At 37.0% G+C, this 72089-nt stretch overlaps 1 long non-coding RNA gene across 1 annotated transcript; it reads left to right on the top strand.

Annotated features, from left to right (window-relative positions):
• The first annotated feature begins 48469 nt into the window (after window positions 1-48469).
• LOC115427388 (uncharacterized) lies at window positions 48470-56524 on the top strand. Its single transcript, XR_003936484.1, has 3 exons — window positions 48470-48555; window positions 49943-49952; window positions 56513-56524. It is a non-coding gene; the product is annotated as an uncharacterized LOC115427388 (long non-coding RNA).
• The last annotated feature ends 15565 nt before the right edge of the window (window positions 56525-72089 follow it).

Genomic DNA, 72089 nt, shown 5'->3' with positions numbered 1-72089 from the left:
TGTGTCTTTATGTGATTCAATCTGATCTTCACCTTTATATAAATTATATTCCACTCATTACACCGTTTTCTTAGATGAGATAAAAAGGGATGAAGAACATATAAAACACAAGTTAGTTGTAGAATAATTTCAGTTTAAAACATTTAAGAATCTGAGTGGAATCAAAAAAAGTCAAACTATTGAAAACGCTGGAGATAAAATTGTGTCAGAGCTGTTTATTTAGAACACTTTATTGCATCTGGAATTCTTAACTATTGATTCTGCTGAAACTTCATGGAACTGGTCCATAGGCTCAAACCATAGTTCAGTTTTTTTACATAGTGGGAGACTTTACACTTGCAAATGTGGTTCAAATCCAAAACCAAATGAGTTGAGTGTGAAACACCTTTATTTTTACACAGTGCATTTATTATATTTTCAGGTTTCCTCTCTTTAACGGTGCTTTTGAGTGTTATTTATCACTGGTTTCACTGCCCTACAGTAAAATATTGTTTTAACGTGACCACACCCAGCTGTTAAACCACTGAATGTCACTAAAGATTTTCTTGGCGCTTTAACATCTCCATGACAACCGAGCAGGTTCACATACAATATGTGGTCAGTGAACAAGGGAAACGTGGGAAATTTCTTATTAGTTAATCCACCAATAACATGTTTATTATGATTTTTAACTGATTTGTACAGTGCTTGCAGCTGGTGTTTAATAAATTCATTGCAGCAGGAAGTGATTTACTGAATAAACTTTATTACTATTATTAATAAGTGTAAATACATCTTCCTGAGTCGTTTCACTGACTGACCTATAATTTGTCTCCTCGTGGGAAAATGAGACAGGAAACGTTTCGGCTTCGTAAACCTGCAGGAATTTCTCGGCCCAAGCGTCGCGGTCGTCGTCGGCGCTCTGCTCTGCTCTGCATGCTTTCCACCGTTCCCACACCTAAAACTCGCCGCTGATGAGGTCAGTAAATTATTGGCCTCCAGCTGCAGCCGTTATGGATTAGCACGCTCCATTCGCTCTGTGATTTACAGCACCGGCACAAATATATGATCGCTTTAACACAAACCACTAAAACCTGCCGCTGGAGTTGAACTTGGCTCCTTCCCAAACTCCATTTCACCTAATTACATGTGATTGCACAATCAAGCGGCACCAAATGGGTCCTGGTCCGCCTGAAGCTGTATTTCAGAGCGGGACAAAGGCGGCTGTCTGCCGGCCGGCCCGGCTCCAAACACTCAGAAAGCCCGTCAGCAAACATCCATCAGAGCGCGAGGAAATGTTCACTTCTCAGAGTGTCGGTGAAAAATGGAGCGTTTGGCTTCACGTCAAGGAAAAACAGCGTGGATCGGCTCCGAGAGGCGTCACTCTGGGCCAGGAATCATTCATCAGAGAGGAGCTGCTGCTGCTCGAACAAAAAAAGGGCATTTATTAATGTGTGAATGTGGAGGGCCTGGTTTAGCACTGATTCAACCTGTGAAATGACATTTAGTAAAAGTATGGAAATATGGCTGCACTGACTGGACTGTTAACTCAACTGGCTATTTTTTTAGTCATTCAACATGATATCATGACTGGCGAAAATATACACAGCAGTTTTAATTGGTGTGTTATCTGTACACATTATAAGCTTTCCGCGTGTATGTTCACGTCTTTATTAGCCTCCTGTCCAACCTGAATTGATGCATCAAAAACCACGCACTGAGGGATTGGGTTAGGGTTAGGGGTTATGGTTATGTGACCCGCAGATCTTGGCGTAAACTGACACGCAATCAAATGGCGCTGAATAACACGCAAAAGGTCGAAAATGCGTACGTATAGCATGCAAATGCCATAAGAACTGGCGTGACATACAATGCGTGATAGTATATGGTAATAAATTTGTGTTGTTAAGTCAAAGAAAAAGTGCTAAATTTACAAACCTTCACACTTTAGGCTATAACACAAGCAACCTTCATGTGTTACATTGTGTAAAATAAAAGGGAAAGGGCAGAATAATCAAAATGTAAATGATAATGCTCAGTGTTTTTGTTGTATCAGTAGCTTTTCAGAATTATTTGACAGCTTTAGAGATTTAAACCACAGATGACAGTGACATAACCACACTTTAGTAGCTGCTATATTAAAGTACATTTCTAACCATGTGTTTTTATATACATTCTCAACTTGTGTATGAATAAATGCTGTAATCTGGAAATACTTTAACAATTAGCTAAGACAGTTATCAATAAAAGTTAAATAAAACACAATGGATGCAGAATTATGTCAGTCAAAAATAAAAAATGTCAGTTAAGTGTCTGTCAAGCTTTTACTAGAACTCGATTCTGCTTCTGAATCTTTTTGGACAAAAATTGAGAAATTTTGGGTTAAAAACTTCTAAATAAATCTATCAGTTCCTCAATCAGCAGCTCAGGTCTTGCGTTAATAAGCGATACAATACATTATTACTCATATCCACTTACACACACATTTACTCGGTTAAAATTTGCCACATTTTGATGGAAACTTGACTTAAAACTGCTGTTTATACAATTTTGAAATATTTGGGAAGAATATAACTGCAAGAATAAAATAATACATTGAGAAATCTTTAACGTATAATCATCTGAAAACAACATGTGCTTTTACCAGCTCAGAGTACGTATTTGTGTCTATAACGTGAGGACCAGTGTTACCAACTAAAGGGCATAATTACCAGAACAAATACTGACTTTAATGAAGGATTTAACATGTTTTTGATTCCACTCTGTGGGAACGTGGGCTTCAGCTGATCCATCTGCAGCGACACACTGAACCTTCAAGCCTCATGGTTCCTGGTCGTTGCAGATTCTGAACCTGGCTTCAGGGATTTGTTCCCATTCATTCACAAAATCTGCTGATTCTGGCTCCGCTCTGCATTCCAGTTCATCCCAGAGGCCAGTTCAGTTTTTCCACACCAAACCGTGTTGGAAATCTGTTTCTTTATGGATGAGGCTCAGTGCACAGAGGCACTGACACGTTGAAATATTATCACAAAGCGCCCAAGACTTCTGTTAAATGAGACTGAATAAAAAGAAAAAGATACAGAAGGTGGATCAGCATTTTGGACAAAAAGTTTAACAGTTCATGTGGGTTTGAAAAACAGTTTAATGTTAGTTGCATGTTCAGAAGTAGTTTTGTTTGTATTTTAAGGAACTGACTGCATTTAGTTATAATGTTTGACTTTTCAACTTTGATTTGTTTATTAACTAATGCACGGCATTAACCCATAAAGACCCAGTGTGACTTTTTGTTAGTTCCCAAGTGAATTTGTCTTGACATTTAACCTTGCTTAAGTGATTTATCACCATTTATTGTGATATTATCTTCTTTATTTTGTGTTTTCTCCAGGAAAATCATGTATTTTCCTACATTTAATTCATTGATCATGTAGATGTTCACAAAAGCTAAGAGTAAATTCAACAATTATTATATCAGAAACAGAGAAAACTGAAGAAAAGCTGACTTTCTCAGCAAAAGATATCATTAACTGAACATAAACCTAGTGTGTCCATCCACTATCATTGATCCAACTCCATGGGTTTTACTGGTGAATCAATGTTGTAGAAGATGACTGTGTTTCCATGGTAACTTCGGAGCCTCTGACTGTCCAAATGGGTCATATCTGATGACATGAAAGGATGAATAACTGTATTTTACACCAATTATTTACATGTATTGATAGGATTAGTGGATCAACAGGTACTGAACAGTTTACATCAGTAGATTTATTTAGTTTCTGGTGGATATTTAGGTCTTTGAGGGTTAAATTAACAACAATGCTATTGTCACCTTTTCATGGTCAGTAGATATGACCCATTTAGACGTTCAGAGGCTCCGTAGTTACCGTGGAAACACCGTCATCCTCTACAGCATTGATTCTCCAGTAAAACCCATGGAGTTGGATCAATGACAGTGGATGGAATTGCTCAGCTAATGATATATTTTGTAGAAAAAGTGACTTTTTACTCATTTTTTCATTTTCACTGAAAAATGCAAAATACAGAGAATAATATTGTAACAAATGGTGATAAATCACTTGAAAAAGACAAAAATAAATAAATAAATAATTTAAAGTTGTGACAAAAACAGTCATGGGTCTTTAAAACTGGGTTAAAATGAAAACTGAAGCCATCAAAACTGCTGTCCACAAACCGATGGGGTCATTTTCTTTAAGTTGCTTGTTTCGCTTGGACTGTGTTTCTTTCCAAAACTCAGAAATGTCTCGTTTGATCAGTTAATTCACCTTCATGAGACGGAGAGCAGAAGAGAAGCTCAGACTGAACATGATGAAGAAGAAGAAGAAGAGGAAGAAGAAGGAGTGAAAGTGCTCAAACTGACCACCCTCCCATGGCTTTGTCCTAATTCGTCTCCAAACAGATCCAACCAGGACCCTTAAACCTCCTGGAACGTGTCTGAACCTCCAGGACGTGGCTTTCATTTCCAGCCCTCTCACCTCTGACAGGTGAGTCACAGGTGACAGTCACAGTCCAGAAGGTTTTTGTCCCCGCCGCCTCGCCGTCTCCCATGAGTCTGTGGGTGAGAAATGTTCGTCAGTCCTGCAGATGGGGCTTCAATTAACGCCGACAAGAGCCGACCACAGCCAGCAGAGCCCTGGTATAAATACAGCCACGCAACTACTCACATCACCTGTACTTCTGTAATTAAAGTTTAAAGACAGATGATTGTTTTTATCCACTGTTTATCGTCTGCATAGACTCAACTTGTCTCCACTGTAAAAAGTGATAGTCATTATTAGATTCCATCTGTTTCCTACAGAAGAAACATGTGACCCAGGGTAACACTGAGTTTAATCTTTTTAAGACTTCTAAGGTAAATCAGGTCACACAAAGCTTTTCTTCTGTGGAATCAGGTCCCAGTTTGGGTCCTAGAGGCAGACCCCCTCTGTACTTTAAAAACTAGACTCACGGCTTTCCATTTTGTTAAAACTTATAGTTACACTGCGAAAATCAAAATTTTACCAAGTGTATTTTCCTCATTTCTAGTCCAAATATCTCATCACCCTTAAAATAAGATATAATCACCTAAAGAGTAACTTTTCAGTGAGATATAAGAACTTGTTTTTAGACAATAGATGTTGAAAATCTTATTTCAAGAAATCTTATCAAGATAATTTTCACTTGATCCATTGGCAAATTTTTTTTGCCTGAATTAAGCAAAAAAAAAATCTTGTATTAAGCAAAAAACATCTACCAATGGCAAAATACAGAGGATAATATTAGAATAAATGGTGATAAATCACTTAATAAGGTTAAACGGGGAAACATTCATTTGGGAAGTGACATAAAAGTAGGACTGGGTCTTTTTCTGCGTTAATACCAAACTGAAATAATTTAAAAAAACATCAGAATTCATGTTAACAGTTTTAGTGGATTTTTATTCGTAGAAGTCCTTCCTCGACCACGGTGAAGAAAATGACACTCAGACTCACTGGTGTTACTGTTACTGGTGTTACTGGTGGTGTTGGTGTTGGAGGTGGTGGAGGCGTGAGGTAATTGCACCCCATTTGTAGCTTGACAGCTGGGCAGAATTCAGGATTGCCATTTGGCCCGGAGTGGAGGGGAGGAGATGCCACATGTTCTATTAAAATGTGATGATCCTGGCTCCCGCCGCGCCGCCGCCTCCACCCGGTTTGATGTCCCGCTCTTTAGGGCCTTAATGGGAGGAGGCTCTGCTGCCGTGTCACTGCTCGCCCTCAGCCGCCGAGACGCTTATCGGCGGCGGCAGTTGGCTTCCTCTTTTATGTTTCTGATGCTCTTGTTTGTGTCCAGATGTTCGTGGTCGGGTCGCCGTGGGACGACAAACTGTCACCCATTTTGGTTTATTTAGGAGACGTGCGAGTCGGATGCGTCGCAGCAAAGTAGTTAACAGCGAAAAGGTGACAGAGGAGGCTTCAGGACGAGGTTCATCCAGAGAGGAGGCCTCCATCTTTGACCGACAGCAGGAGGAAGAGGAGGAGGAGGAGGAGGAAGAGGAGGGGCAGATGGTAAAATGGAAGATTTGTCTGAGATGTCGACTCATTTACAGTGTACATGTGTCACTTCAGTTTAAGGTGGCAGACACACAGCTTTGTCCGTAAAATAAACATGAGTTCATTTGATTCCATCACTGAAGTCTGAAAACACAACATGACGAAATGGACAGAGTTTAATTTGGATATGAATATCAGTGCTAAGAAAAGGAAAGTTTATTTTGATTTGTGTATTATTGTTATGAAACTAATAGTTTATTTTTGTTTATGATGTGTATTAAATGGTCAGGGTTTATTTTGTTTGGGGTTTTTTTTGTTCTTTTATATGAGTACTATTGTTACGAAATGGACAAAGTTTATTTTAATTTTTTTTATATGGGTATTGTTATGAATTGGATACAGTTTATTTTTGATAAGTATATTATTAAGAAATGGACAGTTTATTTTTTTGTGCATTATTGTTATGGAGCGGATAGTTTAATTTTGTTTTTCGATATGTGTATTATTGGTATGAAATAGACAGAGTTTATTTTTGTTTTTGATATGTGCACTATTACTGCTATGAACAGTTTACTTTTCAGTGAAATGCTGCTGCAAAATGGACAATCTATCTTTGATATGTACCGTGATTTCACTTTACAGGTTCTATCAGGGGAACATTTCTACACCTATTGTATAAATGTACATAAACCAAAGAATATGTGTAGTAACACTTTATCATATACCTTGAAAACATCAAGCACATTAGCACATGAAAGGATAATTTCAAAAAAATTGTAGAACAGTATGACTAGGCGTAATCAGATAATTGTAACAATCAGATCTGACACATTTACATGTACTTAAGAAATGCGAAACCCTTGTTTAGACGTTCCAGTCTGCCGCTTTTTCCAGGCTTTACAAACAAATAATGCTAATTTAAATACATTAGAACTAAACAACCATTTCATCTTGTCATCATCAGTGCTTCAGAACAGATCAGGATTTCGGATAAAAATGTCATCGAACAAAGAGGCTCTCAGTTCATCGTATAGAGGACAATACAAAAGAAAATGTGATTCATTTTCCACTTCCCCCAAATCACACAGTCCGTAAAGTCTGTTTTCTTCTGGGGTTTGGGGAAATCTCCCAGTTTCTAAAGCCAAGGGAAGGATTCCTGTGTGTTCGTCCATTATCGGACTTCTTTCGGAGTACGTACGTATATTGTGATGGAAGACTCAAACTCCCCGTTATCGTCTTCTGCTCATGTTTGACTCTGTAACTTCCATTTTCAATGATTTTCATTGTTTTTACACATGTACAGATGTAAAAGAAAGAAAGAAATCAGATTAACCTGTGGACATGCAGGAAGACATCAGAGTATTGAGGAGAGTGTTAATCTGATATCTCATAATCAGATTACCACAGTGTGTTTTTTCATCGCACGCCATTTTACTCATGTCTATGATGTCTTATGCAAATTACTTCCAAACTGTAATCTATTACAGATTACACTGGTCTACAATTTTTTAGAAATGATTTGCTTCAGAGATTAAATGTGCTAAATGTTACGTATTTTAATAAGATTAATTGGAAAATAAATGACAAAAGTGCCAGCTTGCTGTGTGTTATTACACATATATATTGGTTTATGTACATTTATATAATAGTTTTATAAATCTTCCACTAAATAGAACCTGTAAAGTGAATGTATTCTAATGTGCAGACAGTGTTTTGAAGTAGATCTTGTAGCTCTGAGACAAATATTCCTTTTGAGTCAAACCCATTCTCTCGTTAATTCTTGAATTTCACATTTTGACCCAAGGCTGTATCTTGGAAAGTTCAGCCAACCAGCATTTTTGACTTGATTTTTCTTTATCAGTGGCTCTCATGTGGTAAAATTTCATTACTTTTATTCTGGAAGCATTTTCCTTGTAGACCAGTGTTACTTGTTACTTTTATTGAAAAGTACTTTCTTATCTTACAATATTACTGTCTCAGAACTGTAATGCATTACATGACTCCTGGATTACTTTTGAGTTACACTGACTCTTGTCATAAATGGCACCTGACCCCCCACCCTCAATACAAGAAACAGTAGAGCCTTGGGACGCATACATTTACTGCAGGGGCGAACTGGCCATCGAGGGTACCAGGAGTTTTCCCAGTGGGCCAGTGAGAGGAAAAAAACTGCTGTTGCCAATGCATGAGGTAGTGTCCAGTGGACCACAACAGGCTGAGTATTGGTGCAGTTGGACCGGTGGTCGGCCTTTAATCTGGTTTCCAGTGTTTTATAGGCTAGTTTCACAGGTGACATGCCAGACAACTTTGGTCCACGTGGGTCTGTCGCACCCCTTTCCCACTTTCACTTGGCGTTTGGGCTGTCTCGGCCAATCGCAGCCGAAAGCCATGGACTCATCATCTCAATCCATCAGTCGGGCACGTGACGGACAGATAAAAAATATAGAAGAAATAAAAAGGAGGTGTGGAAAAAATCAGAGAGAAAAAGAGGCCAGTAATGGTGTTATGTTCACATCTGTTAGAGTTACACATGTGCACAGCCGAGGGTTTGAGTGTCAAACATACACTGTCATTATTTTGCTGTGGGCTGATTTACATGTGGTACATAAACTTAAATAATATCAGTGTTTCATGGACGTGACGTTTTTTTCAGCTGACCGCTACCACCCCATCCAAGCCCCCTGGAGAGTGGGCCAGGCAGGTACAAATTCCCGGGCCGCAAAAAAGTAATCTGTTACTGTAACACATTACTTTGTAACTCTCATCAGTGGTGAGGAAGCTGCACCTCAAACATCTGATCCATGTGTATAAACCAGTGTATGACCTGCAGCAGGTGGAGGTCAGCACTGATATGTTTGGGAGATGGACCGGACCGACGATATGGACAAATCCACATCATGTAAAGAATACACTTCTACAACCAACGCTTACGGAAACACAAGTTTACAACTGAACTACACCTTCACGACAGAATAAAGTCCAGTAGCATCCACGGTGTCCACAGGTTGGAGAACAACAACTATGGTCTGTCTGTCTGTCTATCTATCTATCTATCTATCTATCTATCTATCTATCTATCTATCTATCTATCTATCTATCTATCTATCTATCTATCTATCTATCTATCTATCCATCCATCCATCCATCCATCCATCCATCCATCCATCCATCCATCCTAATAAACTGATCAGCATCTCTGAACTTTAAGGAGAAAACTGAGCTGAAACTACAGGAACTCTAAAACCTCCATTAAACCTGTAAACACCACTTAAATTAATACAGTCTAATGGGCTGGAGGTGGAGGTTGGGGGGCTTTGGGGGGGCTTTATTACACCTGCAGCTCCTCGGCTCAGTGCACCCGGCCTCCCTCCGCCCAGAATCAATATAAAAACTCTGCTTATGTGCGATTATTCAGGTCGGAGCTCCTCGGGGGAACACTTCACTTCAGTCCGGCTCTTTAAAACTCTCAGCTCTGCCTCCATGTCCGCTGTATCGCTGCCGCCGCTGCCGCCGCCTCACTACACAAGTTAGCGCTGTCCCACGAGGCCACATATTATCCGACCAATGAGGCGGCGGCAGCGGCGGAGGAGAACAAAAGCAGCAGAAAGACGCTGCCGTTGCCCGCTTGGGTGAGCTCAGGTAAACAGCGAGGTCCTAAATACCTCGGAGCTCCGCCTGTAATCATTTCCATCATGGCTGCCATGCTAACAGCACAATCCCCCCCTCCACTCTTTCATTTCATCTTTCCTTCCTCTGCTCTCAGTTTTTTTTTTTTTTTTATTTCCCCGTGGCTGCGTCTCTCTCTTTACAAAGCCCCGGAGCATTATCAGAGCATTACAGCGCGCAGCATGTGTTTGATTAAAAAAGTGTAAAGTTACAAATTAGTTAATAAAATCATTTAGGCCGATCGCTGCAAATGGTGATAAATGTCTTCCATATGTTCCCAATAAAAGCGGAAAGTGCCATGTGCCCGTCCCCTCTGTCTTCGCCATAAACAAATAAATTAAAACAATTACCGCTGCGAGCGCCTTCCGTCTTTAATGAGAGCGTGGCCGTGTGAAATATGTGACAGCTCTCGTTTGCCCAGAACAGCGGCTGTCTCCATCGAGAGCCTGTCCGCCATCTTTCACATAAATCGCTCTCCGGCTGCCGCTGCCGCTGCTTTTTGTCTCCTGAACCACCTGAGGACAGGTTTTAAAGGAGCCGCTGTTCAACATGTGGTCAGCGGGGCTCCCAGGGGGCCACAGGGGGCCACCGGTGGGTCCTGAGGGTCACATGCAGGTGTTTGTGAAGCAACGCAGACACCAGAATAAAACGGCATCATGACATGTGTAATATCAGTGAGAGTGGATCTGCGCGTTTTAACCTTCTGTTCCAGTGGTTCCAACCTTTTTTGGCTCATTTTAACATCGCAAATTTCTGGTGAGCCCAGACATTCAAAATTTAAGACTTTTTTTTTTTTTGCTAAAATTAATTTGTTTTAGATCATGTAATAGTTTGCTATACTATGTTTCAAATAAACATTAATTTTAGATGACATTTAGTCTATATAATGTATATTATTGTGGACAGAGGCAGAAATGCCAGGTGTAGATTACTGCACAAAGTGAGAATTTGATTTTCCTTGGTCAGGATATGTACAGTCAGTCCAGCTGTGATTTACAAGGCTGACAATTAATACTGAACAAATAAGAACTCAAACTATGAATTATGAAAGAGCTGCAGCATCTGAAACTGACCACAATGAACATTTGACAGATAAACAGAACCACAGTGCTGCAGTTTCAGACTCAATATGTCATGTCTTTTATGGATTATAATTGTCTCTGTCAACTCACCATATATTGTTTATTAGTACTTTTTTTTTTTTATCAATTACTAGGTGACCCTATTGGAATTCCAGGCAACCTCATGTGGGGTTCCGACCCCAAGGTTGAAAAACACTGCTCTATTCAATGTTCAGGAGGTCAGAGATACAACATCTAGACTGGAGTTCAAATCCTGACTCCTGCAAGTTTTAGGTTTTATGTGATTTTAGATAAAAAATGAACATGACTTCATTAAATATTATTAAACACAATGTCACTGTCATTTTTAATCAGATTGGTGGTTTTCTGCACTAAACAGTGGCATGTATCCTAACGTTCCTTAATTCTTATACACATCCAAACAGTCAAATGTTGGTAAAAACATTCAAAACTGCCTTTCCCAGGTTTTACCAAGTCAACGAATGACAATAAAACACATTAAATTCTATAATATGTATATTAATTTTCTACAACTCCAGTGCAGGTGAGTAATGCAGTTCTGTACTTTTACTTTCTTGTAGTATTTCCATTTTAAGCCACTTTAGACTACTATTTCATTGCATTGTAAAGGAAAATTAAGTTTTCCACTATATTTCTTTGACATTTAGTTCATTGTGATGTTTAACAATTAAAAAGAAAACAAATGTTATGACCTGATGCAGCACTAGTCTGCAAATTTTGTATTATTAACACCATATTAAACTGCAATATTTCTGTTAAATACGAGCCATTTTGGAGAATAAATATATTTTTTATTCAGTACTTGTTTTTTAATGCAGTATTTTACTTTTTACATCATTGAAGGGTCTGAATATTTTGTTGCCAGTAATAGAATAATGTCATTTTTTGGCATCACTATTATATTCTCATATATCTCATGTTGTTTGCACTGTTTTGACGGCGGAAGAGTCGGTAAAATGTAAACGGTGTTGCAGCTTGTGATAATCTTTTGTGTATTAAAGTCCACAGGAGATCCTCAGTGTCGCTTATGAACTAAAAAATGTTTGGAACCTCTGCATGAAAACATTGGAATTTAACATTTAACAACATATTTCTCAAATTAGAGCAACTTCTCATCCTAAAAACATTCAGAATAGTAATATAATTGAAAGTACTGTAGAAGACGCCTTATGTTAGAACAGATCATCAGATGTTCTTTCGTAGACGTGTGGTTCATTTTCACTTGTACTATTAGCCGTAGATTTGACTTAATGAACATGTGTTATTTTTGTGTTGTGTGATGCTGTGAGTGTGTGTTTTACTTCCTATCCCTCTGCTCTGCGATAATCTCACCTGCAGGAGTTATTGATTTCATCTCTTCTGTTTGTGTTTTTAATCCCTGTCTGTTGTTAATTAAGTCTGTTTATGAAGCCGAGGGCCGGTTTATCCTTTTTGTTCTCTTCTTCTTCTGGTTTGTTTCAGATCTCCACATCTTAAATTAAAGCATCAGTTTCTCTGGTTCTCATCCTGTCAAACAGTCGAACATTAAAAGGGTCAAATGCAGTCACTTATTGGTTACCGAGGGGGTTGTGAACCATCAGAGCTCACCTTTGCAGATTCAGCTGTTTATCACTGATCTCCTGACAGATGTCGTTTCGTCTGTTCAGGTAACGGAGCAGATCCGGACCAGATCCGGGACTGAACCGTGTCCTCGGGGTCCGGATGCTGCCGCCTCATTACCCTTCATCTGAACTGAAGGTGATCACCTGTGATCGCGTTTATACAACTGGCCTGAGAACTTTACTGATGAGTCCAGACGTCAGAGGTTCATGTGCAGCTTCACAGCAGCTGTTTGGGGGATGATCAGTGGACGGATCAATCCCTCCAGGATCAATACTGCTGACTGAGTCACAGGACCGGGACGGGATCTGGACTTTACTTGGGTATTTAATTTTATGACAAGTTTCTTTTACTCTATATTTGAACACAGATATCTACACTCTCTATACTGCAAAAATCTAAATCTTACAAAGTGTATTATTCTCATTTCTAGTCAAAATATCTCATCACACTTAAAATAAGACAGAATCACCTAAAGAGTAACTTTTCAGTGAGATATAAGAACTTATTTTTAGACAATAGATGTTGAAAATCTTATTTCAAGAAATCTTACCAAGATAATTTTCACTTGTTCCAGTGGCAGATTTTTTTGCTTAATTCAAGCAAAAAATTACTTTTGTTTAATTTTGGATCACTGATTTCAACATAACTGGATGGAACAGTAACAGAAAATAATTTGACTGATTTCATTGTACACACAATGACAATAAAGGCTATTCTATTCTATTCTATTCTATGAAAATGTTAAATGACTTCTTAAAGACTTGCTTTTATGTGACAGAGCTTTACTTGTATAATATGCGTAACAGACTTTATAGATGTTACCTTAAAGCAGCTCAGATCCTTGTTTCTACACACACTAATATTCAGATTTCCTCATAAATCTGTCCTGTTATTATCGGGTTGTTGTTGTTTTGACTCTTCAGGGATGTTTTAGGGCTTAAAGTGGACTAACGCAGTCCATCAGGGGCCATTAAGGGACAAACAGACACATTTAAGCAGCTTTATCCTTCAGGTCGGGTCCTGGTCTTTATCAGTCTGTGTCCGACGTGTTCCATATTCATAAAGTAATGTGTGTTTAATTAAATGACCACAAGGGGGTTAAGAGCAGCCGCAGGGCTTCACAGCAGGTTAATAAGGCCAACGCTGACATTTTACTATTTAACAACCTGAAACACGAACAGGTTAAGGGGACAAAAAGGTACCTTTTTGTGCTTCCGGATTCTAATAATGACTATTTCAGTTCATTTACAGTTAAAATTTTCTGAAGCTAAACCTCAGATGACAGAGAATTCAGACTGATATCAACCCCTAAAGACCATGGGGTACTTTTGTGGCAATATCAAAAGTGAATTTGTCTCTATTTAACCTTTCTTAAGTGATTTATTCATTCATTTATTCTAATATTATCCGCTGTATTTTGTTTTTTCTTGTCAGTGAAAATCAGGTTTTTTCCCATATTTATCATGCAGATGTTCGTTAAAGCTCAGATTAAAGTTGAGGGTTATTATATCAGAAACAGAAAACTGAAGAAAAAGTGACTTTTTCAGTAAAATCTATCATTAACTGAACAAAAACCAAGTGTCTCCATCCACTGTCATTGATCCAACTCCATGGGTTTTACTGCTGAATCAATGAGGCTGTTTTCATGACCATAAAAATCTGATAACTGTTATTAATCAGATAATTATAATAATCAGATTTGACACATTTATATGCACTTGAGAAATGCAATAATTCAAAACGCTGGTTTAGACGCTCCAGTCCATTATCAGATTTCTTTCGGAGCTTATATGTACGTAATGACAGAAGACTCAAACTTCCTGTTATTGTCTTCCGCTCCCGTTTGACTATGTAACTTCCATTTTCTACAATTTTAATTGAGTTTACACATGCACAGACATAAAAGAATGACATAAATCAGATTAACATGTATACATGCAAGAAGGTTTTGCAGTATTAGGGAGAAATCAAGGTGTGTTAATCTGATTTCTCAAAATCAGATTACTGCTGTTACCTGATAAAACATATCAGATTATCCTGTTTAGTCCTGAATAGTCTGATAACTGATTGATTTACAGATATATTCAGATATATTCATTATTATTATATTTTACCTCTCTATCCTGTACTAAATTAAAAAATGATTCAGTTTCCTAGTGTGTCCACCAAAGTTATTATCATCAACGAAAACTGACGAAATGACGAAAACTAGAATTGTAAAAACATTTTCGTTAACTGAAATAAATAAAAACTATAATTAAAAGAAAAAAAACATAACTAACTGAAGCTGTATTGTGTGCTTACAAAACTAACTAAAACGTATACAAATTATGGATAAAATTCCCTTAGTTTTCGTCTTTGTCAAAGTTGGATTGATACAAAATCGATATATTTCCCTCAAGCAATTTTAGCTGGCGGCACCATATATTTAACGGTCCGTCACTTCTCATCACTTGTGGTTTAGTCGTCTTCTCGTCCCCACTCTACCTGGAGACATGGAGACTAAAGGTGGGAGTAAACAACAGAGTCCTGTCTGGGATTTATGTGAATACAACAGCGAAGAAGATAAAAGATATAAAAAAACACTAAAACTAAACTAAAGCTAAGCATTTAGACCAAAACAAAAACTAATAAAAACTAATAAACCTGCTCGAAAAACAAATTAAAACTGAATTAGAGAAAAAAAAGTCAAAACTAAATAAAACTAAACTATAATGAAAAATCCAAAACTATTATAACCTTGGTGTCAACATATACAGCAACATGTTTCTTATAAAACTCTTCTTCGCTTGTTGTAACATCCGTCAACATCCGTTTTTTGGGGTTTTTTTTCACGTGACTAGTTGCAGAAAAGGTCTTTCCATTGCAGGTTTGCATGATATACCAATTGCGCTACACCAGAAAAACCACCTCTTGCTAGCGCAAAAACTTTTACTCAAAAAACGAGTTTTGGCAAAATTTTTCTATTAGGTAAATTTTTATGCGCAAATTATAGTCACATAATTTGAGGGTCAATGGAAAAGCGACTGCAGACAAATGTCTTCAGCACCATCTATGACAAACAACTTCTATGCTGCTGTAGAAACGCAGGTCACCTATTTTGCTATTTATCTATCTTGAAGTTTATCAGTCCTCTGGCCTTCAGTAATTTGGACTTTGTTGCCTTCCCTCCTCATTTCCTCTGCTTCTATCTGTCATATTGTTCTTCCAGTCACTACAGGTGAAGGTTGGAACGTTCACTGACCAGTTAAATCCCTCTCCACATCTCCTCCCACATCCTTCTTCCACTCATGAACAAAGCCCCACACAAAACCCCCTCCACTTCGAGGTCATATTTGAATACTTTACTGTAGATAAAACGGGCCATAACTATTATTGGATATTAAGCTTTAACTCTCTAAGACCTAAAGCTTCTTCAGATCTAAACTGTTTAATACCTGTTGATCCACTAATTCTATCAATGTGTGTAAATAATTGGTGTAAAATGCAATTTGTCATCTTTTCATGGTCATCAGATATGAGCCATTTGGATGTTAAGAGGCTCTGTAGTTACCGTGGAAACACTGTCATCTTCTACAACATTGATTCACCAGTAAAACCCATGGAGTTTCTGTGTAGACACTTGTTTTTAAGTTCAGTTAATGATATATTTTGTTGGAAAAGTCACTTAATAACTGTTATAATAATATAATAATTATAATAACTGTTGAATTTACTCTGAGTTTCTATGAACATCAGGATATATTTAATGTACATGATCAGTCAAGTAAATACAGAAAAATACAGGATTTTCCCTGAAAAACGCAAAGTTCAAAGGATAATATTGTGAAAACTGGTGATAAATCACTTAGGAAAGGTTAAAGAAAGTCACCATTGAGGTCTTTAAGGGTTAAAGTAATTCCGTCTTCTTGTTCGAGACATTCGTCCTGAATAAAAGTGACGAAGAAGCACATATTTGCTTCCTGTGATATGAGGCGGTTCAGAGCGCTCCTATGAACTTGACCCGGTTTGACCCTGGGCCCCCTCTGCTCGTCGTCTTCATCGTCTCCTTCTTCTTCTCCATCTTTAATAAACGCTTCAATTAAAAGCCTCATTTCCTCTCATCTGCTTCTGTGCTGTTTTATTTTTTTTTATCTGCTGAGTCCAGATGACCGGTTCCTCTCACACCGGCAGTGTGAAGGTCAGTACACAGAAACCTGGACCTCCATCCCCCCATCTCGGCGTTAAATGCCCCCCCCCCCCCCCCAACCCCCCCTCCACGGCCGGTGTAAGGGCCATTACCTGAGTCCCATTAAAACCATGGCTTTGTCCCAAATCCTCGTAAAGACTCGTCAGCTGCTGATTGAACAGACCTTCAGAGGTGAAAACTGACGCACGTCTTTAGATTGAACCTCTGACCAAGTTTACCACGTACATCTGAAAAACAAATATAACACAAATAATTATGTGCAACACAAAAATATGACATTAAAATACCAAATATGACATTAAAACAGCAAATATGACATTAAAACAGCAAATATGACATTAGAATAACAAAGCAAATATGATTAATGAAGATGTCTGATATTAAAAAAACAAATACAACACTAATAATTACGATTAAAAGAATATTAGAAAGGCAGATACAATGAGAAATAAAATGCTAAAAATTATGACATTAGAAATGCAAATATAGGACAGAAAATTACAAAAACATACTATATTAATATGAATATGATATATTCCAAAACATACGAATCAAGACTACGATGGCGTATTAAGGCCACATACGAAAATAAAACACTTGAAGAGAATAAAATTGTAAAATATCGAGAATAAAGTGGTGAAGTATTGAGATAAAACCCATAATTTTACTACAACAAAGTCGTAATATTATGAGAATAATGTGGATCATATTTTGAGAATAAAGCCATAATATTACGAGAATAATGTTGTAATTTAAAAACAAGCAGGAAAAATATAATAATTTATGAGAATAAAGTTGTACCCACTCGTTGCACAATGGAGAACTTGGAACATTTTGTGAGGCTGTATTTTCATTTGGGGTTTACGTACGGCCAAATACTGAGCCTATTAGCCCCGCCCACCATCAACACATTAGCATTAATCTTTGCTTGCTGCGTTCGCTGTAACTGGAAATACTGTCATCAAGGCTTAAGGCTGATCATTTCTAAATTATGACTTTTTATCACACTATTGTGACTTTATTTTCAAATTAGTATGACTTTAATCTCACAAAAGTATGACATTTTCTTTAAACTATGACTTGTTTTTTTTTTTGTTTTTTTTTTAAACTATGACTTTATTCTCATCGTGATGAGTGTTTTTATTTTTCCTGTGTGGCCCTAATACGTCATTGTCCAAGACAAAACCTGTTTATTATAAAAATTTTACAAAAGAATAGCAAATATGTGACAAAAATATAAAAAAATATTAAGGACACATGACATCAGAAATGCAGATATAGATTAGATCACATTAGGTAAAATATTAGATTAGAATGGCAAATATCACAAAACATATGGATGAATGAACCTGTATATTATGAAGAATTTGATAATAAATAAAAAAAATTTATAAGGACATCTAGCATCTGAAAAGTAAACATCGCAAAACGCATGTAAAACAATAAGAAATTAATTTATGACCAAAAAAATCAGAAATATACATGTTTAATGCAAAAATATGACATGAAACGGGAAAAAAATGCAGAAAAAAAGTTGCTTTTCTTTAGAACAGTAAAATAGTGTCTGCATGATCAATAAATAATAAATAAAATATAAAAAACTAATCAGAAAGGTAAGTATTTTGCAAAATACATGTAAAATAAAAAAAAAGTCTGACATTAGAAAAGGAAATGCAGTATAAAAGTAAATTAATTACATTTATTATTAGCCAAAAAATGTGATCTTTGCTTCTCTTTATTGTAAACATCTTATGAACACTAAAAAAACTTATCTTTAATACAAACGTTGTCATTAGAACAGCATCATGACAGGAAATTAAAACCTCATCATGTACAGTTTGACTATGTGTTGAATTAAAACCCTCATCTGAATATTTAATCCATTAAACCCCAGTTCACTGTTTACAGTTTGGTTTTATTAAGGCGTTTATGACTGAAGGAGCTGAAAACTTTATGAATTCTGTTCCTAAAGGCTTCAATACAACAATGCTCAAAATAAGGAAATAACTAATGCAAACTTCTGCTCCAACATTAACGTTTACATTTGACACCAACAGTCAAGTCCTTAAATCAACTACTGATTAGAAAAAGTACGAACGTGTCAGCATATTAAGACAGAAAATACACATTCTATTAAACTAAACGGTCAAAGTAAACTATGGGAAAGTAAAGGAAGGTTCAGTGACTTTTATATTTGCTCTAATAGCTTCTTCTTCCACATTATTTCCATATATTATAACTTTCTACCAGACAGAAATCCACTGGAGCCTCAGAGGCACAAGTGTCAAAAATGACCCGATGAGGTGGTTTTCTTGCAATATCTTTGTAATGACAAGTTTCATATTTCATATTCCTCAAAAATAGCCTATGTTAGTGATATCATGACATTTAAATTTTGAACTAACCTTCTGGGCGAGGTCAGGGGCGTCACGGATGGACAGCCCACTACTTTTTGATTAATAAATTTAGAACCAGACAAGTTTAAGACAAATATTACACATAATTGGAAAGGTCTAAATGACATCTTAAACATACTCAAAGGGCAAAATTTAGTTTCAAACATTTGTAAATGAAAAATATCCAAAACCACCGCATAAAAGAAGACCCACTCAAGTTTCTGTTCCAATCATGGTGAAACTCAGGTTTGACAACGGCAATGGTAAATGGAAAAAGAAGTTTTACCTACACTGGACAAATACTTCAGTGTATTTAATACTTGAATAAGTGACTGATAGTACTTTTAATTTTCAACTGAGTGCACTTGAATTTCCCTCGGGATTAATAAAGTATCTATCCGTCCGTCCATCCAAAAGTTTTGGATTGTTTGTGACATTTTCTTTCTAAACTACATTGTTTTAAGCTGCATTTTAACATCTGAAATTCGCCCTGTTGGTGAAATCTGGCTCATTTCCACTTTCTTACAGATTAATGAGCTCTGTCCCTGTTAAATAAAGCCATAAAGCAAAATGATAAAGAGTGACTGTGTAACTTTTCCTTTGGAGTGAGGGTTTGGAGCATGTAGTTCCTGTTTTATAACTGAAAAAGACGTGAAAACTTTACCTGTCACAATAATTCCAATTAACCAATGAGAAATTTTAATTGGCTTTGTTACATTCTTCATTCTTTACAGTTAATGAGGGCACTCGATGTGTTATGTATGTAATTTTTCTCAAGTATTCCTATCGTACTGGTCAGAATCAGGTGTCAAACATCATCAAATTCTGAGGACCTTGATCTGATCCAGTTCATTTAAAGTTTTTCAAATCATAAATGAAAATATCTATCTATCTATCTATCTATCTATCTATCTATCTATCTATCTATCTATCTATCTATCTATCTATCTATCTATCTATCTATCTGTCTGTCTGTCTGTCTGTCTGTCTGTCTGTCTGTCTGTCTGTCTGTCTGTCTGTCCATCTATCTACAGGGGTTGGACAAAATAATGGAAACACCTTAAAAAATCAACAAAATATAATTTAATATGGTGTAGGTCCGCCTTTTGCGGCAATTACAGCCTCAGTTGTCCGAGGTATTGATTCATACAACTTGTGAATTGTTTCCAAAGGAATTTTAAGCCATTCTTCAGTTAGAATACCCTCCAACTCTTTTAGAGACGATGGCGGTGGAAATCGACGTCTTACTTGAATCTCTAAAACTGACCATAAATGCTCAATAATGTTGAGGTCTGGGGACTGTGCCGGCCATACGAGATGCTCAACTTCATTAGAATGTTCCTCATGCCATTCTTTAACAATTCTAGCTGTATGGATTGGGGCATTATCATCTTGAGGTGAAGGTGTTTCCATTATTTTGTCCAACCCCTCTATCTATCTATCTATCTATCTATCTATCTATCTATCTATCTATCTATCTATCTATCTATCTATCTATCTATCTATCTATCTATCTATCTATCTATCTATCTATCTATCTATCTTTTTGGTTCAAATGGACCTAATTTAGTGTTAAAGTGAATATTTCCATATTTATCATCACCACCTGCTGGTCAGTTTGGTTTATCACTAAACTTGTCTTTTGTGTTTTCATACTGTAATATTCTGAATTATCTCTGGTTCAAAACACACCATCTTTTCATTAAACAAATTTGAGAGGTTTAACTGTTAGCAATTTAGGTCACGGCTTGTCATTGAGGGGTGATAGTGGGGGGGGGTCTTGAAGCCAGACCAGCTGAGAACCACTTATGTAGACCAGACAAATACTAACTGTCAATGTTTTAACCACAATGACAATGATAAAGAAGCAGCTTTTAATGTTGTCTTAATAGTAATCTGTGGAAATTTGGACTTTTTTGCAGGGGAAAAGGCAAAATAAGTGCTACATTGGACTGCACACCCATCTGATAATCTGCTGTTTTCGGTGTGTGTTTAGGCTGTGTTGTGTTCCAGTACGTTGTGTCGACACCATACACAGCTGAATGGAGGACCGTCTCACACTCACATATGACCACCACCGTCTATTTCCCAAAAACGCCATCGGTGTCGTGGAGCCGATCAGCTTCTGATGCAGGATCACACACTTCGACAAGGTTTCTCCCTTTGAGCGGCTTCAAGGAGCCGAGTGAGTATGTGTGTGTGTGTGTGTGTGTGTGTGTGTGTGTGTGTGTGTGTGTGCGTGAGTGTGTACAGGGAGTACAGGGAGACGAGGGGAAAGTGAAAGAGAGAAAACTGCCTCTTGTCTTTTCCAGTTTGGGGCGTCCAGATGGGAAGTCATTTTTTATTCGTCTTGAGGCGGCTCTTCACATCTGTCGGCCCAGATGCCTAATGAATACGGAAGCAGGCCGTGCTGTCGCCTCATTAATACTGCACTCGCACGGGGAGCCCATGCGGCCCGGCTGCACCGTACCGCCGCCGCCCACCGCGGCCCCGACGCAGCGCTGGAGCAGAACGCGGCGGTGCGGCGGCGGCGGGGGGCGTCCTCTGGGCCCGGCGGCGGCAGCTGGCGCCTCCCAGGAACAAAGCTGCCGCACTTTGTCGGCCTAATGCCTCTCTGTGTTGTCACTTAAGGTCTTTATTGGTATTAATTGATACGATCGGAGCAACTTCGCCTCCCCATCTCCCAAAACATCATCACCCCCTCTGCATCAAACAGGTGGGACAGCTCCAACAGGCTCCGCCCACAGCAAAGGTGAAGCCAGGGGTGTCCTCCTGACCTCCACACTGCGCTGATTCCGCCCCTGTGCTGTCGCTAAGCACAGGAAATGATTGACAGCTGGAGGATGAGTGCTCTACAGCTACATTTACCAGCGAAGTAAACGAAGAAACACAACGTAAAATAAGAAATGAGATGAAAATGAAGCAAAAATAGAACAAAATTAAACAATGTCAAAGACAAAAGATAAAAATAACACAAAAGATGAAACAAGATCTAAAGAATAAAACAAGATGAAAATTACATCTAAGAAAAGACAGCACAAACAAAAAGGAAATGAGACAAAACAACAGTCTTATAATCTTCACATGTTGCCTCAGCTGATAGTTTACATTATAGCACTGTTAGCTTAGCATTTAAGCATTTAAGATACTAATATCCCATAATAACTTTATATGTCCATAAGGCTGATTGTTTGTTGTGTGCACCTGAGTGACTCACTACTCCCTCTAGTGGTCACATACATTCACAGTGACATGCGGGCATCTGGCTAAAAATATGTTTAGTTCAAATCTCTGTAATACAATATTTTGATTCTAAAAATTTGAATAATACTTTTGATCATTTTTTTTAAGTAAAAATATTGTATGAGCCTATAGCTCCTCCAGATCTTATTATGAGATTTTATGCAAATATGTCATATTTTTGTAATATTTGTCATTAGTCATTTTTCCACTGACCCTCAAACTGCATGAATATAACTTGCGCATAAAAACTGACCTAACGGAAAAAACGACAATTTTGCCAAAACTCTCGATTTTTTTTTTTTTAAAGTTTATGCGCTGGCAAGAGGTGGTTTTTCAGGCATAGCACAATTGTTATGTCACTCAAAACTGTAATGGAAAGACCTTTTTCCGCAAACAGTCACATGAATAAACAAAAACGGATGTTGACGGATGTTACAACAAGTGAAGAAGAATTTTAAAAGAAACATGATGCGGTATGTGTTGACACATCAGGAAACCCAATCATTTTTTAATTTAGTACGGGATAGAGGGGATATATATATAATAATAATGAATATATCTGTAAATCATTTGTGATTTAATGGAAAAACCGACATTACGCACATCTGTTTTTTCAACATTTAGTAAATATCGGTAAAGTTTTCCGCAGATGTCCAGTGGAAAAGCAACTATTGTCTTGTAATGCTGATTTATTTTGTGTATAAAATGACTTGTGTTTGATTTGCCAGTTATAGTCTTAAGTTTTACGTAACGGGTTCACTTTGGTTAAATATCACAACTTCCTTCTTTCCGTCTGATTTACCGGAGCTGTAATGATCAGTGACCACAGCCACCTCTTCAAACACTTAGACACTTCATTCAGTCCTGCTCAGTGTTGCATTGTGGGACATTTTTACAGGAGACAGTTAACGTGTCTTAATGATGTGATTCTGACCTTCAGAGCTCACTGATTCTACACAGACTCCTGTTTTATTCTTTATTTCCACTGGCTCCATCAGCTCAGATTGATATTAATTATGATATTAAACCTCTTGTTCTGAAGGTGAAAAGAGGAAAAACTGGCTGCGCTGACAGAGAGGAGGCACTGGAGGGCTGCGGAGTTGGAAAAAACCAACACATCCGAACGCATCACAGTAGTTTGAGCAAATAAGTCACTGATAAAAGTAATTCTCCAGTCTGTGTCTTCATGCAACATTCAGACTGCAAGAAATAACAAACTAACGACATATCCCATAATGCACCTGACAAACTGAAGAAACACCAGTACTTTCAAGTAGTAGACCATGTTCTCAGGCAATATTTTGTTAATTTATGGTTTTGTTATTTGTGTTTTACTGATGTTTTCTGCTCTGTAATGGTTGTTGTGTTTTATTGTCACTTTTCCTGGTTTATTATAATACTTTCTTCTTTACTGTTTTTTGTTGTTTTCCCCCACATTTTCTGATTTATTTTCAGGCTCATGGACACTTTTATGGGTTTGTTGTATTTTCTGTGTTGTATTTGTGCATTTTCTGGTTTATTTTTTGTTATTTTGTTGATTTCTGCTTTTTTATTTTGTAGTTTCTCGTCCTTGATTGTCATATCAAGTTTATTGTTGAGTTTTCCATGACCTTTTCCATTATCGGATTTGTCACAGTTTCTAGTTTATTGACATTTAAAGGCTTGACATATTTTTGTAGTTTTACTGGAGTTCTCTATTGTTATACTTTTTACTTTATGTTGTAATACCACTGATGGTCACTAGATGCTGCTCCAAAAAGCCCAGACTTCCAATTACAATGAACTTCTCTCTGAAAATACTGTTATATATATTTTCCCAGGAGTCCTTCTGTTCTTTGAGTCATCTGATTTTATTTGGACCCTCTAATGATCTTTAAATTCTTCCTCCATTAATCTGATCTCAGGTCAAATATAAGCTGTGCTGTCGGCAAGGTTGTGCTTTGACTGACAGGTGTGTATGACTGCTCACTCTCCTGTCCAGACGGTCTTTAAGAGTTTCGGTTTACTTAAAAAAAAAAAAAAACTTTTTTTTCTTGACAAACTCATCGACTGTAGTAGTGGTTAACAGGTTCCACTAACAAGACTGTAAAATTAAGTTGTAACTCAGTGCTTAATGATGTTTCCTGTTTTAGAGTCAGTGAGCTAACGCTTAGCATTAGCTCACCTCACACTCACAATGCCCCGCCCCTTTTGTCCAAATATGGGCACACACTGCTGCCCATAAAACTGCCCAAAAACCAATGGGTGATGTTTCTGGTTACTAATACTTTGTCACATGCATGCATTTTATTATTACATGTTCCTAATTTTCAGTTTTCTCATTTACCATTCTTTAACTTATTTCCTTTTGTCATGTTTTGATGAAGTTTTTGGTTTGCTTTTTGTCATGTTTTCAGTCGCACTTGACCCTATTTTCCAGTTTATTGATGCATGTCCTGCTTTGTGCTTTGTGATCATAATCTCTGGTTTTATTTATTTATTTTATCACATTCCATGTTTACTATCGTCTTTTCTGATTTGGTTATTTTCTTTTGGTGTTGTTTTCTTGAAATTTCTCTCCATATTGCTCTAATTTTTTTCTGTTTTTGTCATTTATTGTCACGTTCCTTAATAGTTATTAGTGTTTCGTCATGTGTTTTTTTCTGTTTTCTGGTTTGTTTTATTGCATTCCCTGCTTCATTTTTCTCTTTTAACTTGGTTTTTGAGTTTGTCACTTGTCCTCGTTTCCTGCTAAAGATTGCCCATGATCGCTGAAAGTCATTGACTTCAAACACATTCAAGGACCACATGACTTAAATCACCCTGTTGACGTCGCTGTGACGGGGACGTCTCATGTTTGAGGGTTAAATTCGGCAGAACAACCCTTTAGCCATCGCTGTTTATTGTGACTGTGTGTACTTCACTGACTGTCCGTCGCCGGGGACTGTCACTAATGAATCAGTGCAGCAGCAATCAGGCGATTTCACAGGTCGTTTGTCCCGCAGAACATATCGATACAGTCACTTAAAGGACAGTTCCGCTGCGCTTTGTGCACACGCTCGTCCTCCGCCGGATGATTTCCCAAATGGAGAAGAAAGGCTGGATGAATGGAAGGCAGGAGATGACGCCGTGAACACATCCCTGCAGGTTAGCATCCTCACAGGAGGGGGGCCAATGTCAGAGGATTGTGGGACTAACAGGCGTTTACAGTGGGATTAGATTCAACCACGTCTGTTTTATTAAAACTCACGTGTCCTGCAGGGACCTGAACGCCTCTGAAACCTTCGCATTCTCCGGTCTCACATTGAACCTCCAGAGCCTTTTCAAGGACCATGAAACCTCCTCAGTGACCTCCAACAACTCTCCAAGAACAAACACAAAGCACCGCCGAGTAGAAGTGTGTCAAACCAGAAACAGCAACAATAGAGCACATGATGGAAACTAAAAGATATGAGAATAAACCTAAAATCCCAACAATGGACCAGAAAACATGACAAGAAAGCAAATTAGAGAAACACAACAACGCAGAAACAGGAATGAAGCAGAAAATGTAACAACAAAGCAAAAACAGACCACAATAACAACACAATATAAAGCAGAAAATAGGTCAGTAAATCAGAATACATTATGAAAAAACTAAAATCTGAGGCAAACTATATTTAAATAAAGCAAAAAATGCACCAGAAAATACAACAACAAAACCTGCAAACAAGGAAGTAAAACAGTTTCTGCCTCTGAAACCTTATTTAATTTTCAAGAAGCCTCAAATATCAAAAATTGAAGGTAATTTCACCGATCAAAAACGTTCCTGAAGACAAGTTGCAGATGTATTTCTGCTCAAACATATCGTATTTCCAGCTTTTTACACTTGTGTTGTCAGATTTTCATGGTTGTTCTATAATCTGTACATTGCATTTTTCCCCTTAATTTCTTTTTATTACCATATTGTCAAATTTACTGTTATATTTTCTACTTATTCCATGTTACTGTTGAGTTTTATTGTATTTCTTCAGATTTTTTTCTGACTTACATTTGTGTATTACAGATTATTGTTGTGTATTTGATCACACTGATATGTTTGCATGTTTATTGTCGTGTTTATGGCTCATTAATGTGTTTTCTTCAGTGCTGTTGTGTTTCAAGTCCACCCTAAGTGAATCTTTTTTTCTCCATAGACGAGATGAGCTTCACTTCTTTAGGGGCTTTTACAGAAAGCTGAAGACGTCTGGTATGTTTGAGCGATGCTTAACTTCCATTTAATGCAGACACTGAAGCTAATAATTCTTGTAACACTGTCATCTGAGCAGAACAGGGATTAGAAAGAACAGGAAAAAATGGAAAAACAGTGACAAACAAACATCCCTAAGAACCGAGTCTGAATGTCCGTCCTGTGTTTTGTACTCAGAGCTCACTGACTGGTCGTTGCTCTCAGGTGTGCATAGTTCCATACCAGGTGAATCACATGATCATTTACAAACAGAAACCTTCTGTTTCACTTGGGAAAAAAAATGTAACTGTCATCTTAATTAACACCTGTCAGCCCCTGAATCATTTAAAAAGTAGGTTTTATTTTATAATAAAAAGCCTGGAGTGGATAAGAAAAATCTCTTGTAAATGAACATCTGTACAATTTTCAGTGCATGCATAATCATTATATATATTATTAAAGTTTGTAGATCAGAGTGTGTCATAATGATCATTTTCACCATCGACACTTTTAATTAACAAAACTCAATATTTAAGTGAATGAAAATGAGTTGTTAAAACAGTGAATTCACTCATTAAAAAATAAGACTGACATTTTTTGTAAATTACATCAGCTTCCATTATTTCAGTTTCATTATTGTCATTAACTTCCCTCTGACACAAATAATGTTGATGTTTTCATACATTTCAATAGAATATTTATGACGATATATTAGTTGAATTAAAATATTTACATTGTTTACTATTTGTAGTCCACATGATATATATATATATATATATATATATATATATATATATATATATATATATATATACATACATATCTTTTATTTGTTTGTGTTTTGTTTCTTTCCTCTATCACTGACTTTGTTTCTATTTTTAATATTTTTCAGGCACTAGTCTGACATCACAGTGTCCCAACAGTCTGTATTGTCATTTACTATAACTTCTTTCTTTAATAAGGCACCAGATCAAGTTAAGAAAGGGTTAAATTCACTTAAAATCACAAGGTTGTTCAGGTAAAACATTGACTATGGAAAATTATGCTAATCACTGTGTTTGAAGTAATTAAGTGTCTTAAATACTACATCAGCTCCATGTCCCATGACTTCATGCTCAGCTGTGTGTTGACATAAATCAATGCCTTATATACTTTGAACTGGACAACACAGATAAAAAACTGACAAAAAATAGGACCAATGTCCGTGTATCTATCAAAAATCAATAACAAATTGAACTTGTGAGGTTGTCAGGTTCTGTTCTATGTTCCAGTCCTGCGGTGTTGTTTCAGGAGGTCAATCTCCCAGTAGAAGTGGGCAGTAATTTCACTGGAGGAGAACTCAACTAATTCAGTCTAAGTCCATATATGACTTCTATCAGTGATTAGTAGGAATTATATTGATATCTGTAACCATTTACACGTTTAAGCCATCAGAATATGGACCATTAGAAGTAAAGGCAAATTTTAAATGTTTCAAAAAGTTGAAAATCAAAATTTCTCAAAACTGAAGAAACTTTGTAGACATTGTCCCTGGGAAGATACATATAAAATTTGAAATGAATCCGAGCAGTAGTTTAGTCAGAGAACATGTTTGTAGAAATTGCTAACGAAGATGATGATGAAGACGAGGGCGATGATGACAAATACGACAACAAAGATGACGACGAAGAAGATGATCAAGATGACAACAAAGACGATGACGAAAGCGATGATGACAAAGACGCCGATGAAGATGCTGATAAAAATGCTGATGAAGACAATGACAACGACAAGGACTACAAAGATGAAGATGACAACGATGAAGACAACAATGAAGATGATGACAAAGATGTTGACAAAGATGAGAACGAAGACGATGATGACGAAGACAATGATGAGGACGATGACAAAGATGACGACAAAGACACAGACGACAATGGAGACGATGACAAAGATGACAACGAAGACAAAGACGACAAAGACAACGCCGAACTCAGCACCTCAGCTCATGGCCTGTGAGCTAAAATCCACAAACTGTGACAATGAACGCCTCATAAAAACCATATTCTGTATCAGGGGAATCAATAAAGATCTGGACTGACAGATGCAGTGGGAACTAGTGCTAGGCAGCTAACATGCTAATGTTCATTTGTTTCTCCTTCAATTAAGACCTGTAACTTTACATATCATTGCTGTCAGGCAGAAACCTCTTATGTCCAAAACAGTTATTTTTCAGGAAACTGGAAAAACAATGTATATTCTGAATTTTCTGAATATTCTGAAAAAGTTGAGAAATGTACGCACAAGCCCTTTTCAACACTTTTCATTGGCTAAAACTATCAGGTCAGCGTGCAGACTGACCAATAGAATTGTTTCTTGCAAAAAAAAAAAAAAGACCATGATTTTAATGCAGAGCAGAGATATACAGGGTGGGGAAGCAAAATTTACAATGAACATTTAGTTGTTTTTTCTCAGCAGGCACTACGTCAGTTGTTTTGAAACCAAACATATATTGATGTCATAATCATACCTAACACTATTATCCATACCTTTTCAGAAACTTTTGCCCATATGAGTAATCAGGAAAGCAAACGTCAAAGAGTGTGTGATTTGCTGAATGCACTCGTCACACCAAAGGAGATTTCAAAAATAGTTGGAGTGTCCATAAAGACTGTTTATAATGGAAAGAAGAGAATGACTATGAGCAAAACTATTACCAGAAAGTCTGGAAGATACTATTAAAGAAGAATGGGAGAAGTTGTCACCCCAATATTTGAGAAACACTTGTGCAAGTTTCAGGAAGCGTGTGAAGGCAGTTATTGAGAAAGAAGGAGGACACATAGAATAAAAACATTTTCTATTATGGAAATTTTCTTGTGGCAAATAAATTCTCATGATTTTCAATAAACTAATTGGTCATACACTGTCTTTCAATCCCTGCCTCAAAATATTGTAAATTTTGCTTCCCCACCCTGTATTTTACATATTTTACTATTGATTGCTAAAAAAAATAGTAACAGTAAATTGGAAGAATGTCAAATCACCAACGGTAATAGAATGGAAACAAAAACTGAAACAAGTGTACACTATGGAAAGAATGACCGCATCATTATAAATGAAAATGGATCTTTTAAGCGGAGATGGCACACGGTCGAAGACTCTTTGTATAATTAAACTTTTTGGGTTGTTGACGAGAATTGCTCTTATAAGCCCTGGCATGAGGAGTTTTGTATTTATATAGATGTGTGCATATGTATACAAATATATGAATATTTTGATATTTGGTAATGTATCTATAGATGTAGTATAATATCTGTAACAATAATACTATGTGGTGTAATTTATGTCTTGTCTCAGATGTTCTGTTCTGTTATATATTGTGCAAAAATCTAAATTAAAAGTTCAAAAAAAAAAAAAAAAGACCAAAAATGGACTTACAAGGTTTCTGCCTGCCAGCAACGAACTTCATTCCCTTCCTCTGCTTGAAGTAATTGCTAACGAAGACGATGATGAAGACAATGATGATGATGACAAAGACAACACAGATGATGATGAAAAAGTAGATGATGATAACAAAGACGACGACGAAGACGACAAAGACGTTAATGAAGACGACGATGAAGATGACGACGAAGACAATGATGATGACAAGATGTATCATATGTAATAATAATAATAATAATAATTTAATACATAATCATATGTGTAAATAGGGACACAATTTAAACGGGACGAAAAAATGATTTGTCTCTCACCATTGGCTGCTGTTCGTGATCTTCTTACATCCAAACTAAGTGTCATTCAAAACCATTCTGACAAAGTAGTAAAAATAAAAATAAAAGTACTTAAAATCTTTAAAAATAAAGACATTATTCGTGAAGATTTTTCTAGTGTTCCACTTATCTATTTCTGGACCAGGTAGATACAGACTGTGTTTTCAGTTTCATTCACATCTTTAGCTTCCACACTCTGCTAACACGACCCAAATGCATCATGGGAGTTGTAGTTGTCTTATCTTCCCTGTTTCCGTCCACAGGCTTTAACTTTTTCAGAGGAACAGATGTTTTGTGACACAGCTGTTCATCTCTTGGAGAGTTTCTGTCGCTGTCTGTGGGGAACGTAAATGGAAAGACGTCTCTGCGATAGATAAATGTCTCCGAGAGTTAAAGCTGTCACATCAGAGTGGAGACGATAGAGACCGACTCTAATGCTCTCAGACTGTTAGCGTGTTAGCATTGTGACATCAGACTCCTGAATTATACAGACACAGTTGGTGATGGATTAAAAGCAGTTATATTGTCATCCCTCAAGAAGTGCATATTAATTTTTATAGTCAAGTGATCTTCATACAAACATCAGGAAGACACTTTACATTTACAATTTCCTCATTAAATGTTGATTTTTTTTTTCTCTTCTGTTCACTGATCAGCTGACAACAACAGCATTCATTTGGTTCCAAGAAATGCAGATTCTTTTAAAACTAACATAAGCTTTTTAGAGGTTTTATTCTTGTGTTTCTGGATAATTGCCTCATTAACTCATTTACTGTGTGTTTTTTGGATTTTACTGTAGAGTTTTTTTGGAGGTTTTTTGTCACATTTTCTGGATAGTGCAACATTTTCCAATTATATTGTAGCATTGTGTCATTTATTTTCATGTTTCATGATTTGTCACATTTTTGGTTTATTGTCATGTTTGCTGGCACATTGTTGCATTTTCAGGGGGTTTTTTTGGTATTTTTTTGTGTTTACTAGTTTTCACATACTTTATTGTTTCGTTTGCTAATTTATTGTCATATTTTCTGGTCCGCTGTCATGGTTTTCAAATCTTTTAGTTTGTTGACATAATTGTTCTTCACTATTATTCTATTTATTTATTTATTCTTCTTCTGTACAATAGTTTAAATTTCGTTTTTAGTTTTGCTAGTCATTCTGGTGATAATTTGCTTTGGGTATTTGCTTTTGCTAGTGTTCGTTGAGTTTTTTTTACATGTTTGAAATAAAGCATTTGTTCATTTATGTATTAATAATCAAGTTTGCTGTTGCATTTTATAATTTACTGTCTCACTTATTGATTATAGTTTTTGTTCCGTTCCATTTTCATCTTAGGTGTTGGTTTCTTCTTTTTGTAGTCATGTTTTTTTTCAGTTTATTATCACATTTCCTGATTTATTTAGTTGCATTTCTGGTTTCCCGTCAGATTTTCTGTTTTGTCACGTTTCTTGGTTCACTGTCATGGTTTATGTTTCGTTGTTGTGGTGTCTAGTTTATTGTTGACACTATAAAAGTCCTTTAATGGGTTTTCAAGGGCCCTGAAGTGAAATAAAGGTGCTCAAGATCCCACTTGTACTTATGTTTGGAAACATCCTGGGATACATGATATCCTGTAAATAATTTTTTTTGTAATTATTGTCAAAAGTTATTAAAAGACTCAAGCTGAGTGTATCAGTCAGCTCAGATGCGTCTTTTTTTTATGTGCCCTGTACGTGCAGAAAGTGCAGAAATATTTAGTAGAAAGTTAAACGAGAGTAAAAAAGGACGTTTGGGTGTGACGGATCAGACCGCCGCCTCCTGCTGAGGTCGCTGCGTGTCAGGACAGCCTACATCTACGGGAAGCTAAAGAGGACAAAAAAACAGCTGGTCCAGCCGGCAGAGCAGCTGTCTATGAGCCGCAGGTCCGTCTTTAGATAAGGTGACCTTTTCCTCCAACACACCGACACCCGGAGAACAGCACCTCCGAGCAGCTGGCGCCAAGCCACCGCCGCTCCCGCCGCCGCCCCCCCCGTCAGATCAGCCCCGTCCAGACTGTTAATACAGCGCAGATAGGACAAACCAGTGGATTACACACTGAACAGCATCGTTTCTGAGGCTCGTTTATCAAAAATATTAGACTGTAACGGAGTCCAACACGTAAAAATGCATTACCTCGACCACAAGAGGGCGCTGTCGAATGTAAACGCAGGTCAGATCGCAGTCTTACGATTGATTGATTAGTTCCATTATTGTTTAATTAAGCTGTCATTTCTTCAGTGCACTTTTCAGTCTAAAATTACTAAAGTTGTACTAAAGTTTCCAAAAGTCTCCGTTCAGTTACTCAGTGTAGTTAAACAGTTGTGTAATATCAAGTCAAGTAGCTTACTTTCAATGATGAGATTCGATAAGATGATAATACGGTGAGGATGAAACCTGGTGTAGACCCAGATCCAAATCAAGACCCTGCTCAGACTTTAACATCTGTACCTGAAAACAGACGTGGAAGTATCACAATAAAAGCACTTCATTGCTGTAAGTGCATGTTTGAGATATTTACTCTTACTTCCTATATTTTAACACACATCGCATCAAAATAGGCTCATTACTTTGCTATTAATGCAGTCGAAGGACATTCATTTTTAATTTTGTATCATTGCGTGTCTTCAAGACTTCAAGACCGATTTCACCCTACATGTATGTAACAATACACAGAAAGGACGACCCCCTGGTGTATAGAACAAAGCATATCACGCATGACAGACGCAAAAGACGTAACACGACAAAACAGACAACAGAAGGAGAATTAAAGGAACTATAACACTGACATGGACGATGAGAGGCTTTAAACAGAAACAGCAGAAATGTAGAAACACTCGTTCCTTTTACTATATCCCAAAGCCTATACAGTATTATGTAAAAGTTTAATTCCAGTTCTAATTTTATGCCTGAAATGATCATAGATATCTCTTTTCCTCAGATACAACAAGAAAATACAGTAAATATGTGCACAGCCTTAAAAGACACAGAAAAAACTGAACTAAATGTGTTGTAAAGGTTAAGGTCAGTGTTTAGTGTGACAAGAAGCAGCACAAACAATTAGAAACATCTGACATGAAAGCTGGTGTAAAAAAATCAGAAAATTGATGACGTAAATCTCATATTGTCTGAACAAAAGGGTTAAAGACATGTTAAATACAAAGGAAGGTCACATTAAATACAGCCACTTTGGTTTATAGAAGCTGTTTTTAACCTGAAACGTCCTGCTGTACATACTTTATAAATATGCAGACTGGATCTAGACTGAAAAATGCATATGTGTGGACGTTAGAACTTTACTAAACCACTGATCTAACCTCAGGGAGTTGATGCCACCATTTGTCAAAACTCTTGCTATTTAGGGATGATCAAATATTTTTTTCCTCTAACCAATTATTAGGTTGTAAAATAGAGGGTTTAAGGTACACACTGAATACATTTTAAGATGAAAATGTCAGAGGAACTTCACTTTGGAGAACTTTGTAATTCTTGCAAAGAAAATAGACGTTTATTTTTTGTCCATCCGTGATGCAGTAGTTTTTGATATTTTTCATTTAAAAATATATGAAACAAAATTTTGCCCTTTGAGTTAGGGCTGCACGATTAATCGATTTTAAATCGAAATCGGATTTTTTAATTAGGACGATTTTTAAAATAGGGAAATCGTAAAATCAATTTCATCTCTCTCGTGCCTGCGGCCACGCGCTTGTGGGCTACCGTAGGCTCTTCCTCCTATCAGTGACAGCGGTCTGTCACAGAAGTCTGTGCAATGACCGGACTTTAAATGTGTTAATGAGTCCACAGTACTTATAAGCAATGTAAGCCGTGGCTTCACGCACGGATCCCGCAACTGAAATAGAACTGCATGTGGATCACTCTTCTTACGTTGTCCCGGATCCGTACCGTCTTCTTCCGAACCGGGTCCGGGTCTCGGGGTCATCAGCCTCAGCAGAGGAGCCCACACAGCCCTGTGCCCACACACATGCACCAGCTCCACACATAGAATCCCTCCAGTGTGTCCCGGGTCGGTCTGTTCCACGCACGGATCCCTCAGTTTAAATAGAACCGCATGTGGATCACTCATATTAACGTGGTCCACGCACACACGCACGCACAACTGATGCCTGTCACTGACTAACATTTGTATCACTTCTCTGGGCCCAGATACCCAGAGGGGAAAAAAAAAAAAAAAAAAAAAAAAAAAAAAATATATATATATATATATATATATATATATATAAGAATTAATTTAGTCCTCTTACTTGCTAAATTTTTCATTCACAAATGTAAGTTCTGTAACACAAAACCAATATTATTTATTTTTTGAAAGATGTTGAACTTTATTTAAAGCTGTTAGATAAATCTGGAAACAAAAAGGCTATAAAAAACATAAGTATTTGCTCTGATTTGGACATTGTATTATAGTGTATTCCCCCTGGCAAACTTATGTTATTTTCTTGTTGTATACATTGTTTGTATACTCTACTTCATTCAATAAAGATTTAATTAAGAAAAAAACTTCTGTGGGTTCATCACGTGATACCATCACAGATTTGAGGTAGGGAGCAGTGCCTTGCATTGTTGGCTGCTCACAAAAACGACATGCTGACTTCTGTTGTCTTTTGTAATTTTACCCAAAAATCAAAATCAAAATCGAAAATCGAGTTTTTAGAGGAAAAAATCAGGATTTTTTTTTTTTGCCAAAATCGTGCAGCCCTACTTTGAGTATGTTTTAGATGGTATTTAGACCTTTACAATTATGAGTAATATTTGTCTTAAACTTGTCTAATTCAAAAGTTATGAATCAAAAAGTAGTGGGATGTCCATCTGTGACTTTGCCCAATAGTCAACGTGTTTAAACCCTAAAATTATTAGAATTTCCTACTTTGAGCCAATGAATTAATCAAATTTGCTTAAAAAATGTTGTAAATTACCAAAGACAGTAATTTATTTGGAAATCTAAAACATCTGCATTCAATTCTCTAAATAATAATAATTGTTATTATTCTGTAAAAGAGTGACTTTAAATGAACTGGATGAAAGTGAGGTAATTTTGACCAATACTATAGAAGAAAAAAAAACAACTAGTAAAGGTCCCATAAAACTTCTTCTCGGTCTCTGGGAGATAAAAACTGATTAAAACCAATAAACAGACAATATCAAAAATACTAAAAGAAATCAGAATTAGACATAGCAGCATGATGAGGCTCTGAAAAATGGAGTATTTCTACTTTTACCAGAGCATTTTTAACAAGTATCTGTACACCTATTTCAGTAAAGAGTGTGTGTTTTTAATATAAGTATTCCAAAAAGAAGAGTGGTCAAATATTCCATCGACATGTGACTGAATTAATCCATTTTACAGTTAAATTACATACGTATGATCAGTCAAAACGTGAGCGTAAAGTTCTATATTTTAATTTAAGTGTCGTGATATAAAACAGTGACGTCTGTTTCCATGCAAGTCTTTCTCCCCTCCTCATTCTACTGTTGTATTAATAAATGATGCTTGTGGAATAAATAAGTCATCCTGACATGTATGACAGATAAATAATGAAAACACTGTTTTTCTTTTCTTCGTCTCTTTTAAAGCTCCACCTGAAGGCTTCTCAAATTAAAAGCTCTCTCTCCAGCTCTCTCTCTGGTAATAAGTCAACCTCGCTCGCTCTTTTTCTTTGTGTCTGCACAGCTTCAGGCCAAACTTCACACAAACAAACACAGAAAGACGCGGATCAAATATTAACTGATTTACAAGAGCATCACTTTAACGGTGAAATCAACTATTTGGAAATGATAACCCCGAGTTTTGAAGAAAATGCGGATGTTTGTGTGAAATTAGAAAAAAAAAGAGGGAAAGTTGAACAGATTTGAGCACGTTTCTGGAAAGTTAGGATATCATTAGAGAGTGACAGAAATGGTGAGACATTTTCTGAAGGTTTGATATTCAGACAAAGTTGAACATGTCGTCAACATTTATAGAAAGGACGGATATTTACAGTCATTTTTCAGGAAAATTAGGATATTTTAGAAAACTTGTGGATATTTTGGAAAAGAAGGGACATTTTAGCAAAGTTAGGACATCATTAGAAAGTGACAGAAATGGTGGGACATTTTCTGAGGTGTGGAAGTTGAGTCAAAGTTGGACAACATTTATAGAAAGAACAGATATTTTTAGTAATTTTTCATGGTTATGTTTTAGAAAATGAGGATATTTTAAAAAACCCGTGGATACTTTGGAAAAGTAGGGACATTCTAGCAAAGTTAGGACATCATTAGAAAGGGACAATATCTTTGAAATGTTGTGACTTTCATGAAAGTTAGATAATTTTGGAAAACTGACTCAAAGTTGGACATTCCGACAACTTTTCCTAGCGGCATTTTTAAAAAGAATGGACATTTACAGTAATTTTCTGTAGGCATTTTTTTAGGAAAATGAGGCTATTTTATACATTGTAGGATATTATTGAAAAAAAGGGACGTTTTAGTAAAGTTAAAAGAGTTTATGAAATTCACATTATGTTTCAAGTTGAAGATATTCTATAAATTGTGAACAAGATTTAAGATTGGGGTCATTTTAGGAACTTTGGGATGAATTTCCGGAACTTTGGAAAAACATACAATCATTTTCTGTGCCCGAGGACACTTGTAGAATTAGGACCAATACAGAAAATGTTGACATTTTTGAGGACAAGTTGTAAAATACGGACATTTTTAATATAGTAACTGAAAGAAACTGTCATAATATTAGTTTTCAGTGTCTGATGGAGTTCAGTTTTTACATCCATGCCAATTTATCTTATTCACAAGTTAATTCTGTTTAATCTTGTTGTTTCTGCATCTGAAGAAGAAGAAGAAGAAGAAGAAGAAGAAGAAGAAGAAGAAGAAGAAGAAGAAGAAGAAGAAGAAGAAGAAGAAGAAGAAGAAGAAGCACTGCGCTGCTGGTGCAACTGTGATGACTGTATCTGACCACCGGGGGGCAGAGAACATGTTTACACACACAAATAGAGTAAACCTGATGCTGCAGGACAAACTGTGTGTGTGTGTGTCTTGTTTAGTGAGGTCTGTCAATTGCTGCATCTTCACCTGCATTGGAGTTTCAGATGTGTTTTAAAGGTTAAGGTGAATAAATCATTAAATATTGGGTGATATTCTTATAATTTAACATGTTTGATAGGGTTGTTAAAGTCTACAAATAATCAAAGATAATCTAATCTTTTAACAAATGCAATATCAAAACCATTTCTGTAGATTATTGCTGTAAATACAAACCTGTATTTGCATAAAAACAGTTTTCATTTTAGTTTCTTTCTTTAGTTTCTTTATTCTCTTCATAATAATCAGTGCTGTGGAGCAGTTAAATCCATTTAATCAAACTACTTCATCGAATTACATGCAGTTACAGTATATCTTCTATATTAGATGTAAGATTTAATAGTGCAAAGAAGACAAAAAAAGAGGTGACAAAGAAATTGTTATAAAGAAGTCAGACATTATGGAAAAAAAACAACACAAAACTAATGTAGTAAATAGAAGAGGATTAAAATGACAGAAGGAATAGGATAAAAATAATGTGAAAAATACAATGAGATGGAAACAGCAGTGGATGGAAATGAAAAGGATGTAAAAGACAACGAATAGAACAAGGTGAAAATGGTATAAAATACTTGGTACGACGAAAAGCACAGGAAAAGATCAGAACAACGTAAAAGATGCAATGAGACGGAAACATGAGATGAAAATCCACCAAAAAGACAAAAAAAGACAAAAAAGATTAAAATTATACAAAATATGTGATGAGACGAAAACAAGATGGAACTGTAGGAGTTAGCTTTGGTTTCAGCAGCTACGAAAACCAAAACCCAATAAGCAGAACTATCAGAAAAATAAAATAAAAAATATGTAATAAAATGCTTCTGAATTATTACTGATTTTCTTTACTTCAAAGTAAATTATTTTCTTGATTTGACCTTTTTCACAGTTAATTATCGTATAAGTGGTGTCAAACATACACTGAAGATATTAACAATCAAAGACGTCAAACTCATTTTGGTTCAGGGGCCACATTCAGACCAATTCAATCTAAAGTGGGTCAGACCAGTAAAAAAAAAAAAAAAAGCATAATAACCTATAAATACTGACAAATCCACAATCCAAACTCCAAAATTTTAGCAATGTTATGCCTGCTACTAAATGTTTCAGTCCCTCTAGAAAAACGCGATTATGTAATCGCATAATTCAATACATAATCAAGCAAATAGCGCACATTATGCGGTGGTCTGCATTTTTTCAAAAAGGGCGTATATTCACCACAATAATAGCATTTCCACGTGAAATATGCGGGGCTCACATGATTTCATGATCCCCGCATTTTTCTGCATAAAATTTAAAAAATATTTAATTGGAACTTGACACGTCATCGGCTTGCGCATCCACAGAATGTAAACTAACCACAAGCCCCAGAAAAAATCCTGCAAGATGATAAAAAATCCAGCTCATTTGCCGACAAACATATCTGCAAGACAGAGCAAACCAGTACCCGACATCCGACAGGAAAGACTGAACAAACCAACACCCGACGTCCTCCAGGAAAGTGGGTTCATACTACTTTACACCCCATGAAACTGTTTGTTGGAACTTAAGAGAAAATCAACGCTGGAGCCACTTTTCCAACACCAAACACTATAAAAAGATTTCTGCTGCAGCGATAATAATATTATATGAACATAAAGGTGATAATAGGCCTGAAACAGACGGTCTGTTCTCCCTCTGTTTTGTGAAGCAGGAAGCAGTTCTTTTATTTTAGACATTTGTGACTCAGGAATGTTAAAGCCATGTTTGAGCCATAATCAGAAAATAAACTCAAACAGAACCCGTCCTTTCTGGGATGTAGTGTATGTTTACTTCTTGTATGTTAACTCATCATAGGATGGAATGAGACATTTTTCATTTAGTAGTAGCCTTGTAAGAACAGGGTGTGGGAGAGGAATCCATTTGTTTCACTGAAAAGCATGTTATTCCAGTTCCTGCATATTTTCCCAACTTTATGCATTTTCTTCGAATTCCTGCAACTGCACCACATAAAATCAGATAAACCTCCTGCATATTCTATTTGCATAATCAAAGATTTTTGCCCACATTTTTTGGAGGGACCAATGTTTTGTGCTTTTGTAGATCCACTGTTCCATCCTCTAAGTTGCACATGTATAAATGATAAGTTAATGCATATAATTGTTAAAACTGTACTTATTTTATTTTGAAATTTCAGGTTGTTCATTGTTATTAATTTTTTAACGGATAGTTTGTAAATTTAAACATTTTCATAACTTTATGGCACTTTTTTTGCAGTAAAACTAAATGAAAAATTTGGAGTTGTCATTATTACCTCCGCCAAGGAGGTTATGTTTTTGCCAGGGTTTGTTTGTCTGTCCGTTAGTGTGCAGCATAACTCAAAAAGTTATGGACAGATTTGGATGAAATTTTCAGGGTTTGTTGGAAATGGGATAAGGAAGAAATGATTAAATTTTGTGGTGATCGGGGGGGGGGGGGGGGGGGGGGGGCACTGATCAGCCTTGGCGGAGGTCTGCACTCTCCGAGTGCTTCTAGTTTCTAAGTTAAGATGGAATTTGGCTGCATTAACCCTTTAGTGCCTCGTCCTCAAGCAGCTACTGATCTGTAAAAATGAAGTATTTTTGATTCCTATCTGACATTTGAACAAACCAGAAGATCAAACTTTGGCATGAGAAGTTAAAAATCTAGAATCCTCTGTTTCAATTATAGTCAATAAAACTAATTTCTCCTTTGTTCCAGATTGACCTTTATGTTAATTTTTCCGGCTGGTTCTCTTCTTTTGTTCACAATCTGTAACACATAATACATCATTATTTTAAATGTGAACCTTCCAAGCTGGTTTTTTTTGTGTGTTTTAATGGAGAAGGTTTGTGTAGTTGTTCTTGGTTTGTTTTGTTTTTGTATGCATCTAAAAAAAAAAAAAAGGAAACTGCGCACCAATTCATTTTCAGTTGTTTTGTTTTGTCACACATGATACAGTGTTTGTATTGGCCAATTTCTGAAAAACTCCAAATATACACAGGTTGTAAACAACAAAAAAAAAAGAGGTAACTTTTCCTCGTCTGAGTTGAATCATGTGTGACTCAGCTCCCTGTGAATATTTAACCCAGTGTTCTCACTTTGGTCCAGGAGGAGGCATGTGCTGGTGTCACCTCTCCACGCCGTCGGAGTTGCTTTGATAACACTCGGGGCGGCTGACAGACACACGCGGACTAATTAACCCCTCTGATTACACCAATTAACCCCGACACATTAGGCTCGTCAGCTCTGCGGGAGGACGAGTTTTCCTCCACATCAGAACTCGGAGTCGGAGTCTCTGTGGCGGCGGGAAGAGGAAGTGATATCAGAACTGTGAATATGAACTCCCAGCTGATCCCAGATCTGTTTGTTTCAGAGTGGGAAATGTCAAACACTTATTCAACTGGAAAACTGACTTGGACAAAGAGTAGCATGAAGTATGTGACTAAAACTAGTACATGGCGGAACAAAACTAAAGCAACATAAGATATATTAACTTGTTTTTTAGTCGTTGATCGGCCTTTTACTTAAAGGAGCTGTACGTAACAATTATAACCCAAGTAATCATAAAATGGCCCTGAATGTCAAGACACATTAAGGACTCATGTTCATTTTAAATACTGTTATCACTGACAGTAGTAGTCCAGCCAGAATATTCACATTAAAAAAGTTAAGTGTCAGCCCACAAGTAACGTTTATGTTGTCATTTTGTGTTTGGTTCTGATGCCCCGCCCACCTCCTATCTCCCAGTCACCAAGTCAGTTGTGTTTGGACATCCAGGTTGGCAGTTCCCACTGAGCTGCAGCTGGAACACTTCTGATCATGAACGTCTAATGTTTCTAAACCTAAAAGGCCTGTTACTATTCCCAAATAATATCGTGATAATAATATAATACCGTGGCAAAGCGAGAAACAAAACAAGGATATGTATAGGACATGCTTTTGAAACATGGAGACGACTGAAAGTGGAGAAGAATTTTAAGACTGACGCCGGCTCTCACCGGGCCCGGCTCTCCTGCGGTCTCACCACCCGGTAAGAGCCACTGAGAGTTGGGCCTGGGTAAAGACACCGGTCCTGGTATTCATACTGGTGTAGGACTCGTCGCTTGCCATGCTCCTTGTAGTAGACGCTCATCTGGCTGGATTTGGCACCCCTCGTCCGGGGGAGGGGATAGCACGCTCTACGGTATTTTGAATGGGATTGCAGGACCACTTTCGGCCACAAACCTACATACAACTCCAGATCTCATAAAATTGCATTGTATGTCACGCCAGTTCGTATGGTATTTGGCATGCTATTCCCTTTGCATTTTTGACCTTTCACATGTTTTTCAACAGCATTTGATTGCATGTCAATTTACGCCAAGATGTCCAGTTCACATAACCCTAACCCTTAACCCTAACCCTCAGTGCGTGGTATTTGATACACGTGAAAAGCTTATAATGCGTACAGATAACACAAAGTGTTTCCGCTGGTATGGTTTTGCCGTGGCCCTTGCTGCCACACCAAACATTTCATACAAAACAATCATCACCGTCGCATTAGACTTATTATACATATGTATAATATATACAAATGGCAAATGAAAGTTTGCGAAGCTTCAGGAGGTAGAAAAAAGGAAAATGAGCATCAAGTTTCATTTTCACTTCCATGAGCAGCACGATCTGCACTACTCCGTGCCCATGTAGTAGGACAGAAACCGGCCGAGCCCTGCTCACAGCATGTTGCATTCCAAGCATCTGGTGTTGTGACATGGTGTATCGGCCATAAACAATAGTCAATTAAAGGATTCTGCCTGTCAATCATCACACTATACTTCTGATCAAAATTATTAAATGTTTATATAATCAAAATAAATTGTGAACAACGCTTTTTTTTTATCAAGTGTATTTAATTTTTTAATGCCTCTGGACATGGAATTTAATGCTTTTTAATACCATTTAAGGCCTTAATTTTCACAAAATCTATTTAATGACTTTTAATGCTTTTTAATGACCAGCAGAAACCCTGATATAATATGGATCCAGTGTGTGATAGTGAACACTGATCAGTAAAGATCCACCTCTCAGTCTCAGTTTTACAGGTCATCATCCATCTGCTGAAGTGACAGGTGACATCCTGAAACCACACCTTCGTACTCCACATGTAAAACACCATCAGCACTGAATAAAATCTGCTGCAGTCGCTCAGAGTCCGCGGTGTGATTTTCTCATTACCGAGTGAGAGAGACACGGACAGGAAACGGGCGATGCTTGTATTAGCGTTTTAGACATTGAGTCAAATGTGTTCAGTCAGTCATTCATCAGTAATCAGCTCTGAATATCTGTGTGTGATTAGAGTGAACGGTGTTTATGAAACCTGTCAGCTCTCACTGCAACACGGGAGAACACTTCGATCTGGAAGTTCAACTGTTCAGGGCATTGGAAATTAACTTCACAAATTGTTTCCAGGCTGAAGACATTTAAAAACTGGAAACAGGTCGCTGGAATTTTAGAGTGTGCACTGTTATTGTTATCTCCTTGGTTTGACGCCATTATGTCATCAACAATTAGATAGATAGATAGATAGATAGATAGATAGATAGATAGATAGATAGATAGATAGATAGATAGATAGATAGATAGATAGATAGATAGATAGATAGATAGATAGATAGATAGATAGACAGACAGACAGACAGACAGACAGACAGACAGACAGACAGACAGATAGATAGATAGATAGATAGATAGATAGATAGATAGATAGATAGATAGATAGATAGATAGATAGATAGATAGATCTATGACATGCTTTGGGATGCTCATGACATCACCTCAGCTGAGTGTTTGTGTAGATGATGTCATATTTTATGAAAATGCAGAAGGAAAACCTATGTGTGTATGCAAACATAGGACTAACAGGGCTAATAAAACAGCTAAATACTGAAAGAAAGATCGACTTCAGCTGGTATAACAACCACCACTCCTCCAAAACCAGCTTTATTGGATCTAAAGTTAAATAAAGTGATAACATATAAGTGTACACTTTTTTTAGACCAGTATAAGTAAAACATACTGTGAAAATGGAAGTACTGGTTCAACTGATTTACTCTGGTAAAAGTGAAAAACTACAAGTTCTGAAATGTGCTCAGATCTACAAAAAATGTCTTATACTGATTAATTTTGCAGGGAATTGCACATAATTTATACCCACAATTTGTTCCATTTTAAGGATGTATCCACAAAGGTTTTGATACTAATGAAATGTTGAGCAGTTTTCTCTTGTTTTGTGTCAGAATTTCTGGTGTTTCTTCGTATTTCTGCTACAGATTGGTACATACTGAACTGCAAAAACTCCCAAATTGTGTTTTTAATAAGCAGAGATATGCAAATACAAACTGAAATACAAACTTTCCTGCTTCTACAGTATTTCTCGTCCGTAAGACAATCTACTAAATGTCAGTCAAAACAGGCTTCGGCAATTAATGCACATTAGGTCTGAAATATGTTTGATAAATGTCTGTTACTGTAACGTTTGGACTGATGTTTTCTTTGGGTTCACAGCTGGATGTGTCTCAGCTTCTCTGAACTCCAAAAGAGGCTGTGCTATTACACACTGTGCAGGTGTAACTACATAAACAGCAGACCAGGCCGAATTTGACGGTCATTAATGTTGTGTGTTCAAGGATAATAAGAATATATTGATATGTAATGAGTGCCTTTAATATTAAATACCCAAACTTAGAGATAACATCTATACCGACTTGATCCCTCCAATATCTGACTGAAGATTAAGTGGTTGATGTGATTAAACGTTACTTCAATATAATTCAAGACTCACAATTTCATAGATTTGGAGAAAGAGTGAGAACAGTGATTCCGAGGTGACTTTTGTTGTAGGTGTTAATTGCACTGGTCTTGTAACACCTTCTACCAATTTGCACAGGTCTTTTGCGAATTAGACGTTTTTTGCAACGAGGCTTATTTGCATAGAAAAGGGCAGATTTTGTGCTGAATATATCAATATGCTAATTCACATCAATGCATATGACACAGCCTAGCAGTACAGCTTATGGTACATTCCACTCCTTGAGGGTGTTTTGTGAATTACACGCTATATTTTTGTCTCATTTCCACTGGTTTTATGTCCAGATTTGAACCAATACTGTCAAAATAAAAGTAGTTTGGATGAAGTGAACTATAATGACATGAAAATAATGTTAAAACTATTAAACCTTTCAATTTACAAATAGACTGAAAATAATTAAGGATGCACCAACATATTGATAGTGACCGTACATTTGCATCAGCTCATATTTGCTGATATTGATCAATACTGGTATCGGCAATGGCAAATATTTACCTGCAGTGTTATATTATTGCTTGTTTTTTTTCATAAATGTCTAAGTTTGAATCTGTTTTTATTCAAAGATAACACGAATAAGGGCGAAGAGTCTTCACAATTGTAACTATTTTTATATTTATAATGAGGATTTCTTTGTTCACCCTCAAAAACCTAAAGAGCAACAGGCGACAACAAAAGCATCTACTGATTTAAAATGTTAAACACCTTCTGAACCAATTATCCTATCAATACATGTAAATAACTGGTGTAAAATACAGTTTGTCATCTTTTCATGGTCATCAGATATGACCCATTTGGATGTTCAGAGGCTCCGTAGTTACCGTGGAAACACCGCCATCTTCTACAACACTGATTCACCAGTAAAACCCATTGAGTTGGATCAATGACAGTGGATGGAGACACAGAAAAAGCTGCTGAAAAAGTAACTTTATCTTCAGTTTTCTCTGTTTTGATAAAATACCCTCTGAATGTACTCATTTACTTAATGAACATCTACATGACAAGTAAATTAAATATAGGAAAATACCTGACTTTCACTAAAAAAGGGAAACTGCAGAAGATATTATAATAAATAATGATAAATAATTTATGGAAGCCATTGGAAAGATGATATAAAAATAGTTCTAGGTCTTTAAGGGTTAAAGAGGGGATAAATAACAAAAACCACATACAGTAACATACAGTATCATATAGAATATTACAATTGGGGAATCCCTAAAAATAATGATCAATAACTTCACTCCACTGTTCAGTTTTCGATGTCATCAACAGAACTCAAAACAGGGACATTTTATGTGTTTCATCTCTATTTCCTGTTTTTTTCCTGTTGGGTCATCTATGTATAAGTTACCGTCTTTTGTGCTGTTTTCGTCTTTATATGGTTGATGTGTGATGTGCACCAATAGATTCAACAAATGATCGATTTCTATGTTATTCAGGGTTCATACACATTTTTCAAGGTTAAATTCAAGCACTTTTAAGGGTCATTTTCAAATTTTTCCAGCACAGCACATTATCGCTGGGGTAAAATATATATCAACAGGAATACATACACTCACTATTTTATCAATTTTATCACACTGATGTACATTCTTTTATGCTATAAACATCTCAAATTATAATCATAATAGCAAAAAGTTTAGAAATCAAAGGAGCACACAATGTTTTATCCAAAAAAGGGAAGCCACTTAGCATTCTTCAGACACACTCGCACTGAGACAAAGATTAAGATAAAAATGTACCTGGAGTCGACCTGAGAACACCTGGGAATTTTCTTTGTTGACAGTTGACATATCACCTCTCTGTAAGTAGCTTTGGTTTGTCATCTAACCTGGCAGAGTTAATTTTAAAAACAAATAAATAAAATCACACCACAGAGTTATAATTGCAAGCAATTAAACTGAAATTCAAGCACTTTTCAGACCTTGAAAACACGTTGAAATTCAAGCATTTTCAAGGATTTCAAGCACCCATACGAACCTTGGTTATCGCTGCATCCATTTAGATCAACACTGGGCTTGACGTTGGTATGGTACATGAAGATGCAACATAAAGATATCGTAAATGCATTAACGAAAGAAGCCTTTTCTGAAAATGTAACGGGTAGAAAGTTCAGATAACATGTTAGAGGTAAGTAAATGTTATGTAGTATTAAAATTTACATCACACCCTGAACATTAGTACCTGACATTCATACAGAAAAACTGTCAAATATCTCCAAATGTTAAATGTTAATTCTGCTGTGTGTGTTCTTTATTAAATCATCCAAACAGAGATGTGTGAGCTACCTGTACAGCGTGTCTGAGAAGGATCAGAGGGTTAACAGACTGACAGAGTGTTTGGATTCATGCTGATCTCTGTTTAATCAAACTGCTCTCTGCTCCTCTAATTACACGTCTGGCTGTAAATCAGAGTCAGCGGCTGGATGTGGGAATGAAGCCGCGGCTAATCCTTGTTTAACGTTTGGATTTTTTAATGACGGCGCAGAGTCACCGCTAACGAACCTGTGAGCTTCCGGCGCGCCGCGTTTCCACAGTTTGGGGTCATTCGGAACAATTCCCATCCTGCACTGGCATTAATATTCACATCACAGAAGAAGAAATCCTCCTCAGCCTGAGCCGCCTGCTGATTACCCACATTTACATCTACCTGGATGCCGGGGCTCATACTGGAGGCTAAACTAAAGGGGAAATGCACACAAAAATACAGATGCAGTCCGCTATGTTTACTGTCATGATCAGATCTGGAATGGAAACCTGACATATATATGATAATTCTACTTCCTGTCATCAGAACTTCACTATAAAAAGTTTTTAAAGTTAGAAATTAGAAAATTAGAATTAGAAATATAGATTTGAAACCACAGATATTTATACCTTCATCTACTATATTAAAAGGGAAGTGGACTCTGTGTGTGTGTGTGTGTGTGTGTGTGTGTGTGTGTGTGTGTGTGTGCTGGACATCACACAAAATCCGGAAAGAGCTGACTGCTGCAGTTAGTCAGACTTATGTATTTTTGGTTAAGGAACAGACTAGCAAAAACTACAAGTTGACAGGACCAATATTTTGGGAGATATTAGTAATTTTGGAATACAATAGCCTTACAATGACGTTGCTATGCCCATGATGGTTGACTGGAACTGCAGTACCATGCTGCATGATGGGAAATGGAGTTAAAAACAGGAATGATGCATTTACTAAATTCAGTCCCTAGCTGTCGGTATTAATATATTAATTGTCCTTTAAATTTTAAAGAATGATTTACCAAACAATTTTATGTCAGTATAGCCTAACATCTTTCCCAAAAGTCAGCTCTCCCCAGCATAAAAACTACCACATCTAGAACCTGTGGTCAACGCGCTAGTTTTACTAAATAACTCAAACCATAGTTGTTGTTGTCCAGTCTGTAGATAAGACTGGACTTATCAGACTCAGAGACTTTAATCTGTCATGAAGGTGTAGTTCAGTTGTAAACTTACATTTCCGTAAGTGTTGGTTGTAGAAGTGTATTCAATGTGGATTTGTCCATAACACTGGTCCGGTCCGGTCCATCTCCCAGCAGTATCCCTGCTGACCTCCATCTGCTGCAGGTCACACACTGGCTTCATAACACAAACACAACAGACATGAGCAAAATGGGATGAGAGGAAATAATTTGCTAGGCTCCATTTATGCAACAGAAAACAACATTTACACGTATATTTATTGTGTATGTAGTGAACAGTACCTTTCAAACATAAATAAACATTCTTCTTTTTTATGTTAAAAAAAACAAAAACGTAAAGTGTCTTTGAGTACCAAGAAATCCACCATACAAATAAAATGTATTATTATTATTATTATTATATTATTGTGTAGTTTATGTAAATGGTGCTACTCAAAATAGTACATTAGCTAAATTTTCTATTATTAATGAAGTGAACAGAGGCTCTAGGCATTTGTTTTCTCAAATGTTTTTAGAATAACGCTAAGTTTTTCTGTAATTTCCTCTCAGTCTCACTTAACTAGCCAATAGGTGTTAGCAGGTTAGCTAACATCAGCTAACTCTACTGTTAGGAAAGAAAACAACTTGTATTTGAAAAAAACGGGAATTGTAATAACTTAAACTAAAACTAGCGCTACTAATAATTTACTTTAATTCAGAGTAACTGTCTTAAATTACTTACATGTATTGGTGAAAGAAGGTTTGAATCTGGTTTCTGGTGCAAATATCAGCTGAAAAACACGAGGAGTTATCTGTTACTTTCCACCATATTGAGTGGTTCTCTTAAAATTAAAAAAAAAAAAAAAAAAGCCAAAACTTCGTTGTTTTTCTCTTTGTCTGAAAAGAAGTGAGAAAAGGTTTGTTTTTGTTCCATGCCAGTGTGTATCTGTAAAGCTAATGTAACACACAATTCTATGCTCATTTGTTTTGGGAAGTTTGTCCCTTGGGGCTTGCGGTTGAGCTGCCGTAAAGTATGTTGGTGTTGTAAAGAAAAAGGAGAGAACAAAAAAAACAAAACCAAAAAAAAAAAAAAAAAAAACAGTTAAACAGGACTTAGGCTGAAGTTACACCCGGTGTCGATTGTGTTTTATTTATCACAACCACGTAAATCCAGTAGACCTTCAGTTATACTAGCATGGACTAAAAACACTATGGTGAAAAAAGCAGTAAATATTAGGTAGAGAGATAAATGTATCAAACGTTCACTACTGAGGTGGATACAGACTGCAATTCAGACTGAGGAGAAAATACAAGTTTTAGTAATTTCAGAAAACTTAAGGTTCAGGGTTTTTGAGACCGTAATTGAAGAAAATGAAGCTATTTTTCTATAAAAACTTAAGACAACATGTAATGAACAAATAAATTAAACCTGTAATAATTTCCTGTAACAAATGTGGGTTTTGGTACAGAGATACATCTAAAATCTCAATTTGTGCAGCTATTATCATTATTTTTATTTATTTTTTATTTAACTTGTCCAGCAATCATAACAGCAGAATTGTGGTCTGGCTCCTTTTTGTGCTGAATAAATTTGCTTTGCCAAGGGAAACTTCATAAAGTATATGAGGCTCCCCTTGACATTTTTCATTTTGACTTTTGTTGAACCACATTTCGATGCTGGACCTGACATGAAGGAACAGGGGGAAGGAGAAGAAAGAAGGAGGAGAGAAGGAGACAGTGAAGGGAGGAGAAAAAGGAAGAAGATGGCGAAGACCCTCACAAGAGAATATGAACAATACCAATAACAACCATGGTGATAATTATAATGGTAATGGTACTAACATTAACTACTGAGGTGAATACAGACTGCAATTCAGACTGAGGAGAAAATAAAGTTTTAGTAATTTCAAAAAGCTAAAGATTCAGGGTTTTTGAGACAAATAATAACAAGAAAATGTAGCTATTTTTCTACAAAAACTGTAGACAACATGTAATGAACAAATAAATTAAACCTGTAATAATTTGCTGTAACAAATGTTTTTTGGTACAGAGATGCATCTAAAATTTCAATTCGTGCAGCTTTTATTATTATTTAAGCCAATATTTACAGGTGTGGTGTAGAAATGTGAAGCAGTACTGAAATACTGAATAAAAATAATATAGGGGTGTAAAAGGACTCTACACTCCAGTCCTGTGTGAAAATCTTACTCATCTAAAGGTGCAGAAGTTTTTGTCACTGAACTGTAGTTAAAGTCTTTATGTCAAATTAAAGTATAATTTCATTGCATATATCTGAATATAATTTGGCGAGTGTCTGTCTGGTTTCATGCGGCCGATTCGAGCTCTGGCTGCCGGTTGATGTGTTGTTTTGGTCGGCAGATGCCTCTGACATCTGCCTGATGTCAGCATGTTGTCAACACATTGTTAGTGCTGCAAATGTGCAAACAGATTAACAGGCAGGAAGAAGCACGACGCTGCAGCTGCTGAACCCCGAAGTGACAACAGACCTGAGAGAGGAAACACGTTTTCATTTACATTTCATTTACACAATCTGATTTCATTCAAGGAGCTACAGAAGAAGGATTCAGAGTGAAGAGATGATTATGTGAAGTTCAGGGGTGGGACCACAACAACATCTACAACATCTATGTATTAATGGTTAATTGTAAGGATATTAAACAGTAAAGAAGATAATTAAATGGATCTTGATTGATTGATTGATTGATTGATTGATGTATTTATTTCGAATATGAATATCAAAAAGAAGAAAAATAAACCATTTAAACATAAGACATACAATACATATTCGAAAAGGAGTAAGTATAACTTGTGAACTCCCAACCCTTCCCCTTACATAATTAATAACAATAATAAGCTTCCTAGTCTAAACATATCTATACTCTAATGCCTGATACTTATTGTTTTGGGTTTTTTTTTTTTTTTTTTTGTCATTTAAGTTTTTATTGATTTCATCATACTTTCAGACATTTATAAAAAAAAAAAAAGGAGAGACAAAAAGTGAAACAAAAAACAAAACAACCCACAACTTAAAAAGACAGCCTGATACTTACTGTTAAATTATTTTGTTTCTGGTTTTCTATTATTATGGGTCAAAACACAGTAATGTCCCATCAGAGAGCAAACTTTAACTAATTTCCATTCCAACATTTATTTCAATATAAAGTAGCTCCTTGTTTCGGATAATCCCTTATGGTCCAAATAAAGCAAAAATTAATTTAAAAGTAAAAATGTGGGTCATTTAGTAACACTAATCTGTCAGACTGTCTCTAAAATGTCCTGTTGGAGAAATTTCAAATACTGTGTTTTGACCCAAACACATACATCTTTATAACACTCAGTGATACCCAACCCCTTCCTCATCCCTGTACCTCTTAAAAATTGTGTCTTTGTACCTTTTTAAATTTTAAATTGTTTCATGCTTGGACATTGCCTTATTCTATTTTGAATCTGTTCCACAGTCTCACCCCGCTGACTGAAACACAAAAACCCTTTATGGTTATACATTTTAAGTGAATATTAAAGTTAATTTACCCCCTTAAATTATAACCCCCCCTCTCATGAATACTGAATAATTTCTCTATATTTGTTGTTAATAGATTATTTTTAGCTTTGTACTTTATTTGAGCTGTTTGATAGTCCACAATGTCTGTAAATTTGAGTAATAATGGATCATTAGTAACATGTGAGAGGTAGTTTTGGGAACCTGGCATCAGACCACATTGCACTGAACACTTACTCCTGATGGGCAGGATCCCATCCAGACCCCACGGTTCATAGACCAGCTACCATTGAGCTCATCCTAATGGTCAGGTTCCATGGTCGGACCCTGGGATTCCTGCTCTGGAGGGAATGTGGGCGGGGCTAGCTGAGGTGATTCATGTACCAGGTTGGGATGTTTCCCTGGTGGGGTGATTCAGGCCTCTCCAACTGGGAGGAGATCATAGGGAAATCCTTGGACACACTGGAGGGATTATACCTCTCGTCTGGCCTGGGACCACCTCAGTTCCCCTGGAGCAGCTGGCTGGGGAGAGGGAGGTCTGGGCATCCCTCTTTAGGCTGCTACCCCACAACCCAGACCTGAATAAGCAGCGAAAGACAGATGAATGGAATATGTGATAAAACATGAAGTGAATAAAACTTAGATGCGGCACTTCATTCAGAACATTTCTGCCGGAATCACATCAGTTGCATTTTCACTGGGAATAGCATCAAAAACAGCAACTTCCAGGAGCTAAAATCATATATTTATGGTAATTTTGGTTCTAATCACAAATTCAATCACCCTGTAACTTTATAAAACCACTTAAAGGATTGAGAAGGAAGTTTAAGATACTTTATCCAAATTCAGATGTTGACATTGGATGGATGTTTGTATTTGGAGCTTTTATTTTGAAGGTTTAACCTGTGATTATTGTCTTCCTGTGTGTAGATCAGAGGTTGGTCTGCTAATTACAGTGGAGAGTAATCCTCCTGTTCACACAGTCAGCGTATTATCTCCATTAATCCACAGCTGATATCTGATCGATCGGATTAAACAGCTGCAGCTGTCAGTCATCGTCAATAAGCAGATGCATTGAACACGTGCACAACTTTTAGACACGTTGGAATCAACCTGCAAACAATGAGTATTTTCATTTTCTGTAACCCTATCAGAAGGAGTATAGTGTCTCTGACCTGTATCACATTAAAAATACTACATCATTTGAATGCATTTTATATTCATGCACTTTGTCCAAGTGAGTGTTGGTCGATCTGTGGGGGCACCTGTTTCTTTATTACTCTTATTCATGTCATTTTTCATTGTTTTTTATCTTGTTACCACTTATCGCTTTTCTGCCTCTGTCCATAATAATATACAGGATGGGGAAGCAAAATTTACAATATTTTGAGGCAGGGATTGAAAGACAGTGTATGACCAATTAGTTTATTGAAAGTCATGAGAATTTATTTGCCACAAGAAAATGTACATAATAGAAAATGTTTTTATTCTATGTGTCCTCCTTCTTTCTCAATAACTGCCTTCACACGCTTCCTGAAACTTGCGCAAGTGTTCCTCAAATATTGGGGTGACAACTTCTCCCATTCTTCTTTAATAGTATCTTCCAGACTTTCTCGTAATACTTTTGCTCATAGTCATTCTCTTCTTTCCATTATAAACAGTCTTTATGGACACTCCAACTATTTTTGAAATCTCCTTTGGTGTGACGAGTGCATTCAGCAAATCACACACTCTTTGACGTTTGCTTTCCTGATTACTCATATGGGCAAAAGTTTCTGAAAAGGTATGGATAATAGTGTTAGGTATGATTATGACATCAATATATTTTTGGTTTCAAAACAACTGACGTAGTGCCTGCTGAGAAAAAACAACTAAATGTTCAGTGTACATTTTGCTTCCCCACCCTGTACATTATATAGACTAAATGTCGTCTAAAATTAAGGTTCATTTGCAACAGAGTTTAGCAAACTATTACATGATCAAAAACAAATTAATTTTAGCAAAAAAAAAAAAAAAGTCTCCATTTAGAATGTATGGGGTTGGCAGAAATTTGTGATGTTAAAATGGAGTCATGAGCCAAAAAAGGTTGGAAACCACTGCCGTAAAAAGAACTGGACACTGTTTGGTCGACCACAGATACCTCCAACCTCAGAGACGTTCCTCTAGACATAGTTAACATAAGGTTTCCTTTTGGTTTATCTGACATTTGTGTCTATAACTCTGCATTGTAGCGTCAAACAAAGGTTCTCCTCAGTAATCCTGACCCATGTGCTTCTATCAGCTGAATGATGCTTCTAGGAAGTGTCATCTGAGGGATCAGAGATCACAGTTTTCATCTTAGACCTGAATCCTTGCCCTTTACACACTGAACTACATCTATATTCATTGAGTATTTTCATGCTCTTCTGCACTGTAGAGGCTGAAATATCAAAATCCCGTCATATCCTTCTTTGACAACTAATGTCAGAGAAGATAATTTAAATATTTAAAACAAGTCTTATCTTGTTGATGACGAAGCGGATCAAGCCCTCTCCTCCCGCCCACTTTTTATGTTTGTTCTATATTCTACAAAAAAACTTGGATTAGCATCTTCGTTCAAATTTCACATGTGGAAAGTGAATTGTACCCGAAAGGGAAGTTTTGTATGAGCTGCTTTTCCGAATAAACAAAGAATGGAAAAAAACGAAAGAACAAAAACATTTTTTAAACAATGTTCTTCACACTGGTGGTCCATGGCCCATCTTAGACCCTGTAACTTCTGACACAAATCATGACCATCACCTGTAGTCACTTTTCCATTGGACATCTGCGCAAAACTTTACCGATATTTACTAAATGTCGAAAAAACAGAAGTGTGTAATGTCGGTTTTTCCATTAAATCAGAAATACGATGATTTGTTTATTTATTATCGTCAGAGGATACGAGAAGTCATTCCATAAACACGGCAACGAAGGTAAATATGGTGTTGATTTTCAGATATATTCATTATTATCATATATTACCCATCTATCCCGTACTAAATTAAGAAAAATTATTGGGTTTCCTGGTGTGTCCACACATACCGCGACATGTTTCTTCTTCTTCTTTGCTTGCTGTATCATCCGTCAACATCTGTTTTTTAATTCACCTGATTCCTGTTGCGAAAAAAGGTCTTTCCATTCCAGTTTTGCGTGATATACCAATTGGGCCACACCCAAAAAACCACCTCTTGCCAGCGCAAAAACTTTAAATTGAAATATGAAACTTTTGGCAAAATTGTCGTTTTTCCATTAGGGACATTTTTATGCACAAGTTATATTTGTGCAATTTGAGGGTCAACAGAAAAGCGACTTGTGTGATGCGCATTATTTCAACCTGCTAATTCGCCATAAATTTCCCGTGATGACTTTTTCTTGAATGTGTTGCAGCCTGAATGTGAGGAATGGATTTATATTTACATTTGAGATGAAAGTGATCACATAAAAAATTAAAAATGTTGCATCCATACACTGTTCGTACTACAATCAAAATACAGGTGATAAGTGTTTTCTCTTTTAATTTGAATTTTCCCAATTGTCCCAAAATTTTCTAAATTGTAGTTGATTAAATCTGCCAATTAATGTGACTAAAATACATTTCACACATACTCCATCAATGTATCCATTCATTCCTTTTAAGGTCACTGTAAAACCATCAGAGACCCATAAAAAACAGCTGGTCTCTAATAAAAACGAGCTACTGTACCTTCAGCTTCCAGTCCACAGCTAATCGGCTGATCAATAGACCCTCTTTGCCGTACACATTTTGGCTTGTCTCAGCAGGAAAAACACAGGTGATCCCAATGACATTAATGAGGGATCTGTTCCAGAACCCCAGCATCGAGCCAGCAGCACAAACCATGACCCTGGAACCGATGCGCCTCCGTGGAACACAGCCACTGTGAATTAGAAGCCATTACACCTGTTCGTTTTATGCCAACGAGTCAAAACGTCTGCTGTGAGAAAGGTTTAGAGTGTTTGCAGCCGAACTGGAACATGACGTCAAATAAATAAAACAGCAAAAATTAGGAGGTTTTTATCATTTGTTAGGTGTTTTTTTTGTCTTGTTTGTAAAAAAAGCTTTGAAACAGCTTAATCAATCAAGGGGTGGGAACTAACTGTTGGAGGTTATGCGGGTCAGCAGTAGCTAATCACTACCATCTATTATGGGAATGTCCAAAACTCAAGTCATTCTGGAAGAACATTCACAATTGTTTGGAATCTATATTTAAGACCACAATCCTATTTGACGCTTTGACATTGTAGATGGGGGCCATGACACAGAACATTCAAACTAAAGAAGACAGATATTTAATGAGGGTACTACTTATTGGAGGGGAAAAAAAAGCTCTGATAAAGAAGTGAAGACAACTAGAGGCACCACAACTTGAAGACTGGTATCGCCTAGTTTTCCAGTTTTAACTTTACAAACGGATGGTCTGGTCACAGTACAGGGAGGGCGGGGCTTATTGTTAACTGCTGGGCCATTCCATCCTTGGCTCTTTCATATCTTTGTTGGTTTGTGCTTGTCATTGTTTACCATTGTTGGTTTGTAATTATTGTTGAAATATATTGTATTATAAGTTATGCAGATTATCATTTAGACAGTTACTATATGTAATACACTTCGGTTTTCCTAATCTGTTTCTATCTGTTATTTACAGTATTAGGACTCTAAACAGATGCTATTATATCATTAAGTAAGGAAGTAAGGAAGTAAATTTTATTTATAGAGCACTTTTCACAGACAGAGTCACAAAGTGCTTTATCGAATCAAATCAAAATTAAATCAAATTTGCAGAAACCCAACAGAATCCTCCAGCAAACACTTGTGACTGGTGACAGTGGCGAGGAAAAACTTCCCTAAACCCTGACCATATTTTCAGGGGAAAAACGCCTAAACAGACATACCCAAAGTAAATGAAGAATTCCTTCACAATAATAAGGTTCATATGGATGTTCTTGGTGTCTGTGGACATTTGCAGACCTCACAGAATCTATTCCCATTATCTAAAATATTGTATCTATTACTATGCCTGAGTAAACTGTAACAAACTAAAAGGGAAATTGGAATTTTTTGTCCTCGCCTGTTTTTTTTCGGCTGGATTGATGATGATATGCATAAATTAATTGTTCGTGTCGGAGATTTTTAATAGCGTATATTTCATCCCACAAAGATTAAAAATCATGTTTGAACATTAAAGTTTGCACTAAAATACACTTTTGATGTACTTTTATTAACATTAGGGTCTAAACTTTGAGCAAAAGTTGGAAAAAAAACATTCATTGTCCTGATTTATTATATTTTTATAGTAGATGAATATTAATATAATTTTTTCGGCTGATAGGGCTAACAGGCAGAAACCTCGAGCAGACCCAGACTCCTGAAGGATGGACGTCTGCCTTGACCAGTAGGGGTTAAAGAGCAAGAGTAAAGGAGGAGAAAAGAGAGAGCGATAGAGATAGAGAGAGACAGGGGGAGAGGGGGGAGGTAGGGGGAGACACATTGCGAAAAACGAATAAAATGGTACAAATAAAATACAATTAGAATACCCATAGAACACAATAAAATACCATTAAAAACAGTTTAAAATATGATGAATACATAAAGTGCAAAGGAAGTAAAAGTAATATGTTATGTTGTATAAATGTGACATGGGGGTGGGATTTAATAAGTTTTCTTCTTCCCACTCCTTTTTGAGCAGTACATATTGGATTGATTTTGTTATTACTAGTGTACATGGAAATTGCTATTTTGTCTTGATCATCTTTATTTATTAACGTATTTGCTTGGATATTAGTTCCTTGTACACAAAAAATGTAAAAAAAAAAAAAAAATAAAAATAAAAATGTTCTGCTCAAAACAAATAAATGAAATGAAATTGGTTAAAAGCAATCTGTGAAATCTATGTGATGGAGAAACTGTCCTTTTCATTAAAAGTAAAGCAGGATAAATTTATGGAAATGTGGTCAGAATGGATTGTACATATCACCCCATTGAGGCCAGATTTAACTTAACTGGAAATGACGAGTTATATTTGTGCTGGTTGAATGTAACGGAGTTGAAACTTGTGTGGATTTGGAAAAAAAGGGAAAAATGTGACATCTTTTTGTTCTAATGTATGTTGTTTAAAATATAAAATATAACAATAAAAAAGGGGAAGACAGAGAACTTATATGGAATGTGTTTGTTAAATTTCATGTTTTACCATTGTTGATTTTTCAGACATGATATGCAAATGTGCTAAGTATTTTTTTTTTTGGTTTTCCCCAAATTAGAAAAAGAAAAATTTTAATCAGAGTAGAATGAACCTCACATCAAGTTTACAGATGTGTACGGCTGACTGATAAATTGTAAAGCAGACATGCATGATAGAAATGCAAAATGTAATCCATTTTTAAGCGCATTTATGCCTCGAATGGATGGAAAAGTTGGTTTATCAATACAAAATAAATGTAGACAAATGAAACCAGATTTAGTGAACGTGTTCATGGCTGATTGGATCAAAAATGAAACAATGTATTCACTGAATTAATTAAAGAAACAAACGTAAGTGGGATAAATGATGGTACAGGTTGGATCAGGTCACCAACTGTTTTAGTATTTTTACTTTTAAGCTGGATGGTGTCCAGTTCAGTAGCCTGAGGATTACATCTGTACTTTTTGCAGATGATGTGCTCCCGTTGGCTTCATCGAACCGTGACCTCCAGCTCACACCGGACCGGTTTGCAGTGAAGTGTGAAGTAGTTCATATGGAAAATAGCATCTTAGAGTCTGAGGCCATGGTTCTCAGCTGGAGCAGAGTGGTATGGGATGAGTTACTGCCCCAAGTAGAGGACTTTAAGTGTCTTGGGGAAGACTCGACAGGTGAATCAGAGCAGCATCAGCGGTGATGCATGTGATGTATGGGTCTGTCACAGTGGAGAGGAAGCTGAGCCAAAAGGTGAAACTCTCCCTTTATTAATCCATCAACATTCCTGCTCTTACCTGTGGTCACATGCTGTGGGTAATAACCGAAAGAACAACATCACGATAAAAACAGCAGAAATGAGCTGTCTTTATAAGGTGACTGGGCTTTACCTTAGAGTTAGGGTGAGTAGTTGGATCATCCAGGAGGAGCTCAGAGTGGAACTACAGCTCCTTTACGTCCAGAGGACTCAGTTGAAGTGGTTCATCTGGTCATGATGCCTCCGTGGTGAGGTGTTTCCAACCAGTAGGAGACTCCAGGGCAGACCTAGGATATGCTGGAGGGATTATATCTCTCAACTGGCCTGGGAATGTCATGGTGTTTGGTTGGAGGAGCTAAGATGGGTGGGTGAGGAGAAGGAAATCTAGGCTTCTATGCTGTTGCTCTCAATTAGGGAGGAAGGGAGGAAGGAAGGAAGGAAGGAAGGAAGGAAGGAAGGGAGGGAGGGAGGGAGAGAGGGAGAGAGAGAGGTGGATAGAGAGAGAGGTGAATAGATAGAGGTGGACATGTAGATAGATAGATAGATAGATAGATAGATAGATAGATAGATAGATAGATAGATAGATAGATAGATAGATAGATAGATAGATAGATGGATGGATGGATGGATGGATGGATGGATGGATGGATGGATGGATGGATGGATGGATGGACATAAATGACATTACATTTTTGCTTAATTCAAGATTTTTTTTTTGTTTAATTCAAGCAAAAAAATGGAGCAAGTGAAAATTATCTTGGGAAGATTTCTTGAAATAAGATTTTCCAGATCTATTGTCTAAAAAATAAGTTTTTATTTCTCACTGAAAAGTTACTCTTATTATGTCTTATTTTAAGTGTGATGGGGTATTTTGACTAGAAATGAGAAAATACACTTGGTAAAATTTTAAATTTTCCAGTGTGCCACCATGAATGAGGAGCTACAGAAACAACTGGCTTTGACAAACTTTGGAATAGTTTGAAGCTGTGGTCTGGTCTGTGTCTCTAAGGTTCTCCAATCAGCTGCTCAGATCTTACGTTACTGGATGAAGTTTAGTTTCAAACCATGATGATGAAAATGAACTCTTAATATTTACAAAACAGTAGTGGATGGAAACATGCATAAAGTTGGAATTTTCTTATGCACAATTCATCCACTGAATAAGAACACTAGGGAACCAGACAAGGATGCCCACTCAGTCCATCCTTATTCGCCATATTCATTGAACCACTAGCAGCAACAATACATCAGAATACCAAAATTCAAGGTCTTCAAAATGCCAGCTCTGAACACAAAGTTAGCCTTTATGCTGATGATTTGCTACTATGTAAACAATCTTCTCATGCCTCACTTCACCAAACCTTCAATGTCATTCATCACTTCTCTAAAGTTAACTGGGAAAAAAAATTAACCATATTACCATTATCTAAAGATAGCTGAAATTCTACAGTCCAAGATCCCACCCTCCCTCTTAACACTAGTAACATTAAATACCTAGGTATTGTGATTTCCCCCAGGCTGTCAAAGCTTTTTAACCTTAACATTTTCCAAAGATTTGGTTAAAATTTACCGGCTGTAAACTGGCGTACTTTCACCAATTAATCTCTTTGTGGACCATCATTTACAGCTTGTCTGGATTATTGAAAACAACTCTTTATAGACTTTCTGAAATAGTTATCTTCAAATATGACAGTATTCTGACTCAACTGACCGTTAAGTGTGAGTGTATATCCGTGGAACTGATGACTATGGGGGAAAAAAGCTCCTGAAAATGAAAAGTAAGTGAGAGCTGATGAGGACCATGTTGTAACAAACCTCAGTGAGGGAAGGTAAAGTTCGTGGCCACACAGGTCTTCAGAGTTTTAATTGTGTAGGGTCGTTAATGTTAGTGACTCCAGTTTGACTCTTGGAAGACAAACCTCCTCTCAGGATGTCTCAGCTCTGAGAGGAACTGAAGCGTTTCCTCGACACCCACGTCGCAGCGCCTCGCCCGGCCGTCGGACAAAGCGCTGCAGTGTGAGGCTGCGTGGGCCTGATATTCCCAACACGAAGGCCAGGAAACGGGCGGGAGAGTCCGGCCGCTCCCTGCGTCTGGCAGATATCAGCCGGTTGTTTGGATCGTCCCACAGAGCGGTGAAGTCAAAGTGAAACACAAAGAGCTGCTGTGACCCTTCACTCTGGAAAATCATCTGCCTCCTCTCGGCCAATCAGAGGAGAGCTCAGAGCAGCGTTGGACTAATCAGCTTCGAAACGTCCTGAGACTCGGATGGTGAAGGTTAAAGACTGAACCTCCATGAGTCAGTTTATGGCAACTCATATAGAAAGAGTCAAAAAGTTATTCACTGTCTCCATCACGGACAAGTTTTGAATCTTTAGCTTCGTTTGGTCTATTTCGACACACAAAACTTTACAAAACGTGAAAAAGGAAATGATGCCAAAATAAAACAATACAAGAATTTGTCAAGGTCACAGGACATCATAGGTGTCACAGTTGTACTAAATGGAAAACACTTGGTTCAATTACTTTGGTCTACAAACGGAAAAATGCCCAAAACATGGAGCAAAAACACAAAAAAAAAATCAATATTTTAAATGCATTTATCTTAGAGCAGCACTGGACTAATCAGCTTCAAAATGTCCAGAGACTCGGATGGTGAAGGTTACAGACTGAACCTCCATGAGACAGCTTATGGAAACTCACATAAACAGTCTAAAAGCACTTCACTGTCTCCATCACAGACAAGTTTTCAATCTTTAGCTTCGTTTGTGTAATAACACATAAAACTTTTTTAAAAATGTGAAAAAGAAGATGATGGCAATGAAAAATAATACTCATAAGAATTTGTCATGGTCACAGGACATTATTGGTGTCATAGTTGTACTAAATGGAAAATACTTGGTTCAACTACTTCTGTCTACAAATGGAATGATGCCCAAAACGTGGAGCAAAAAAGCAAAAGAGGGATCAGTGTTTGAAGTGCACTGATCACAGAGCAGTGCTGGACTAATCGGCTTCAAAACATGCAGAGATGTGGATGGTGAAGGTTACAGACTGAACCTCCATGAGTCAGTCACATGTAAAGAATCATGTAAAGTGTCACTGTCTCCATCATGGACAAGTTTTCAATCTTTAGTTTAGTTTGGCCTATTTCGACACATGTTAGAACACATAAAACTTAATGTAAATGATGTAAAGAAGTAATTTAAAAACAAAACATGCTCCACACATGGCCATAGTAAAAAAAATGAGAGGCTGTAACCTGAAACTAATGTGTATATTTGGTCTGCAAAAATCCAAAAATGGCTGTAAATATTTTGCTATCAGTGAATCTTTGTAGTTTAGGTCTCCTCCATTTGGCAAGAGCCTCTGCTCCAAACTGAAGCCATTGCAGAGGTTGTCTTAAAGTTGTAATACCACTGACGGCCACTAGATGATGCTCCAAAAACCCCTGGATTCTGTTGATTTAGATAGATTCTGAAAATACTAAGTCAGTAGTTTTCCTGTTTTATTTGGACCCACTAATGTTTCCATTTTTCCTTCATAGAAACTGTGACGTCTGCCCGCTCAGGGTTTGTTTGACAGGCTTGTAGGACGGCCCACCATTCTGCCGGCAGCTCTGGCCAAGAAGACTGGAGCAGCGCCTTGTGACTAAAGGATCACCGGTTCAATGTCCCAGATCGGGCAGAGAAATTGTTGGCTGATGTGCCCTTGAGCAATGCATTTAACCCCCCATTTGGCCCCGGGCGTCTGACATGGCTCCTAGTCTGCAGTGTGTGGTGTGTTCCTGCATGTTCAGCTAGTGATAGATTAAATACAGAGGCTCCATTTAAGAGTGTGTTCAATGTCCATTATATACTGACGAGATTTTTTTTTCAGAGTTTGTGTTTATTTAAAAGCCAAAGACAATTTTTCCATGACAGACACCATAACTAGTCCCTTTTCCATTGGACATACGCGCAAAACTTTACCGATATTTACTAAATGTCAAAAAACACAGAAGTACGTAATGTCCGTTTTTCCATTAAATCACAAATGCAATGATTTGTTTATTTATTATTGTGAGATGACACGAGAAGTCATTCCATAAACATGGTGACGAATGTAAATATGGTGTTGATTTCCAGATATATTCATTATTATTATTATACAGGGTGTCCCATAAGTCTCCGTACATAGGAGAGATAATGCATATGGTTCTAACATGTATTTCTTTATATTTCTTTTTTATAGTTCTTCAGCATGTGGAGGACACGCATTGAAATGTGTTCCCGACAAAATGGCAGTCATACAGAGCATATTATATGAATAAAAATGGTTTATGTCAAGAAACGTTTATTTTTCCTATGTATGGAGACTTATGGGACACCCTGTATATATTATTATATATTACCCCTCTATCCTGAACTAAATTTAAAAATGACTCGGTTTCCTGGTGTGTCCACACATACCACACCATGTTTCTTTAAAAACTCTTCTTTTTTGCTTGTTGTAACGTACATCAACATCCTTTTTTTTTTTTTTTTTTTTATTCACATGACTCCAGTTGCGGAAAAACGTCTTTCCATTGCAGTTTTGCATGATATACCATTAGCGCTACTCCCGAAAAACCACCTCTTGCCAGCGCATAATCTTTCAATCAGAAAATGAAAGTTTTGGCGAAATTGTCATTCTTCCATTAGGTAAATTTTTATGCGCAAGTTAAATTCGCACAATTTGAGGGTCAATGGAAAAGCAACTACTGTCACTGTAGTTGAGGCGATTAGCTTTCACAAACAAGACTGTAAAACTTTTTTTTTAGGAAATGCTTGATAAGGGTTAGTTTTGTTAAGTAAGTAACCTAACACTTCACATCAGTTCACCTCGGACCATTTAGTTCAACCCCTTTAGTCCAAATATAGTCATTTCTGGCCCCAAAAAGGCCGATATGTTGACGACACACAAACTACAGTCAGAAACCAATAAGGGACATTATGCTTCTTCAGTCTATGGTCTGCACATGGAATTTTTTTTATTTTTATTCATTTATTTAAGGGGAGTTTTTTGGGTTTTTGTTTTGTTTTGTTTCATCCAGCAGCCTAATTTACGTTGGGTGCATTTAAAAGATTGAAGAAAAAAAAAAAAAGTAGAAAAAGCAAAACTAAATTTTTGTTGACCATAAACTAATACAACAATTTGTCACTTTAGAACATGAATAATCTGTAAAGGTATAGACTGAAGCTGCAGGTTATAATTCATACATTTCAAGAACATTAGACAGAATAGAATAGAATAGAATAGAATAGAATAGAATAGAATAGAATAGAATAGAATAGAATAGAATAGAATAGATCTTTATTGTCACTGTCACAGAGCCAATGAAAATCAGTTCAGCAGCTCTGTTCTATGGCCAAACATGACGGACTAATTATAAAATATTATGAGACTAATAAAAACAAAAACACAAACCAAACAACCATCTTCTTCTAGTTTAAGTGTAACTGAATATTTTAACCCTTTTTTTTTTTGCTTTGGAATATCCTCAGCCATGTGTTCATTTTCCTTTGTCTTATTATTTGTTCTTACGTTTTCTTTCTGCCTTTTTTCTTTTTATTCAACTTTTGGAAAGTGAAAATCCTGAACATGTATCGACCTGTGTTTGGGACTGATTTAATGCCGTATGAATCCTTCTGACACACTGGCAGGAGTTCTACTTTTCATGCCACAGAGTTGAGACTTTAGGACTGAAAACCGACGAAACGCGGCACAACTTTTCTACAGTGCGCGACTAACAAATAGCCGACATGAATATTCATGTTTCTTCCCCGGAAATGATTTCTCTTGAATACCAAAGGTGGTTTTTGTTTCTCGCTCTCACATAACGACGCTGAAGTAGTCTTGGTGCAGGATAATTGCGCCCTCGCCGTCATTTTGAAATGTATATCTGCTGCAGCCAAACGAGCCGCCGCATCCCGTCGTACTTTTAATTGTGAGAAAGCACACATGAAGATTTTAAGAAAGCGGCCAGATGTGACGCCGCCGAGCAAGCGAGTAAGCGGGGGTGATTTGCATTTCATTTTGGTGATTCCTTCGCCGCTGCCGCCGCTGTTGTGTCTGTTGGCGCCGTGTAGGTACAGTGTGTCCTGAAGGTGAGCGCGTGCTTGTGGCCCCTCCTCCGGTAATTAGCAGCCGAGGTTGTAATTGGGCAGAATCAGTCTTACTAAGTGATTTCCTGACTGTCAAATTAATGTGAGTGATACTTTTCATTCAGTTAGCATCAAACGGCCCCTCCACTCTGCCTCCATATGGGCGTCTGATGCAACGCTCGCCATTAAACCGCAGCAGCCAGATGTTCCCCCGCAGCCTCGCCATTATCAATGCAAATTTATTCATTAAACACTTTAATTGTGTCAGTGATTGACAGGCAGCCGCGTGATGACGGAGGAATGTTATGAAGCTAATAATCTGTTAGTCCTATTAACTCCCTGTGTCAGCAATATGGCTGTCAACATTTATGTGGATTAACCCATTTAAACACACACATACACACATCAGCTGTTCGCCATGACAACAGGGAGCCCCGCCTCTGCGTTCGTAAACCACACCTGAAACCTGACACGGAGAAAATCATCAGCTTTAGACGTTTTCAGAGGTTTTAATCCTAGTTGTACACGTGTATTTATCTGAGGTGTGAGAACCTGGATGGTACGTTTTATTGATCCACATCAGATCAGGAGCCTCCATGTTGGTTTTGTGTAACGCTCAGACGTGTGTGTGTGTGTGTGTGTGATTCATAGCCCTCAGCTATGTATGTAAACACTTAATAAGCTTTATGGGCATGACTGTTATACGGTTATATACAGTTTTGGCACAGCAGACTTGTCCATATATATACAGGGTGGGGAAGCAAAATTTACACTGAACATTTAGTTGTTTTTTCTCAGCAGGCACTACGTCAGTTGTTTTGAAACCAAACATATATTGATGTCATAATCATACCTAACACTATTATCCATACCTTTTCAGAAACTTTTGCCCATATGAGTAATCAGGAAAGCAAACGTCAAAGAGTGTGTGATTTGCTGAATGCACTCGTCACACCAAAGGAGATTTCAAAAATAGTTGGAGTGTCCATAAAGACTGTTTAGAATGGAAAGAAGAGAATGACTATGAGCAAAACTATTACCAGAAAGTCTGGAAGATACTATTAAAGAAGAATGGGAGAAGTTGTCACCCCAATATTTGAGGAACACTTGCGCAAGTTTCAGGAAGCGTGTGAAGGCAGTTATTGAGAAAGAAGGAGGACACATAGAAGAAAAACATTTTCTATTATGGACATTTTCTTGTGGCAAATAAATTCTCATGACTTTCAATAAACTAATTGGTCATACACTGTCTTTCAATCCCTGCCTCAAAATATTGTAAATTTTGCTTCCCCACCCTGTATATGTGTATACTAGGGTTGCACGATGTTGGAAAAAAACTGGCATTGTGTTTTTTTATAACCCTGCGATATATATTGCAATATGAAAAAATACTCAGGAGGCTATAATAGCTGTGTGGTGCTGACGTAAATGGTCAAAGAAATTAGTTGTGTTTCCTTTCGCTGTGGCGACAGGTGCAAGACACTATCGATACAGAACACATGTTTCGGTTTCATCCTTCTTGTGGCTGAACTAATTCCGGATAACTGACGTTGCTTTTCTTTTGTGGCACCAAGTCTTCATTTTCGGTGATTTTCTCTTGTTTGTTGCTCATTTTTCAATGTTGTTACCAGTGACTCACTCCATGTGCAGGGGCGTGGTCTGCTTCGGCAAACTGATTAAGAACGATTGCGACTGGTGTATCGACATGCGCAGTGTGTGTCAGGTACCCAGGATGAAATTAGATGAGAACAAGTTGAGTTTATTTAAAGACAGTGACAGTGTACAACAGAACATTAACTGTGCATTAGTTCTGCAAAATACAGTACTACAACTAAAAGTACTGAGTAACAGACAGTGTGTTTTAGTACTAGTACTTTTGGTGCATTATTTTTACTATGCACATTTCTATTTTTGTAGTCCTATAATTTGTAGTACTAATACACAGTTAAAGAACTGAACAAAACAATGTGTATTAGTACGTTAACTGTGTGTTAGTACTGCAAAATACAGTACTACAACTAAGAGTACTGAGTAAAAGACAGTTTGTTTTAGTACTCCAAATTTTGGTGCATTATTTTTACCATGTACATTAGTATTCGTAGTTGTAGTGCTGTAATTTGTAGTGCTAATACATAGTTAAAGAACTGAACAAAACTGTGTGTATTAGTACATTAACTGTGTGTTAGTACTGCAAAATATAGTACTACAGCTAAGAGTAATGAGTAAAAGACAGTTTGTTTTAGTACTACTACTTTTGGTTAATTAATTTTACTATGTACATTAGTATTCTTAGTTGTAGTGCTGTAATTTGTAGTACTAATACACAGTTAAAATACTGAACAAAACAGTCTGTATTAGTACGTTAACTGTGTATTGGTACGGCAAAATACAGTACTACAACTAAAAGTACTGAGGAAAAAGACAGTTTGTTTTAGTACTACAAATTTTGGCTAATTAATTTTACTATGAACATTAGTATTCTTAGTTGTAGTTCTGTATTTTGTAGTACTAATACATAGTTAAAGTACTGAACAAAACAGTCTGTATTAGTACGTTAACTGTGTATTAGTACGGCAAAATACAGTACTACAACTAAAAGTACTGAGTAACAGACAGTGTGTTTTAGTACTAGTACTTTTGGTGCATTATTTTTACCATGTACATTTCTATTTTTGTAGTCCTGTAATTTGTAGTACTAATACACAGTTAAAGAACTGAACAAAACAATGTGTATTAGTACGTTAACTGTGTGTTAGTACTGCAAAATACAGTACTACAACTAAGAGTACTGAGTAAAAGACAGTTTGTTTTAGTACTACTACTTTTGGTTAATTAATTTTACTATGAACATTAGTATTCTTAGTTGTAGTTCTGTATTTTGTACTACTAATACACAGTTAAAGTACTGAACAAAACAGTCTGTATTAGTATGTTAACTGTGTATTAGTATGGCAAAATACAGTACTACAACTAAAAGTACTGAGGAAAAAGACAGTTTGTTTTAGTACTACAAATTTTGGTGTGTTATTTTTACCATGTACATTAGTATTCTTAGTTGTAGTGCTGTAATTTGTAGTACTAATACACAGTTAAAGAACTGAACAAAACTGTGTGTATTAGTACTTTTACTGCCGGGAGCTTTTAGATTTAAATGTCTAACCGTGATTTATTAAATTATTCCAACTGAAAAATAAAAAACATTGGATTAAAGTTTGTAAAATCATTTCCAAACAAACCTGGTCGTGTCCTCATTCACATGATAACGAGGCGACTTTAAAATCAGCTCAGATGTCATGAACGCACAAATAATTCAGAGAGTCTGCGGCGAGGTAACGATGGAGTCGCTGACCTGCTGCGTCCATCACTCACTGACTTCACACTGGGACTTATGGGACATCAGCTCTTCTTCTGTGGTGTCAGTCCAAGGCTGCACGCTGTGTCTTATTCATGGAGCTCTGACAGGCGCTCCCCGGACGCCTCAGACCTGCCTGAAGGACCCGGCAACTCAGAATGAAAGACATTAGTTTAATACTAAAGACAAACAAAGTACAGCCTCGGTCCTCTGGTTCACCAGGGCAACTGGGAGCTTCGTTCAGAGGAGGTAAACGCCGCTGTGTTCTGCAGTCAAACAGATAAAAAGGACGGAAAATGACTTAAATACTGAACCCTCCGAGGTTTAGATGAGAAAAATAATAAAACGTATGTAAATCAGTCCTCTCAGTTTAGAATCTGTTAGGTTTTGTAATTCCAGAGACGTTTTAATGATGTAACACTAAAACATCGTACATCTACTCTGTTAGAACACAAACAATGGCACCTTTAGTCATAATAAGAGATAATGAGTCACAACTGTAGACTGTTGAAAAGCCTCACGCATTACATTGAATCTTCCACTTGGTCTGTTGTCAACAATTAATTATTTAACAGAACTTTCACTGTGTAACCGTCATCATTCTAAGCCTCGACAAATGACGTTTTCACTGAAAAAGTAACACACACACCTGCAGTGACCGAGATCATTTAAAGGAGTGATATTTTGCTTTTTTAACTGGAATTCTTCATTTTCCAACATTTCCCTGTGGTTTACATAAACTGTACATGCTCTGCTTGGGTCTGAACTCTTCATTCATTCAACTCCACAGGTCCATCTTCAACCCTATTTCTGAGTAATGACATGAGACAGGTGGTTTGGAGCGCTGGCCCTTTAAATACATATGACTCCACCCCCTCCAAGTTGTTGACTGTGCTGCTCTGTCCCATTCAACCACTTGAGTTTGTTAATACAACCAACAACCGAACATTTTTTTTGGACATATTTTCAGTTTTTACTACAACCACTGCTGCTGATAAACAATTATGTCGTACTCGGAGAAATATTCGTCAGAAGTCTTGACCTTATATGTGCAAATGGTGTGATGTAACTAGTTGTAAACGTAACAAATGAAGGAATGAAAACCGGTTGTAGAAATCCATTCGATTTTTGCCAAATTAATCTAAAGATAGCTTTGCAGCACTTGGAGGGTTCAAATTCAAACTTTATGAACTACACTGAACAAAAATATAAACGCACCACTTTTGTTTTTATTCCCATTTTTCATGAGCTGAACTCAAAGATCTAAAACTTTTTCTATGTACACAAAAGGCCTATTTCTCTCAAATATTGTTCATAAATTTGTCTAAATCTGTGTTAGTGAGCACTTCTCCTTTGTCCTTTGCTGAGATAATCCATCCACCTCACAGGTGTGGCAGATCAAGATGCTGATTAGACAGCAGGATTATTGCACAGGTGTGCCTTAGGCTGGCCACAATAAAAGGCCACTCTAAAATGTGCACTTTTACTGTATTGGGTGGTCCAGGGGGGTCAGAAAACCAGTCAGTATTTGGTGTGACCATCATTTTCCTCGCACAGTCTTCTTCATGAATTCTCTGAAACAGCTTTGGAGATGGCTTATGGTAGAGAAATGAACATTCAATTCACAGGCAAAAGCTCTGGTGGAGATTCCTGAAGTCAGCATGACCAGTGCATATTCCCTCAAAACTTGTGACATCTGTGGTATTGTGCTGTGTGATAAAACTGCACATTTTGGAGTGGCCTTTTATTGTGGCCAGCCTAAGTCACACCTGTGCAATAATCCTGCTGTCTAATCAGCATCTTGATATGCCACACCTGTGAGGTGGATGGATTATCTCAGCAAAGAAGAAGTGTTCACTAACACAAATTTAGACAGATTTGTGAACAATATTTGAGAGAAATAAACCTTGTGTGTACACAGAAAAAGTTTTAGATCTTTGAGTTCAGCTCATGACAAATGGGAGCAAAAACAAAAGTGGTGCGTTTATATTTTTGTTGAGTGTATTAGAGTCCAAATACACAAATAAATGAACCAAAGACTAATAAAACTAGCTTTAGCAAAATATGACCTCTTTAATTCAATTAACAAACAGGGGTCAGCCATGGTCCAGGTCTAATAACAACCCGTGTTGAGGTCAACACATTCAAAAGCTGGTTTTCAAACGCAGATCAAGTAAAAAACATGGATAATGTTTAGTTTCTGCCGTATCATATAGTTAAGTACAATATTCCCCTTTACAACTTTAATTGAACACCCATTTGAGATTGAAGTGGGTTGAATGTGGAACCTGAACTAAAATGACTCTTCATATCTTCATTGTAATTGTTACATTACCCAAATTCCTCCCATGGGCTGTATTAAACCTGTTGGCAGACCAGTTTAGGCTCTATGTTTGACACCTGTGTTCTAGGTTTCTCACCTGAAATATTAAAGGAGTCATATTTTGCTAAACCCACTTTTATTAGTCTGTGGTTCATTTATTTGTGTATTTGGACCCTAATAGTTCATACAGTTTGAATTTGAACCCTCCAGGTGCTGCAAAGCTATCTTTATATTCATTCTGGCAAAAATTGAGTGGATTTCTACAACTTGTTTTAATTCCTTCTTAATTTGTTATGTTTTATAACTATTTACATCACCACATTTGCACATATAAGGTCAAGACTTCTGATGAACATTTCTCCGAGTACGACATAATTGTTTATCAGCAGCAGCAGTTGTAGTAAAAACTGGAAATAAGTCCAAACTTCGAGCTAATTACCTAAAATGTTCAGTTGTTGACTGTATTAATGAACTCAAGTGGCTGAGTGGGACAAAGAAGCACAGTTAACAACCTGGAGGGGGCGGGGTCATGTGCATTTAAAGGGCCAGCGCTCCAAACCACCTTTCTGGTGTCATTACTCAGAAATATTGTTGAAAATGGACCTGTGGAGTTGAATTAATGAAGAATTCAGACCCAAACAGAGCATTTACAGCTTATGGAGACCACAGGGAAATGTTTTAGAAAGCATAATTCCATTTAAAAAAACAAAATATCACTCCTTTAAGGTACATCTGTTCTGCCTTATCTGATTGGCTGATGGATGGGACACTGAAACCTACATTTAAATATCATCCTACTGACTGTGAGGTGAATCCATACCATTACTGTATTTCATATATGTATATGAGCTGCTTCTCTATCGTTACCCAGAATGCTTTACAACATGTGAAGGTATGGACTCAGCACTTTCCAAAGTAGCACCTGCTTAAATAAATAAATATGTATAAAGTGAAGTAAACTACAGGTGAGTTGTGATTGAGTATTTCACATTTTGCCTCTTGCTGATTCTAAGCCTGCAGTCAGGACGGACAAGAGAAGCCGTATCCCAGAATCCCTCAGGGGAGCAGGGGGGATGGAGGGCGTCCCCAGCAGTGTTTGTGGAAATCATTAGAACCTCAGATGGAGGCGAGGCCGGCAGGTTCAGGGGAAACGCTCTGCCATGGATTTCACGAGTCTGTGTTTCATTATTGAACAGTGAGCGTTTCATTTCGACCCGCAGCGCCGCCTGCAGCCTCTGGGCTGCGCCGCCAAACGCTCCTCCACCTGCACACCTGATGTTTATTTCATCTGCACTCGGAGCCCTGCAGTTTGATCACTGTTTGTTTCAGCTGAGACACAAACTGATGCACATCAGGACGATTACAGCGAAAACAGCCTCCGATCATCGGCGGATCTGAGGCCTGTAGGCCTGAGAGGCCGATCATGTGACCGCCAGGACCAGGTTTGTGGGTCCTGATGTTCCACAGACCTGAGTGTGAACCAGACCCAGACCAGAGTTTATCTGACACTAATGTAGAAAAAGAGTAAAAGATTCCACATTTTGAGCTTAATACACTGCGAATTATTTGAATCTTACCAGATAAAAAAAACTTAGATTTAGAAGTGTTAGATAATTTGTCTTGTTTTAAGAGTTAACTTCTTAATTTAAGTGTTCATACATCTGTACACATGCTTATTGCTAGATTTAACAATCTTAATTCAAGAAATCTTGTCCAGTGAAATGATTTTGCTGCAATGGACAGATATTTCACTTGTTTTGAGTACCTTCTTCCTCAGATTTAGTATTTTTATCTTGTTTTTAGACACACCTTTTTGCAGTGTATGGGTCAGTAACAAATGAGTGTTGGCAAAATGAAAACTGAAAAACTTTTTATGATCATTATTTTTCATTAATTTTGTTAAATACGTTCTATTTAGTATTAACACTTTAAACGCCAACGTCACACTGCAACAAGCAACAAAACTCAATGAAACAGCTTTTTGGAACCTTGATATCAAAATTGAATACTGGCGCCTAAAGGGTTAATATTCTGAACTCTCACCAGCAGGAAGTCTGGTACCAGAACACACTCAAGACCAAAGCCAGCCACTACTCAACACTACGCACCCACAGACTGAATCTGTCACTGAATAAAGTATAAAGCTCATTGTTTCCACACATCTGTATTATGGTATCATCAAGTTTTCTTCGTCAAACTAAAACTCGCAGATGTTTCTTTTGTCTCTAAATAACACTGTTGTGTAATCATCCTGTGCTGTATCAGCTGATAGTTTACATTGTAGCTCTGTT

This window comes from Sphaeramia orbicularis, chromosome 10 (genome assembly GCF_902148855.1).
Source record: "Sphaeramia orbicularis chromosome 10, fSphaOr1.1, whole genome shotgun sequence".
Lineage (NCBI taxonomy): Eukaryota > Metazoa > Chordata > Actinopteri > Kurtiformes > Apogonidae > Sphaeramia > Sphaeramia orbicularis.
This window is presented reverse-complemented; position numbering and strand designations above follow the sequence as displayed.